Source organism: Pinus tabuliformis, chromosome 2_2 (assembly GCF_031772625.1).
Source record: "Pinus tabuliformis cultivar Carrire ecotype Pingquan chromosome 2_2, CPIR1, whole genome shotgun sequence".
Taxonomy (NCBI): Eukaryota; Viridiplantae; Streptophyta; class Pinopsida; order Pinales; family Pinaceae; genus Pinus; species Pinus tabuliformis.
Window position 1 is genome coordinate 669,397,632 of NC_142300.1, and position 72,089 is coordinate 669,469,720.

Below are 72,089 nucleotides of genomic sequence, written 5' to 3' on the forward strand. Positions count from 1 at the left end.
ATCAATGCACGAAAGGCCGCGAATACCGCATATACAGTTTGAAGGAAGTCAGTGCCATACAAGGTTCTCCAACAAAGACTACCTCAAAATTAAAAGAGAATTACCTAAATACGATGGTAAGGACCATAAAGGCGTCATTGTATGGGTAAATAAATTGGACGACAATTTCGAAGCAAACCCGCTAATAGGTGAACAAGAGAAGGTCATGACCACATCCAACTACCTGTAAGCAGAAGTGTATGATTGGTTCCATAATTGCAGGTTACTTCAGCTGGTATATGTTCCTTCTAAGGCGTAGAGGTGGATCGAATTGCTTGTGGGGAGATCACTTACGAAGGAGCAAAACACTGGAGGATTTGCAGGTATTTTTTCCCTTGTTTTAGCCAGAGATTTTTGTGATGATTAGCAGGGTTGAGTTTGAGGGAATTCTTGGGGCCGAAATTCTACATTTCTGGAAGTGTGCAGGGGTCTCCAGGTATGCCTATGCGCAGGCTGGAGGAATAGAGGTTGAGGAGAGATAAGGGCCGGAGATTTTAGCTAGGGGAGAATTTAGCCAGAGTAGGGAGAGATTTCCTGTGGTGGATTTGGGCTTAATTCAGAAATATCAGTACTGTGGGGCGTTTTCTGGTCAAATTGGGCAATTTGCACTTGTTGGGGATCACCGGGGGTTGGTGGATTCAGGCCAAACCCTTTCTGGGTTTTTATGGGTTTATTGAGAGGAGTCTGTGGCTAATTTTATAGAATTTTTCGAGAGATAATCGGGTCTGAAATCCTCATTCTTATAGTAGGGCGAATTGCTAGTTAGCTAGGGAATTTGCATCACTTTATGGGTTTGATTTTAGCTTGGAGATAGTCCAAACCTTTCTAGGTATTTTTGGGTTTGAGGAGGGGAGCTCAAGGCTGCAATTTCAGAGCATTTCAGGCATTATTTTGAGCAGAACGTCGAAATTCCATTTGGCAGTTTGTAGAAGACTTTCAAGGCAGTGCATATTATCAGTTTGGAGTCATTTCAGCAGTTGGGTCAATGAGATTTCACTTGGGGTTTGCATAGCTTGTGTGCAAGCCTAGGTTCCATTGTTCTCTCATTTTGTAGTGTAATTTCCCCATATTAATAAAATGGCTCAAATATTCTGCTCATATCTACAGGTGTTCTAATTTGGGTACTTTGATTTCATATTTTCCCTGTTGTTTCTTAGCACATGTTTGGATATTACTGTTAATTTTTCCATTAGGAATATTACAAATTGTCACAAGTATGGTCACTATGCCCGAGACTATCGAAGCAAGAAGGAAGCTCCTAGATCCAACCGAGGCTACAACAACAAGTATGATGATGGAAGAAGAAATGATGATAGAAGAAGAGGTGGTGATAGAAGAAGGCAAGATGAGAGGAGAAGAAGAGATTCACCTGATGATTGAGATCATTTTGAAAAGAATGCAAGAAACTCCAGGTATGAAAATAATGTAGTTACTTGTCAATCTGAATATATTCTTATTTCTTCTCTTTCTAGTTCTTCGCCTCCAAATTCACATGATAGTTGGTTGGTAGATAGTTCGGCTTCTAGATACTCCTCTAGATATAAGGAAGTCCTCTCCAATCTGGAAGAGAGGGAGACAGGTTTGAAAATCATTCTTAGGGATAATGCTACATATCAAGTGAATTGTTTTGGTTCTATTAAATTTGACTTGTATTCAGGGGAATCCATTCTTCTTCATGATGTGATGTATATTTTGGAATTAAAGAAGAACCTAGTATCTATTTTTGCATTGGAACACAAAGGAATGAGAGTAGCTTTCATAAAAGGAAAAGTCCTCACATGGCCTATGGAATCTCATATGAAGGATGCATTCACATTGGGATTTACGAGTTGAAGGAATCTATAGAGTTAATGTGAAACCTATTTTGGCAATGGTCTACAACACCAATCATTAGAGTGAGCTATGGCACTGCAGGTTAGCACATTTATACTATGAATCTCTACCAAAGTTGAAGAAGCTAGTCTCTGGGATGCCTAATGTTCAAGCAAGTCATGATGGAGTATGTCTAGGATGCACCAATAGAAAGAAGACAAGGGAACCATTCCCCTCTAGTAAGAATAAGGCAAATGATATTCTTCAACTTATTCATTCTGACCTTTGTGGACCTATGCCAGTGCATTCTTTTGGTGGCCATCTCTATTACATCATATTTATTGATGACTTCTCGAGGAAGACATGGATACACTATTTGAAGCACAAGGCCAAGGCCTTTGCTATGTTCAAAAACTTCAAAGCATTGGTAGAGAGTCAAATAGGGAAGAAAATCAAGGTTTTCAGATCTGACAATGTGCTGAGTACATTTCAAATGAGTTCATTGAATTTTGCAGGAAGGGAGGCATTAAGGAGGAAACAATTGTACCCTACTATCCCGACCAAACTGGAGTAGCTGAAACAAAGAACAGGTCTATCGTAGAGGCAACCAAAGCTATGCGGCATGATCAAAGGTTACCAAATTTCCTTTGGGGAGAAGCAACAAATGCAACAGTCTATGTACAAAATAGGGTTCCTCATTGAGCTCTAGACAACAAGACTCTAAAAGAAATGTTCATAAGTACGAAGCCCGATTTTAGTCATCTCAGGATATTTGGTTTCTCCGTATACTTTCATGTGCCGAAGGATAAAAGGAACAAATTGGAAGCCATAGGAAAGAAAGGTACATTCATTGGATATTGTGAAAATTCTAAAGCTTTTAGAATATACATTTCTAGTCAAAGAAAGATCGAGTTTAGCAAGGATGTGACCTTCGATGAAGATGTTGCCCTTGGGAACGCCATAGACCTTCCTCCTCCTCCAAAGAAAGATGATAATATGGACATATTAGAAGGTCCCTCTGTACCAGAATCTGAGAAGGACATTGTTGATGATCCCATGGAGCCTATGGACCCCTTGGACCCTCCTCCAAGTGATCCTCCTTCCAAAAAGAGACCACTATGGCTTCGTGATACTTTACAGGATGCTAAGAGATTTGTTCCTTCCAAGAGGAGCTTTAGAGAAAGTAAGAAGTCGTGAAAGGACAAGTTTGGAAGGATGTTATGAATGAAGAATATGAATCCATTATGAAGAATGATGTATGGGATATTGTTCCAAGACCTAAAGGAAAGTCTTTCGTAACGTAGAAATGGTTGTATAAGATCAAACACAGAGCTGATGGAAACATTGAAAAGTACAAGGCAAGGTTCATCGCTAGAGGTTTCTCCTATAAAGAGGAAGAAGATTATGACGAAATCTTTGCACGAGTTGCCCGCTACACCACTATTAGATCAATTGATTCACTTGCTACTAGTCAAGGATGGGCCCTTCATCAAATGGATGTAAAGATGGTGTTTCTTCATGGCATGTTATAGGAAGAAGTATATGTTGAGAAACCTCAGCGATTTGAAGTAAAGGACAGGAATACTCATGTGTGCAGGTTGAAGAAAGCATTATATGGTCTGAAGCAAGCTCCCCAAGCTTGGTATGCCCGTATTGACAGCTATCAGGTAAAGCTTTGAATTACAAGAAACAACATCGAACCCAATCTCTATTTCAAGGTGGTCCAAGGTATGCCTTTGATTTTAGTTTTATATGTTTACAATCTATTCTTAATAGGTAGTGAGCCTCTGATGATCGAGTGTAAGAGGGAGCTTCCCTTCGAGTTTGAGATGAAAGACCTTGGCATGATGCATTACTTTTTGGGATTAGAAGTCTAGTAGAGACCCGGAGAAATTTTCCTTTCTCAAGGAAAATATGTTGTGAAGTTATTGGAGAGATTTGGTATGACAGAATGCAAGTCCTTGACCACACCAATGGAGATGAATTTCAAGAAGTTATGCAGAGATGTTGTTGGACCCAACTTGGATAACCGTTCAAAGTATCAATAGTTGATTGGAGCATTGATGTTTCTTGTGAACACACATCCATACATTTGTTTTGTTGTGAACACCTTGAGTCAATTCATGACTGAGCCACATCATACTCATTGGATTGCTACCAAGCACATTTTGAGATATTTGCATGGGACAATCAATTTGGGTTTGAGATATACTACAGGTGATGTTTGACTACATGGATACACTAATGTTGATTGGGTTGGAAAGGTTATTGACAGGAAGAGAACATTTGGGTATTTTTTTAGCTTGGGATCCACCATGATATCTTGGATGAGCAGGAAACAAAAGTTTGTGGCTTTGAGCACAACAAAGGCAAAGTATATTGTTGCTAGCATGGCTAGCTATGAGGTGATATTGTTGAGGAAACTCTTTGGAGAGTTGTTCGGGTATATCCTAGATACGATAATGATATATTGCGACAATAAGAGTGAAATTCGACTGGTAGAAATTTTTGTGTTCCATGACAAGTCCAAGCATATGGAGATCAAATATCATTACATATGTGACATGGTGCAGAGAGGAGCCGTGAGACTCCGTCATATATCAATTGATGAGCAAATTGCATACATACTCACCAAGGCCTTTGCCAAAACAGTTCTTAGTCTTCAGATAGTAGCTTGGACTGATGGATGTGCCCCTCTAGGGTAAGGGTCTCAGTTGATCGAGGACACTAAGCAATGCTCTTCCCCCCCTGTCTGAACTCTGAGGGTGTGGAATTGAGTCAGAAATCTCTTAGGGTTGAGGGAACTCTATACAATAGGATAGTTGTGATCCTCACCTCACAGTAAGTAGTATCCTGCCTATTGTCTGACAATAGGATAGCTAATATCCTTATGACATGGTAAGTAGCATCCTACATGTTGTCATCTTTGTGATGTGACAGAGTATACCTCAGTTAGCATCCTACCCACAAGTTGGGCTTGTTGGGATTGTTTCTCCCCATCTGGCTAATGGGTTGAGGAGACTTGGGAGAGTTTTAATCTTTACCATTCATGGTAAGTAGTATACTACCCATAGTTGTGATCCTTACCTCTCGAAAAGTAGTATATTTCCAAAGTAAAAGGATGCAGGTGTTCTACCACTTGACTCTTTAGGGTCCTAATGGGAAGATCAACAGATAATAGGAGAGTTGCGATCCTTACCTCACGATAAGTTGTATCCTGCCTATTGTCCTTGGATAATGGGTTGAGTTGGGCTCCCCTATGATGTGGGTTGAGTTGGAACTCCCTGATGGTGATGATGATTCCCGGGTCGTAGAATTGGGCTCCCCGCTGACAGTGATTCCAGGTGGTAGCAGTGACTCCCCGATGAATCGAGGGTGGTAGCTTAAGCTCCCCTCTGATGTCAAATTCTTCTTCTTTTAGATTCGAGAATGTTTAGCATATGAGCATAGATGATATTTCAGATGGGACGCATATTGCAGTCAGTAATTTCTCCCTAGCTGAGAGGGAGTGCTAATTTGGCAGATCAGGGACAAATTCCCTCCTTTAGACAACCTTTCTCATCAAGAAAGACCCCTCCTAGACCTTGGAAGAACTTAATTTGGTTAAGGAAAAGATAATTTTAATTTGGAAACCCATATGTGCACAAAAGGTCAGGTCGGCCCTAAGAAGAATCAAGACACCCTTGGAAGCCTATAAATGCAAGTCAAGTGAACCTCATTTGGACATCATCATCAAGCATCTTCTTCTTCTCTCTTTTTTGATTTGGCTTGCTCAGGTCTGAAGTGGTTCGCAGAGATTGGTTTGTACAAGTCCGAAATTGCAGGGTTCGAAACTCGCATGTGTGATCTAGGGTTTTGATTTGCAACTGTAGGGTTGCCACAGGGAACTTTCAGATGCAACCACAGGCGTGCAAGCCTGTTTGTGCAGTTGGAACGTTTCAACCACATGCACGTACATTCTCTCGTGCAGCTGGAAACTAGGGTTTTATTTTTACAGTTGACCGCAGTTGACCACAAATTGGAAAGTTATCTCTGATCAGTATTGTTTCTGTGCTCATTTCTGAACATTGTTTGGTTGTTTTGCTGGATAATTTTGTGATTGAAGAACTAAGTCATTGTACTCCATCTTGCTGAACATTTTAAGACAATCTAATAAGAAGAAGAATTTGAAAGGATTTTTCCCCTTGTGGGGTTGTTCCCTGGTCGTTGACCAAACCTGGTGTCTCTTATTTGTCTCTTGTTGTTTACTGCATTTATTGTTCTATCTACAATTGTTATTGATCATTAGAAGATTAAATTGTTTTGAAATATTGCTATCTAAAGATAAGAATTGGGTTAAAGTGATTGTAATAGCATAGAACAGTGGTAAAATTAACAGATAACAAAAATCCCGAAGAATTTTTTATAGGTGTGAAGCCTGATATTACTCATCGAAGGATATTTGGCTACCCTGTGTATTTTCATGTGTTGAAGGACAGAAGGAACAAGTTGGAAGCCACTGGAAAGAAAGGTACGTTTGTTGGGTATTGTGACAATTCTAAAGCCTTTAGAATATATATATATATATATATATTTGATCAAAGGAAAATTGAGTTTAGCAGGGATGTGACCTTTGATGAAAATGTTGCCCTGGGAAAAGCAAGGGACCTTTTTATGCCTCCTGTTATTGAGAAGAGAGATGATCACATGGACCTACTAGAGGGTCCTTTTATACTAGTGTCTGAAAAGGATATTGTTGATGGTCTCATGGAACGTATGGACCCCTCAAATCCCCCTCCATGTGATCCCCCTGCTAGGAAGAGACCTCTTTGGCTTCATGATACATTACAGGATGTTGAGAGACATGTCGCTACCAGAGGAACTTTTAGAGAAAGCAAAAAGCCATGTTGGTACCAAGGATATGCTATACCTTATGAGCTCCATCATACATATTGAAACTGCCACTTTTGAAGAAGCGATGAAAGAGCAGGTTTGGAAGGATGCCATGGTCGAAGAGTATGAATTTAGTATGAAGAATGATGTATGGGATGTTGTACCGAGACCTAAGGAAAAATCTGTTGTGACCTCAAAATGGCTATACAAGATCAAGCATGGAACTGATAGAAGCATTGAGAAGTATAAAGCAAGATTTGTGGCTAGAGGTTTCCCCCAGAAAGAGAGAGAAGACTATGATGACATATTTTCCCTAGTTGCCCGATACACTACTATTCGTTCTATTATTACCCTTGGTGCTAGTCAAGGATGGATGTGAAGACTGCGTTTATTCATGGCATACTACAAGAAGAAGTATATGTTGAGTAGCCTCAGGGATTTTAAGTAAAGGATAGAAAGATTCATGTTTTCAGGTTGAAGAAAGCACTATATGGTTTGAAGCAATCCCCCAGAGCTTGGTATGCTTGCATTGATAGTTACCTCGTGAAGCTTAGATTCACAGGAAGCAACGTTGACCTGAACCTCTACTTCAAAGTGGTCCAAGGTATACCTTTGATTTTGGTTTTATATGTTGATGATTTAATCTTAACAGGTAGTGAGCCCCTGATGCTCGAGTGTAAGAGGGAGATGGCCTCTGAGTTTGAAATGAAGGATCTTGGTTTGATGCATTACTTCCTGGGATTAGAAGTGTGGCAAAGACCCGGTGAGATTTTCCTTTCTCAAGGAAAATATGTCATGAAATTGTTGGAAATATTTGGAATGGTAGAATGAAAGTCCCTAACCACACCAATGGAGATGAATTTCAAGAAGTTATGTGGAAATTTTGTTGAACCTTACTTGGCAAACCCTTCTGAGTATCGACATTTAATTGGAGCTTTGATGTTCTTAGTGAACACCCATCTAGACATGTTTTGCAGTGAACACTTTGAGTCAATTTATGACTGAGCCTCTTCATGCACATCGGGTTGTTGCCAAGCACGTATTGAGATATTTGCATGGGACGATCAATTTTGGTTTGAGGTATACTTCCGGAGACATGAGACTATATGGATACTTTGATGTTGACTAGGCCGAAAACGTTATTTACAAGAAGAGCACATGAGGGTGATGCTTTAGTTTGGGTTTTGCCATGATATCTTGGATGAGTAGGAAGCAGAAGTCCATAGCTTTGAGTATGTTATAGGCATGTTGATTTGTGATAGCATCGGATGCGCCCTAGCCATGAAAATTGGTGGAGAGGCTAAAGCACATGAGATCTCCAAAACCCAGAAATTGTTTTGGGAAATTCCATCCGGATGAGGAGTTATTAAAACAATTAATAATTTTAATGGGTTCCTAAGTCTAAACTTAAGAAAATAAAAATATTAATGGGTATTAATAAAGATAAGGATGAGAAGCTTCTAAGAGACAAGGATCAAGTATATTTTAATCTTAGCCATTGATTAGGGACTTAATCTTGGTCATTGATTCATCAACAGGAAAAGTATAAGAGAAGACTTGAGGGTCATTTGGAGAGACACCAACAGATATTCAGTATCCCAAGAAAACTCGATTTTCAAAGAGAAGGAATATTGATTTCAAAGGGAGAGTTGCAGGGTGGATGAAGAGGGGGTGATTAGCAATAGTCAGGAAGCTCAGAAGAGGTGACGCAAGGACTTCGAGAGACAGTGTGGAGGGAGACACAGTGGATGACGCAGAGAAGGACAGAGCAGCATAGAGCCAAGCGGAATGACGCAGGGCTGACGTAGTAGGGAAACGAAGTCCTCCAGGGTGTTAGAAAGTCTTGGAGAAAAGTCTCAAGTGTTTTCTCCCAGTGTCTATGCAATTTTTTTTTGTAAAAGCGATTGTTGTTGAAGATTAATAAAACCCTCCTCTGCTACACCGGTTTTCCCGCATTGAGTTTTTTCGTGGACAATTGTCCAAAAATAATTGTGTTGATGTGTTTGATTCTTGTGCATGTATTTGTTTATGTATAATGGCGTGATATCTGCAGTCAAATTTATTTTAATATTTACTGAAGGGATTTCATAAATAACTTATTGGAAAATAAGTAGGTAAAATAAATCAGTTGCTGTAGTAATAGAATTTTTGTTTAGAAATTTTCACATGGTATCAGAGCAAAGATTCAGAGACAGGAAGGGAAAATCAATTATGGGTCAAGAGCATGATGCAGAGGCATCCACATCTGGAGACTCGTGCAAATTTTCAGAAGATTGCACAAGAGATAGAAATTTTGATTTCTCTATGCTGGCTTCTAGATTGGAAGAAGAAGTTGCTTGCGTAGCAAGCTCTGCATCATCAAGGGTATGGTATATAGACAGTGGAGCCTCTTGACATATGATAGGAATCCGAGAATGTTTCTCAGATTATCAGGAGGAAAGAATGAATTTTCAGATCACCATGGGGAATAAGGAAAAGTGTACTCTAGTAGGGAAGGGTACTATAGTTTTTCAAACCAAAACAGGAGAGCGGTTCTGAGCTACCAATGTGTTGCATGTGCCAGGACTGGGGATGAACTTACTTTCTGTATCTCAACTTCAAAGCAAGGGCTATGACGTTTTCTTCATTAAGGAGAAAGTATACGTCAAACACCCGAGTTGGAAAAAGAAGGTATAGATTGGAATCAGAAGTAATAGGTTGTACAGGTTGCAGCTAGAATCACCAATGGCACTGATAGGCAGTGATGGAGACAAGGATTTGAATGAACTATCGCACAGAAGGATGGGACATTTGCACCATGGGGCTCTGAGAATTCTCAGGAAAACAATAACAAGAGTTCCAAATCTTAGTACAGAACGAGATGATGTATGCAGAGGGTGTGCTCTGGACAACTATGCCAAAGCGACACTCAGATATCTATGCACCGATGCCCACAAAAGCTCTTAGTGGATGACCATTCCAGGAACACTAGGATCTATTTTCTGAAAAACAAGGATGAGGTGTTGTGTCAATTCAAAGAGTTCAAGGCTCTAGTAGAGAATCTAACAGGAAAGAAAATAAAAGTGTTGCGCTAGGGAGGGCATCAGAAGAGAGTGGACAACTCCCTACAATCCACAACAGAATGGAGTAGTAGAAAGGAAGAACAGGACTATTGTGGAAGCAGCTAGGGCTATGATGTATGATCAGGATAGGCCAAAATTCCTATGGGCAGAAGCATGCAGCACGACAGTTTATGTCCATAATGGAACTCCTCATAGGGCATTGGGAAAGATTACTCCAGAACAGGTCTTCACTGGGAAGACACCTGAAGTTAGTCATTTCAGGATATTTGGGAGTTTAGCATATTGTCGTATACCCGAGGAGAAGAGGAAGAAGTTAGATCAAACTACAGAGAAAGGATATCTTGTGGTATATAGCGAGAATGCTAAGGCATATAGAATCTATCTTCCAAGGAACAGGAAGGTAGTAGTTTGTCGAGATGTGAAGTTCATGGTAGATAGGGCCTTCAGAAAATCTCGAGAAATGCCTTTCGAGCAATCAAAAGATGAGTCGTTGGTCAAACCACTTCAACCAGTAGAAGCTAGTACCAGAAATCCTCCTTCAGAACAGGAGGAATCACAAGAAGAGGAAGAGCTAACAAATGCACCTACTACCAGAGGAAGAACGAGCCGGGAACTCCAACAAATTCTATGAGATGCAAAAGATTTGATTGGTGCACCCAGGAACAGTAAAAGGGAGCGAAGACATCCAAATAGATATCAGGCCTTAATAGCTTAGGTTGGGGAACCTTCCAGTTTTCAGGAGACCACTCAGCATCATGTTTGGATGGATGCGATGGTGGAGGAATACAACTCTATAATGGTGAATGATGTCTGGGAAGTAGTGCCTAGGCCTTAGGACAGATCAGTGGTAGGTTCGAGATGGATCTACAAGATCAAATACGCTACAGGCGGCAATGTGGAAAAATACAAAGCCAGGTTTGTGGCTAATGGGTATGCTCAGAAAGAAGGAATAAACTACGAAGAGACCTTCGCCCCAGTAGCCAACTATACATCTATTAGAACCGTCATATCTCTTGCAGCACGATGGGTGTTGGGCTAATTTATGTTACAAAATTAACACAATGTTTACTTATCAATCCGGGTTTGTTTTATTCTTAGAGGCAAATTCACTATATATGAAGATCTACAAATCTTTGAAAGATAAATGATTAAAACTAAAAGAAATACATTTCATTATTCCAATTCAATCAGCTTAAAAGAGAAAACATGGAAAGAGTTCTTGAACTTCAAGATGTCTTCTTCACCTCAATTAATGCTTAAGGAATTAGAGATTACAACTAAACTCAAGATGCATAAATCAGATGTGAATTAAGCTCTTAACTTAAGAGACATGTACAATATCCAATCATAATTTATTCATCTTAATTTCTAAGTCTAAATGGAAACAACACTATTTGCATGTAAACAAGAAAACTAGATCTGCTTCACCATTTCATAGAGGGAATGCCCAACTTGAACATTTGTTTTCCAACTTAATTAGATGATGAACAAATCATTAATAAATGAAATAAATCACTACTCATAACCATGCAACAATCTGAAATAAAACTTGGAAAAACTAAAGCTACAATTAACTAGATTTGCAATGAAATAAAACTAGTCTAAATTGTAAGTGCACTTAGCTTCGAGTGGGGGCCCTCCACCCTTGCCTTGCACACTTGTGAAGATGATCTCAAAGCTTTATATCAGTCACAAATCCATATATTGAACAGCAAAGATGATAGTAACACAAGTCTCCAAATCAATTCTCCAAATCCAAAATATTACAGCATAACAATATCATAAGTCAATTGTGTTGAGCCATCAAAGTGTGGCTCTTAAATAAGGAGTTCATGAAACCAACTGAGCTATAAGTACTCTAACAAACATATCTACTCCCATACACCTATCCAAGTCGAATCCAACTCCCTTATCCCAAGAAATATGGATAATATCTTGGAATATCAAAACAGCCCTATTTAAATGGGATTTCTGGATGACTAGTCATGGTTGACTAGCTCCAAAAAGGCATAAGAAAGCTCTTTCTGTTGTAACCAAGCATAGGTGGCTTGGTCCTAGTTCCCAAGCTTTGCATTTATGTATCCCATTCGTGCTCAAGTGGCCTGCATCCATATCAACCATAATGTGATTACGGGAATTTCTGAAACAGCCAAAATTGCACTTAAAATCAAACTTTAATAAAAACTTTAGTATTTGACAAATTAAAGTTAAATACCTGTTTAGACTTCAAATATTCATCAAAATGTAATGGATGGAGTGGAAATAAAGGATAAATAGGTGTCTAGGTAGGTTTCTTAAAGCAAAAAGAAGATCAAAACTAGGGCCCAACAATGGGGTGGGAGATTCATCAGATGGATGTCAAAATGGCATTCTTGAACAGGGTGATAGAAGAGGAAGTATACATTGAACAGCCAGAAGGCTTTGAGACACATGAGAATAAATATCATGTATGCAGATTGAAGAAAGCCTTGTATGAGCTCAAACATGCACCTAGAGCATGGTATGGTCGAATTGATGGCTACTTGCAGAAGATGGGGTTCATTAAGAGTGATGCAGATCCCAATCTCTATTATCTAGTTGTAGAGAATGAGCCTCTAGCCTTAATATTATACGTGGATGATCTCTTCCTGACAGGATCATCTAGTCTCATCAAAGATTGCAAGAAAAATCTAGCCACAGAATTCGACATGAAGGATTTGGGAAAGATGCATTATTTCCTGGGGTTGGAAGTTTGGCAGCAGAAGGGTGAGATCTTCCTTGGACAAGGGAGATATGCTACAGAAATCCTGAAGAGATGCAAGATGCAGGACTGTAGCCCTATGGTTACTCCAATGATCACCAACTGGAAGAAAATTGATGCATCAGGAGATAAAGATGTTGATCCTGCCTTATACAAGCAGCTCATAGGGTCCCTGATGTATCTTGTCAATACCAGGCCAGACATTTGTTACGTTGTCAACACCCTTAGTCAGTTCATGGTGAAACCTAAGAGGGCGCATTGGGCAACGCCAAACATGTTCTCAGATATATATAGGGAACAGTCGAGTATGGACTATTGTACACCAGAAGTAATGATATCAGACTGAGTGGGTTTACTGATGCAGATTGGGCTGGAAGTATGGTAGATCGAAAAAGTACCTCTGGGTACTGTTTCAACATTGGATCAGGGATGACCTCCTCGTGCAGTAGGAAACAGAAATTTGTAGCTCTGAGCTTAGCTAAAGCAAAATATATGGCCGCTAGCACAGCGTCGTGCAAAGACATATGGCTTAGAAAATTGCTTGTGAACCTATTCAGAAGAAGGATGGAGGCGACCAGGATCATGTGTGATAATCATAGTTGCATCAAGCTCTCTGAGAATCCAGTATTTCATGATCGGTCGAAGCACATTGATATTCGGTGTCGCTTTGTCAAAGACTGTGTTGAACAAGGAGCTGTATAGTTGAGCTACAGTCCTACAGGAGAACAGGTGGCAGACATCCTTACCAAGGCCCTTGGAAGAACAAAGTTCAGTTATTTCAGGGAGAAGATGGGGATGGTAAAGAATCGATTTCAGTAACAGAAATGGATAAGTGTCAAGTGTTGCAGTGCAACAATTAGCTTTGTTATGGGCAGCATGATGCAGCATTTGACAGAGAGTTGCAGTGCAGATGCAGCGTTGGGAGGAAGGATCAACAACAGCATGGATGCAGAGGGAGCTGCAGTACAGATGTAGTAGTGGTAGTGGCAGTGGCAGAGCCATGGGCAGCAGTATAGAAGGCAGCAGTGCAGTGGATGTAGGGCAACAAGACTAGCATCAACACAAGTACCGGTGCTGGAGGATCAGTGTGATGTTTAGTGGTGGAACATTACTAGAGCACATTCCTCGTTAAGAGGGAGTGTTAGTTTGTGATAGCATCAAATGTGCACTTGCCATGAAAATTGGCGGAGAGGCTAAAGCACATGAGATCTCCAAAACCCAGAAATCATTTTGGGAAATTCCATCCGGATGAAGAGTTATTAAAATAATTAATACTTTTAATGGGTTCCTAAGTCTAAACTTAGGAAAATAAAAATATTAATGGGTATTAATAAAGATAAGGATGAGAAGCTTCTAAGAGATGAGGATCAAGTCTATTTTAATCTTAGCCGTTGATTAGCGACTTAATCTCGACCATTGATTTATCAACAAGAAAAGTATAAGAGAAGACTTGACGTTCATTTAGAGAGACACCAGCAGATACTCAGTATCCCAAGGAAACTCGATTTTCAGACAAGGGAAATTGATTTCAGAGGGAAAGTTGCAGGGTGGAGGAAGAGGGGGTGATTAGCAGCAGTCGGGAAGCTCAGAAGAGGTGATGCAAGGACTCTGAGAGGCAGCGCAGAGGGAGATGCAGTGGATGACGCAGAGAAGGATAGAGCAGCGCAGAGCCAAGCAGAATGATGCAGGGTTGATACAGTAGGGTAAGGAAGTCCTCCAGGGTGTCAGAAAGTCTCGAAGAAAAATCTCAAGTGTTTTCTACCAGTGTCTATGAAATTTTTTTCTGTAAAAGTGATTGTTGTTGAAGAGTAATAAAACCCTCCTCTATTGCACCGTTTTCCCGTATTGGGTTTTTTCGGGGACAATTGTCCAAAAATAATTGTGTTGATGTGTTTGATTCTTGTGCATGTATTTGTTTCTGTATAATGGTGTGATATCTGCAGTAGAATTTATTTTAATATTAACTAAAAGGATTTCGTAAATAACTTATTGGAAAATAACTAGGTAAAATAAATCAGTTGCTGCAGTAATAGAATTTTTGTTTAGAAATTTTCACAAGGCATAATATATTGCTGCTAGCATGGCTAGCTACAAGGAAGTATGGTTGAGAAAGATCTTTGGAGAGTTGTTTGAGTAGGTCCTGGATACGATAGTGATATATTGTGACAACAACACTGGCATCTGATTAGCAGAGAATCTCATGTTCCATGACAAGTCCAAGCATATTGAGATCAGATATCACTATATTTAATATATGTTGTAGAGAGGAGTCATGAGACTTCAGCACATTTCGACCGATGAGCAGATAGCCAACATACTCAGCAAGGCTTTGCCGAAAGGGAAGTTCACCAACTTGGACTGATTGATGTGACCCTCCTAGTTAAGGGTCCCAGGTGATCAAGGACATTGAGCTATGCTATCTCCCCCTGTTTGAGCTCACGGGGAGAGGAATTGAGCCAAAGAGCTCCTAGGGTTGAGGGAACTCTAGACAATGGGATAGTATGTGATACTTACCTCTACTATAAGTGGTATCCTGCCTATTGTCTGACAATAGGATAGTCTATGATCCTTGTCTTCCACGGTAAGTCGTATCCTGCCTATTGTCACTCATTAAAATTGACAGAGCATACCTCGCTTGGCATCCTACGCACAAGTTGGCCTTGTTGGGATTGTTATCCCACCTATTTGTCCAATGGGTGTTGGCTACTTGAGCTAGGTGTGATCCTTACCATTTGTGGTAAGTAGTATCCCGCTCAAGTTATGGGATGCAAGTGTTCTACCATTGACTCTTTAAGGTCAAGTTGGGAAGATCAACAGACAATAGGATAGGTTGTGATCCTTACCTCACGGTAAGTAGTATCTTACTTATTGTCACAGGTCAATAGGATAGAGTGTGATCCTTATCCTTGTGGTAAGTCGTATCTTGCTTATTGTCCTTGGATAGAGGGCAGTAGCTTGAGCTCCCTTATGATGTCAAATTTTTCTTATTTTGGATTCTAGAGTGTTCAGTAGATGATCAGAGATGACATTTGACTTGATGATGACGAGACATTTGAGATAGAACATATGATGCAGTCAGAAATTTCTCCCTAGTTGAGAGGGAGTGTTAATTTGGCAGCTCAGGGTCAAATTCCCTCCGTTGGACAGCCTTCCTCATCCGGAGATGACCCTTTTTGCCCTTGAAAGAATTTAATTTGTTCAAGGAAAAATATATTTTAATGTGAAAACCAACATGTGCACAAAAGTTTAGGGTGGCCTAAAGACAAAATTGGGCCTCCAAAATTACATATAAATACAAGTCAAGTCAACCTCATTTGGACACACACCTCATGTTTTCTTCTTCTCTTATGGGTTCGTATAAGTCTGAAAATTGTAGGTCTTTTTCACATGTGCGAATATGAGAGAAAATTTTAGAAGGGCTGAAACTTGTCTTTGACACCATACAACCTAGGAGGGGTACATAACAGATAACTACTAAACAAAATGACAACAATGGGACAAAGACCCACTATCACCTCAGTGTCCAGTCAATGTCCCTTGCTCTTTATGGACTTTCATCGATGGGAAGAGTCCAAGAATAAGGGAAATCACTTGAATGATAGGATCAATGGCAAGGTGTGGTGTGATTTTTGAAGCCCATTCCAAGGAGAGGCTCAAATAATGGCTCAATTGCTTCAAAGAGAAGCTAATGGCTCTCCAAGAAAGGCCTATGAGGAGACCTAGACCTAGGAGGAAAGGTTGTTTAATCACAAGGGATACTCCTAGACCAAAGGTTTCCTAAAGATGCAAGGTCTTCCTTTAGGGCTTTGTAAGATAACAACCATATAAAAGTTCGGGACCACACAAGAGAACTATATAAAATCCAAGCAAGGCCTAGGGCTAGAAGGTGATCTTCAAGGAGATATCTAGGTCAAGAAAAGATAAGAAATGCCAAAAGAATAATTAACTTCCTTTGAGTTTTCGAGAGCAAATGACCTTTGGAATGCCAATAACCAAATAAGTTTCAGGCTAGAATTGATGATGGATCTAGGGCTTGAGATTTCTCTCAAACTAGCCACAAGAATTGCCTAAAATTTGGAGGGAAAATAGAGGACACTGTAGCGCAGTAGCCTACCAATTTTCACTCAAAAAGACCCCTCCTAAAGAAATTCACACTAGCCCTAGTTGATCTTCTAAGGTTAGGGCAGAAAAATGGAAAAAGAGAGAAAGGAAGGGGTTTTAGCCTTTAGGTTGATCAACTAGAATTAGGACCAGTGCCTTATCAATTGGAAGAAATGGAGTCAAGTTTTTCTTTGATGAAGGAATTTTGCTTTATCAAGGAGACCTATGCAGCTTTCGCTAACCCTAAGAGGCAACAACTTGGCTACAAGAGGTATTTATACTTTGTTTAGCAAAGGTTGATGGATATTTGAGGATGAAACAAGCAAAATGAGCCTCTAGGAACATTCATTCACATTATCTAATGTGTAATGCATGCAATGCCTCAAAATCCCAGTGTTTTCATGAATTCACATTTAATTAGGGCACATGTAATATTATGAAAAGACATTCCATACATTAGACATGTAACAAAGGAAGGATATAGCATCAAAACAACGCTTACAAGATAATGTGACTATATTCATCCATCAATTAGATAATTGCAATTAGAAGGTCCAAGGCAAGATAGTGAAAATCCCAAACATCAAAATGCATCAGTAACATCCAATTTTTCCATCAATTGCAGGTCTAAATTCTTTTACAAGAGAAAATCTCAATCCAAATGATGATGAGTTACAAATGAGGCTCTCCTTTAATTTATATGAGTGTCTCACAAGCTCGAATGGTCTAATTAGCCCTATTAGGCCCCTAAAAATAATTTTAATGTGCAAATAACAACCCTATTGGTGATAAGCCCACCAAATAGCTCAAAAGTATAAAATAAGCCTTCCTAATGAGGCTGAAATGATAAAATAATGGTGCAAAGGGTCATTGGAAGGCCAAGATAAGTCCTCCATGTGCCATGATAAAGAGAAGGGCTCTCCAAATGATGACCAAGGGGGTGGCCCCTTAGTTTCCAAGCAAAACATTTATGGTGCTCCCAAGTGGCTGTGGGGCACAATCCATGGTCTCATGGATCTCCAACTGGATCAAACATGTCAATGCTTCATAAATAAGGGCTAGAATGATGACACATGCCCTCCCATGTCTCTCCGGATGAGACAACACCACACCTCATCTGGGCCCTGGGTTAGCTGCCAAGTGTCAGGTGCAAGTATGTAGTCAGTTGAGAAATGTGGTCTAAGTGCTTCATCATCTCTATATAACTAGGTCACGAGCAAGAAATATGTCGTGCTGAAGAAGCCCATGCGTGGAAATCAACGCTCTACTATAGTGGAGTCCCATGGCTCTCAACACTCACCCTACAAGTGCCATTATGACCCTATGGAGTGCTTAGACCCTGTATAGGGAGACCAAGTCCAAATGGAGATCCACCTGCAATCTTGTATAAGATCCAATGCATCTCCTCATCTTCTAGTACAACAATCCATGTAATGTCCCCAATTTTGATTTTTCATCTGAGGGAGTGAATGGAGTTTATTGGGGAGGTGCTAAGCATAGCACAATTTTGTAAATTGAGCATTAGAGACATTTTTGGTGTTTGGGACTTGGGACAAATAGAAAATTAATTTGCTAGTGGAATGTGGGGGCCACACCTATAAGAAATATACACCACTTGGAGAGAAAATCGAATTGCTAAGGGAAGGAGGTTGAAATATTGGATGGAGGGACCCACATGAGGAGGAAAGAAAGGATTATGAATAGAAGGAGCATGGAAGCTATTGGGGTCTTTTGTTCACTGAATCACTCATCTATTTCTTTTGTTGCTCAAGCTGTTTAGCTAGGTCACAAGTGCTGCTTAGCACAAAGTTCTCCAAGGGGAGAACTCACCCTTTTTTTGGTGGACTTCGAGTACCACCCTAGGGAGGCAAGCTATTGCTAATATGGTGAGAAGGATTTTGGAGTATTGTAGCACATTTCAGCAGATTCCTTCTACCAATTCGTACTCTAGGGAGGACACAGTAGAGAAATCGTATCACTCGTTTTAGCTAACTTCCGAGGGTGTTTCGCTAGGAGAAAATTAGTGGAGTTGCTTGAGGGGGAGTCTAGCCTTTGTGGATGTTTTTGGTGTTGGAGGTGACTGCTATTGAGGGGAACAAATTTATCTTCCTATGGCTTGCGCAAGGGGTCACTAGACAACATTTTTGTGTAGTTGGGTTCAGCCATTTTGTGCTGGAACTTGATGTGAAAATTCTCACCTACATCCGGGAAAATTTCCTTTATTATTCTTATTGTCGATTGAGGATAAATAAAGAGCATTTCAACAAATTACATCATTGGGGGACGCAATCTTGGTTTAGGAGAGGATAGTGCCAAAAGAGGGCAATTTTGGAAGGTCGGAATTAGTCAAAACCCTTTCTGGGTTTTTGTGGGTTTATTGAGAGGAGTTTAGGGTTAAATTTGCAAAATTTTCTGGGCAGTTTTCAAGCCAGAAATCCCCTTCTGGTTCAGCAGTACGTTTTATTATTTAGCCGGTGATTGCACCATTTTGTGGGTTTTCCGGGTGGTTGGTTTGGGGCATGTTTCTTTCTGGGTTTAGTTGAGTATTTTTGGGAGAAGCTACAGCTGCATTTTCAGGCGATTCTGGGCACCACGGAGGGTCATTCTCAGCATTTCCAGTGCAATAGCAGTTGCCAATTTTTGGGTCTACGCAAAAGAATATTGGGCTGAAGTTTCCTAACTCTTGGGGGTCATCTTTTCCACCTGGGTTGCTCTAGCTTGCTTATGCAAGCCCAGGTTCACTTGTTCCTTGCTAAATGTACTCCTTACAGCTCATAATTTAATAAAACAACTCAACTTATTTGCCCAGTTTCTTTATGTTTCTAATGGTGCATGCATATTTGTGATTCCATTTGTTGTAGCCTAGTTCATGTGTCTGTTATTAGCTTTAAAATTCAATTTGGAACATTACAATCCATTAGTGAAATTGAGTAAATAAGCTTGCTAACTAGGGGCAAAAGTGGACACTTAATAGTGCCATGCCCTTCCAAATGGGTTTTAGAAGGTACAAGTGTTTCCTTGCTCAACAAGAGGTTAATAAAGGACCCTATTAGGTGGTTTCACCCTCTAAGGGATTAACAGGTCCATGGTAGATCCGTCAACTGGCAAGTGTCATGTGAAATGATGGTGGAACAAAGTGGGGCAACAAGGAAATCTCCAAGCCACATGCCATGTTACAGAGGTAGCTATAATGGAGGAAGCCCACACATGGGTATATGGATGTAGGAGGGAGAAATCATGGTACATGAGTTACCCTGGCCTTTGTTTTTCCACTCTTCTTCATATGCCCTTTTGTCTTTTATTGATTTTATTTCTTTTAACTACTCGAGGCTCCATGGGATGAGAACATGATGTGTATGATAAAGCAAAGATTACCCCCTTAAGGTTGGGCAGTTCCTCTCCCACTAGGGTTTGGGACAATCATTGGTTCCTAAATGATGCAAAGGGCACTCATAGGGACCCTAGGAACCAGGGTGATGGCCATAATGATGTGGGGTAGAGCTCATGTTTGGCTTTTGCCCACGCGCTATTTTTTTTATGTTCTGACCATCTTGCGTATTTTGTGGTACATTTCCTGTTGTAAGTGGCGAAATTATGCTTTTAAATTTATTTCTAGGCTCGACCCAAAGTGTGGACAAGGAGAGGGGGGGAGGCTAACTCCTTATGGACCCAATGGACAATTGTGGACCCAAATGGGAAAACTATGGAAATGGGTTACAATGAGCGGAGGGGAGTAAGATTTATGGTATTGGGAAGCGGGACCGCGCAACCAAAATCAGGGTTTCCAATGTAGTGCCTCTCCTAAAGCTAGTAGCCAATAGAGGAGATCCCACAAGACTAGGATGCAATATTAACCATCAAGTTGGGACGAGGGAACAAGACTACCATCCAAGCCCATTCTTTCTACAGAATCCCCCCCACTAATCCATGTCCAAATGTGCCCAAGAAAAGCAAGCATAAACACCCAATTACATAATGAAAAGCCATACCTTTGGAGTTGGAAGGCTTGCCTTCAATCATACAATCATAACAGATGGGTGAGGGCACACAATGGTTGGCTCAGGTGGCAGAGAATGATGGCACATCAAGCTATTTGGTGGCTGCAAGGGACTCCTGGCTACCAACTAAAGACAAATCTAGGAGAAAAATTCTCCTATACAGTGTTAAAAATATGCAACTGCGGTCAAATTCCACTTTGGACTACTCATTTGATGGAGATGATGATGGCATTAAGTTCCTCTTTCCGAGAGGACCAAAATCAACCTAAAGATCACCTCGTTCGAAGAAGAAAAAGTTGGTTTTTGATTTATGCACCCACTCATGGATATTGGACCAGGTCGGCTTCACCCACATGCACACTTGGACAGGTTGGCAGCAACATCAAGTGGACCTTGTTGGACACCCCTAGAAGCCTATAAATACAAGTGACTTTAAAGCTCATTTGGACATCACAACATCAAGCATCTTCTTCTCTTCTATCTGATTTGGTTCGGTACATTGGCAAAGGAAAAGGTCGTACGAAGGTCCGAAGTCTTAGATCTGAAGGTCGCTAAAAAGTTAGGGTTTTTGTTCTGGTCGTTGGCACAACACTGTGAAATTTCAACTCTGGTCGCAGGCATACTATAGGCAAGAGAGCGACTAGGAAGCCAAAGTCGCTCTCATGCTAACTTGATGAGAGCAACTTTGGGTTTGACTGCAGTTGACTATGCTCCGAAGTTTTCTGAAGTTGTCCGAAGGTTGAATCAAGTTGTCTCTGATATATTCGGCCACTGTATACAAGTTTTTGAAGTTATTGGGTTGTATTATTGATCATATTGTATTGGGCTCATTGTACTCTCTGTTGAAATTTTTATGACAATCTAATAGAAGAAGAATTTGAAAGGGTTTCCCCCTTGTGGGGTTTTTCCCTGGTCTTAGACCAAATCTGGTGTCTCTTGTTGATGTGTTGATTGTCTTCTTTGTCATTGTTTATATTGTTCTATCTTCAATTACTGTTGATGAATGGAAAGACTAATTGTAATTGGAATTATTGCTAATATTGATAACTGAAGTTTGGAATTGGGCTAAAGTAATTGATACAACATAGAACAATCTAAAAAAATTAACATAGGGGTCACCCACTGGTGGTGGGTAACATCTAGCTCGAACTAGGACATGAGCTCTCAGTAGAGTGCATGGATCGTGTACTCGAACGGGGAGGTCATGAGAATGCCAACAATCTCTTGGGATCGCTGACCTGTTACCTACACATCAAAGATTAGGTACATCAGGCAACATGCTTTTATGGCATCCTTTGATCGCCCATGCTTTTGTTGGTTCGTAAAAGCAACAGGAAAATAAAACTTAATCCTAAATGCACCTAACCTAGCATTGTAACATAATATGATGTTAGTTCTAATGCAAAAACCAATATGCAACACATCCTACCCTAACATATATATTATATCAAACAAACGCTAAGTGTAATCATAAAGCCAATGCAACCAACATATCATTAGATCAATGTGAGAATACTTGCCTATATGATTACTCATACAATAAACCCAAAAGCCAATATAGAAACAATCCTATGGAGGATGATGCAGGTGGGAGGCGGGAAAATATGATATCCATATGGTGTAGAAAGGAGTCTTAGATGAGGGAAAGGATACCAATTTAGAGGTTCAGAGCCTTTCTTTCAAGCAGGAAATGGGGGATTGAATGACTAGTTTAGATGAACTCCTTGTTATGATCGTTATGCTTCATGGTTGCCCCAAGATCATGATGTGAAGGAAAAGGGGATTGAGGACATGGAGAAACACAACAAACAGATTGCTTGCTATGATGGTCACGTTGAAAAGGGACAACGATTGTGTGCTCATATTCCTGAGGGTATGGCTGGGAAGAAGGGATACATCTAATGAGTGGATTTTCCTCAACATCATACTTGGGAGGGGGAAAGGGGTCATCAATATCATTGATGGCATGAGAAAGGGTGAGGCAATGGATCATGAATAACGCAGTTATGTCTTTGGGATCCTGGTGAAGGCAAGGAAAAGCTAAGTTTCCACTTACCATGATTCGAATACGGATTCAGATCTAGATATGGATCTACTAATTTTTTTAAAAACCAAGTGTTAGGCCCCTATACTACTAGTGTAACCCCTTATTGTTATTAGTACAACCCCCTTATTATATTGATGTACCCATGTAGTGCCCATATTGTTACTCTTGTACCCCATAGAAGCCCACTATTGTTATTATTGTGCCCTTACATTATTATTGTTATGTCGGCTCTAATTATGTTATGCCCCCTTAGACTCCTATATATAGAAAGGAGGTATTTTCATTTGTATCATCCAAGAATTGTTCATTTATGTAATGTAAAGGAGGTTGCCCCCTCGAAGAGGCTGAATTCTAAGGCGTTGATCTATCTTTTCTATCTTTTCTTGAGCTGGTTTCATAACATTTGGTATCAGAGCTTTGGATTCTAGGGTTTCGCTGCTCCAAACAGGTCATCGTGGCATTTTCGCCATAACTTTTTTTCTGTGATGTTTCAGAAGTCGCAAAAAAAACCCATTTGAGAAGAAATCACGCTGAACCTTGGGTCCGAATTTCAGAGTTTTTCGCACGATATTTGCGGAGATCTGATCTGAGGAAGTTGGTCGTTTTGCAGACTCCTGAATTACATTCAAAACAGGTGACTTGAGGAAAATCATCATAACTTTCTCTCTGAGCATCGGATTGAAATTTTGTAAGAAGGTATAGAAAGAGGACGGACTTTAGTTTCTTGGATATCTTTTTCAGAACCAAAGGTCGAAAAACTGACACGTGGCACTTCATACAAGTTCGCTCTTTTGGAAAGTCTATAATCAGGTCATCTTGGGAGATTGTGCATAACTCTTTCTTGGAGAATCCAATTTGGATCATACTGGTGGCATTAGGAAGAGGACACAGAGGGCTACTACAGGTAGCAATTTCAGAACTTAAGTATCCGAAATTACAGAGTTATAGTCGTTGCAAGATCGAGATCCTAAAATCAAGAAAAAGCAAGATGAGGAAGTTTGATGGCAAGGATCCGGTAAATTGGATACTTCAGATGGAGCAATATTTTGATCTACATGGTGTACCACTGTTACAAAAGGTATGTATTGCATCTTCATATTTAGAACCGGATCAATTTTTATGGTATAAAGGGCTTTGTTCTCGTAAACAACTTGTTATGTGGTCAATTCTCACGGAGGAAATGATAGCACATTATGAGGATACAAAGAGCAACACCTTCTTTAGAGCAACACCACAACAATTGGAAAGAGTAAAAGGGCTTTATGACATATTTGAAAGTAAAATTATGGCAACAAGGAAGTCTACCCCTCACAACTATAAAGATGGAAGTGTTGTTTCTCCAAACCTTCCAGAACCTACAAGGGTTACACCACAACAATTGGAAGAAAAAATAGAAAAAGGGCTTTGTTACAATTGTGATAGCAAATGCACTAAAGGTCATAAGTGTGCCGAGAAGAAATTATTTTACATAGAGTATGAAGAGGAGGAAGAAAAGGATCAAGAAACATCAAAAGAAGAGGATATATGCCAGGACTCAACCCTAGAGAAAGAAGAAAAGAATCAGACCATATGTTGTAAATTATTAGCAAGAAAGACCACTCCTCAAACTCTCAAGATAGAAGGACATATCAAGAAGAAAAAGGTGAAAGAAGTGAAAGATCACGTCAAGAAAGAAGAAATTAATCCAACCATATCTTGTAATTCATTGGTCGGAATTACCACTCCTCAAACTATCAAGCTAGAAGGACATATCAAGAAGAAAAATGTTCAAGAAGTGAAAGATCACATCGAGCATCAAGAAATGAATCCGACCATATCTTGTAAAGGATTGGAAGAAATTACCACTCCTCAAACTCTAAATATAGAAGGACATATCAAGAAGAAAAAGGTTCAAGCAGTGAAAGATCACATCGAGCATCAACAACAAGTTCTCCAACTTTTAAAGGATAACATCACTTTGGTGCAAAATCAAATGAAACAACAGGTAGATCAACATCATAGTGAAAAATGTTTTGATGTAGGTGATTGGGTATTTTTGCTGCTACATATAAATAAAACTATTTATGAGAAGGAAATGTGGGCAATACTACATGCACTTAACAAATGGCGACCTTACCGAATGGGAAGACTCTTCAAGGATGAGGGTGTGGAAGCATTGTTTTGTGCTATTTCTATTATCCAACCAGATTGGATAAACGAAGCAAGGGATGAATGGAAGAAGGAAAAAGAAGTATGGCCACTTATTCAAAAGTTGCAAAAGATTCCAATGCAAACAATATTGCCAGAAATTGAAGAGGAAGGAAAAATCATATTGGAACCTGGAGTAGTCACAGAAACAAGAACCCGAAAGCTACGAAATCGATCAATTTCAAAGTATCTCATCAAGTGGAAGAACTTACCTGTTGAAGATTCCACATGGGAGGACAAGAATTTTATACAGAAGCATCAAGAACTACTCAAGCGTTGAGGACAACACTTTTTGAGGAGAGGGGCATGTTAGGCCCCTATACTACTAGTGTAACCCCTTATTGTTATTAGTACAACCCCCTTATTATATTGATGTACCCATGTAGTGCCCATATTGTTACTCTTGTACCCCATAGAAGCCCACTATTGTTATTATTGTGCCTTTACATTATTATTGTTATGTCGGCTCTGATTATGTTATGCCCCCTTAGACTCCCGTATATAGAAAGGAGGTATTTTCATTTGTATCATCCAAGAATTGTTCATTTATGTAATGTAAAGGAGGTTGCCCCCTCGAAGAGGCTGAATTCTAAGGCGTTGATCTATCTTTTCTATCTTTTCTTGAGCTGGTTTCATAACACCAAGATCCGGATACGGTAGGGAAACGACAAGTACAAAAAATATAAATATATTTTTATATATTTAAAAAAATAAAAAATTACATAAAAATTACGTAAAAATAAATAAGTATATACACACTTCATATATATATATATATATTTTGTTAATAATTGGAAACAACTTATAAATGTATAACTTTTTAACTATATAATTTATATAATTTTTAATAAACTGCCATTTTCACATCGGTATCCATGATTTCGTTGAAGAACATTGCTCACGCTAAAAAATCTCCAACGATTGCTCACGATGAAAGCTTTGATTTCTGTGCAAACCCCACAAAACAGTCAGAGATGCGTGTATCAAGCATCTTTAAATTGTGACAACGAAATGTTGAATAGCGATGAATAATACTGGTTGTAATAATATTGATTGTAATAATACTGGTTGTAGTAAGTATTACATAATAATATTGGCGTCGCTCTCAGGTTTGGTGGGTCAGTCACACTCGCGACTTGAACCCCGCGTCGTCCTTGTGCTTAACCCCTTCTCTTCGTCGCATACCATTCCTGCCTCCTTTATCTCTTTGTCCTATTGAATCGTGACAAGCGCTAGGGGATGAAAACAACACACCGCATGTGAAACTTACAGAATGTTCATCGTAACCTACAAAAAATGTTCAGTGACACAAATGAATCTTGGGCGGATCCCAACAGATCTGGATCTGAATCTGTTTCTGAACCACGGATCCACAGATATAGCCCCAAGCATGACAAATCCGGTACCATAGATGAAAAGTAGTGCTCCTATCAGTGTCATCATCAGTATCATAAATGGGGCTTTCTTTAAAACTACAACCAACCACTCCCAACAAGCCTCCTTCATGTATGGGAAAATAATGATCCCCCCTTTCAATGGTGTGAATAGGTATATCATTATGAGTAATGCCTTGAAGAAAGGGAGAACCAACCTCAACAACATTTTCCTTGTTAGTATCATAAATAGGGTCACTATTGAAATGATGGTTGCTAATATCCCAATTTCCCTCATTTATGTTGAAGAAATTAGAAATGTCAACATCACAGGGAACCACCGTATCCATATGTTCTAGATCTTTATTAAGCATCGTTTCGTGAATGAGAGGCCCCACTTCATCATGTTCATTCTTATGGACTTCAATGGGGCTCCAATTTACATCAGATTCGTATCCAATTCCCAAATCTACAGTCAGAAGGTCTTCCATAGATTCTTCATTTGCTTGGTCATCATGATTTTCCTTAGAATCATCATTTTCATCAGGGCTAGGTAGGGAGGACTCCTCTTTCTCCTTTTCTTGAAGAATATCACCTAAAGTGTCTACAACAAAATCTTGGTAACAAAGCAAGAAGGGAATTGGTAGGATTTCTTTCATACGCTTGTCGCATCTCATAGAGCTTGGATCCTTGTTGACAAAATTGGGAAAGGAGATCTTTGTCTTTATATCCTTCTACCAACTTTCGGCAGGATTTATTATATTCATCCATTCTCTTCTGCAATATTTGGTAGCTTTTAAGATCCAGATCCTCATCATCCTCCCTAGAGGAGATGCTTTCCATTTCATTGTTATTGATTCCCAAATTTGCAATTGATGACTCCTCCACATCATCCTTGCTTTCTTGGCCATCTTGGTCAACCAAATCCTCTATGATTTCATCGGGTAAAGTGCCATGTTTTTCTTTAATGGCATGACACAAGGATTTGAATGCACTAGTGTAATAGGCAAGCTCAAGGAAAAGATAGTCAGAAGGATTTTCTTCATATTCTTATTGTACATCATAAATGTCTTCCCTCTTCCTATTATAGAGGCTGAGTAAGAAATCCTCATCCTCATGCTTGACTACATGCTCACAAAATTCATTCCACTCACCCAGTCTTTCCAGTAGTTTTTAAAAGTCGGATCAAGGTCATTATAAGGAAAGTCAAAGACAACTCTTTCACTATGAGCCATTTTTCATGTTTTCTATGTAAAGAAAATAAGGAATCAACAGGGTGAATTCTTAATGCCTTAATAGATGCTTGCTTCACCCTACAAGTATTAACTTTGAAGTTTAATTGAAGAACTAGGGCTTTGTTCTTCCAATGAAGTTGCCAAAATGATATGCCAATATTGCCATATGGGGAGAAATAAACACGTCTCGAGTCCCCGACAACAACACCAAAAATGTTGCCACACAATCTAGCAAGGGTCCTAGGAGGCATACCTAAGGGACAACCACTAGACAAAATGACAACAACCGGACAAAGACCCACTTTCACCTCAGCTAATGTCCCCTGCTCTTTACAGATTTGCATTGATGGGAAGAGTCTCGGTATAAGGGGAATCACTTGAATGATAGGATCAATGGCAAGGTGTGGTGTGATTTTCGAAGCCCATTCAAAGGAGAGGCTCAAATAATGGCTCAATTTCTTCAAAGAGAAGCTATGGCTCTCCAAGAAAGGCTTATGAGGAGACTTAGACGTAGGAGGAGAGGTTACTCAATCACAAGGGACACTCCTAGACCAAAGGCTTCCGAAAGAGGCAAGGTCTTTCTTTAAGGTTGTGTAAGATAACAACCATATAAAGGTTTGTTAATTTTAGGTATGTTCTATGCTTAGAGCAATTTATTTCAATTTTCACAGTTAGCTCAATATCATTTTCAGATTAGCAATCACATCAGCATTAAAGTAAATTGCAAATAGAACATAAACATAAATCGCAGAAGACAAGCCAAGACAAGAGGACACAAGTTGTGGTGCTAGCCAGGGACAAACCCCAATGTGGGGAAACCCTTGATCAATTTTTCTTATATGTTCTTCAATAGTTCAACAGAGAGAGAGAGAGAGATAGTATGTTTACAACAGAAGTCAACACTTTGACTTATCTAGATAAGAGCATAGATCATCTCTAAGAAGATGATACATGAGATCAGTTGAAGACATGCTGCTTCAACTGATTCTCCAAGGTGACTCCTTCACCTATCGTTGTGTTGCATTTCGTCATCATGCTGCACCTCACCATGCTGCACCCATCATCACTATGTTGCATCTCATCATGCTTCATTAATCATGATTGTACCCATCACTGTACTTCATTATGTGCCATTGTTGCACCATGTTGCCATACTGACCTATGTGTTGGCTACATCTTGCTTGCTTGTTGTCCCTAGCTTGCTTGTTTTCTCTAGCATGCTTATTGTCCTTTGCATGCTTGTTGTTGCATGCTACCTGTCCCTTGCATGTTGTTGTCCTTCGGACACTGATGCTTTGGCTATTCCGGCAGTTTCGGCAATTTCAGTTGTTCTCGGGAGTTCCGGCAGTTCTGGAAATTCCAGCTATTCCCGACATTTCCGGCATTTCCGACAGTTCTGGCTTTTCCCAGTAGTTCCGGCAGTTCCCGGCAATTCCGACTTTTTCCCTCTGCGTCAGCTTTCCCAACTATTCCGGCTGTTCGCAGTAGTTACGGCTATTCCCGACAGTTCCGGGAATTCCGACTATTCCCAACAGTTCCGACAATTCCGGTAGTTCTGGCAATTTTAGCAATTCCAACAGTTCTGGTAGTTCTGGCTTTTCCTGACAGTTTCGACAGTTCCAGCAATTCCGGCTTATTCCCGGTAGTTCCGGTAGTTCCTGCTTTTCCCAGGAGTTCCGGCTATTCCCGACAGTTCCGGTAGTTCCGGGAATTCCACCTATTCCTAGCAATTCCGGCAATTCTCGGCAGTTCCGATAGTTCCGTCAATTCTAGCTATTCCCGACAGTTCCAGCTGTTCCTGGCAGTGCCAGCTTCTGCCCTCTAGATTAAGGCAGCATTGTTCCTTAGGATCCCTCCTCCTACTAAAACCCAAAGACAAGTAGAGAGCAAGAGATCCGAAGTGTGTTGAAATGACTTGAAGGCCACCTCTATTTATACGAAAACGTTGAGCACAAGTGGGGTTTATTTGGTTGCTGGCCGACCTTGACGAATTGTCCCATAACACAAATAAATTCATAACTCCATGACTACTACACTAAGTAACTGGATTCGTCCAAACCCCTTGTCGAATCCGAATCCTGTGAATCGGATACAATTTGCTAGGAATTCGAATCCCAGAACAGGATTCGACGTGTCTGTACAGGATTCGTACAAATCCCATACGAATCTCGTACGGTCACATTGAATCCCGATTATGGGATTCGAGTCCCCTAAATATGACTTCCGCGGACTTAAAAAAGCGTTGTTCTTTTTTGTTTTGACCTTATTTCTCATTCACTTTTGCATAGTTTGAGTTGTGGGCAAGGAGGTAAGGGTTTGGAGCAAGGAGCTAAGAGAGTAGAGCGTTCAGCAAGGAGATTCAAGCACCAGGTAAGTGCATTTCATCTCCAATTTTTTGTATTTCTTATTCTATTATAGCAGTTTGTATATGATTTTTTGTTTACAAATTTGTGCATGTTTTGTTCATTTTTTTACAGTATTCATGGCTCAATCAAAGGCAGCAGTTAGGGGGCAAAGGAAGGGGAAGAATGTCTCCATTGGAGATGTCCCTCCTCCCCCAATATCATTAGAGTCTGCTGCAAGTAATGTGAGGGAAGAGGAGGACCTAAAGACATCATTGAGAAATATCCCTTGTGGAAATATGTCACAAGAGAGGATGGGACAAGCACCAAGGGGAAGGGAGGAGGCAATGTGCAATGGAGATGCAACTTTCGTCACATTCCTTTCAAAAGCACATATTTCCGTGTGAAAGGCCATTTGTTGGCTTTACCGGGTTATGGAATTGGAGCTTGTAAAGTTGTTCCTTTACAAAAGAGGAAAGAAATGGAAAAGGAGTCCACTGTTGGTATGGAAAATGTGGCTGCAAAATCAAGAAAAACCAAGAACGAAGACCCCCTTCCATTTTTGAGGAAAGGCACCACCAAATTTCCATTTGATAGTTCTATTGGGAGACAAGCAGCAAAAAGAAGAGCAATTACACTTGGTCCAATGGACAAGATTTTTCAAAAAGAGAAACGGGAAGAGCTTGATCTCACCATTGCCTTCTTTTTCTATCAAAACTTCATATCATTTTAATGTTGAATGCTCACCTTTATTTATTGAGATGTGTCGAGCTCTAACTCACGGGTCTCCATCATGGTATGTGCCTCTTGGTTCAGAGAAGCTTAGAACCACATTGTTGACGAAAGCGAAAAAAGAGGTGCAAAAAATGCTTGAGCCTATTGTAGCATCATGGCCAACATCTGGGGTTAGCATTGTTTCTGATGGATGGATAGATCCAGCACGACACTCAATCATCAACTTCATGGTGTCTTCCTTGAATGGTCGAGTTTTCTTGAAAGCAGTGGATACACTTGGAGAATACAAGGATGCACAATTTATTGGTGAGTTATTTATTAAAATTATTGAAGATGTAGGTGTTGATTCTTGTGTGCAAATCATTACAGATAATGCACCTATTTGCAAGGCTGCTGGCATGATTGTAGAAGCTAGATATCCACAAGCGTTTTGGACACCTTGCATTGTCCATTCATTGAACTTAGCACTGAAATCCATTGCTTCTGATGTGCTTTGGATTGGTAACATTATTGAGGATGCACGACATATCCATAACTTTGTGCAAAAATCATACAAATGCCCTCACTATCTACAAGGAGTACAATCTATCATTGTTGAAGATTGTTGATACACGGTTTGCCTCTTCATTCATGATGTTGATGAGGTTGAGGGAGGTGAAGACCGCTCTTGGGTCCATGGTTATTTCTGAGTTTTGGTCTTTTTGGAGAAAGACAGATCAGGTAGCCTCTAAAAGAGTGAAGGACACAGTGCTAGATGATGCTTGGTGGGAGAGGGTAGATCTAATTATTCAGATCATGGACCCTATCATTTATTTGCTTCGATTTGCAGATACAGACAAACCCATCCTAGGAGGGCTTTATGAGGGATAGGATTCCATGATTGAGTCTGTGAGGAGCATTATTCTACAGAGTGAGTGCCCCTAGTATGAGACATAACCAGAGGCCTTCTGTGATACTATACAGGATATTCTTGTCAGCAGATGGGACAAGAATTGTACACCTTTACATTGTTTGGCTCACTCATTGAACCCAAAATACTACAGCCATGAGTGGCTGAATGGTGGACCTTCCCACAGATTCCCTCCTCACATGGATGGTAAAATCTCATAGGTGAGGAAAGAGGCATTCAGGCGAGTTTTTCAAGATAGTGCATTGCTTGATGCCTTTGCAGAGTTTTCCACTGGCACTGGTCGATTTGCAGGATATGATGTAATTAGAGAGAGGGGGCTAAGAAGCCCTATTCTTGGTGGGCAAATCATGGGGCAACAAGCCCTCCTCTTTAGCAGTTAGCCATAAGGCTCCTCTCTCAGGTGACTTCATCCTCTTGTTGCGAGAGGAATTGGAGCACATATGGGAATTTGTATAGTGTGAAGAAGAGCAGGCTTGAGCAGTCCAAGGCAGAGACAATGGTGTATGTGCACACCAACCTTTGTCTTATTTACAGGCTGAGGGAAGAGTGGTTGAGGGGAAAGACAAAGATGTGGGATGTCTTTCCTGATGATATGGGTCTGGACAGTAGTGTTGAGTTGGCATTGGCCAACATGGATCTCAATGATCCAGTGCTAGAGCCTGTTAGATTTGATGACTTAGAGGGGTCATCCTCCACACCAGCAAACGCAGAGGCGACTATGGATACAGGGGAGGAGGAGGATGCAGAGGAGAGCAGTGGTGACCATGATGATGAGGACATTGATGTTGATTCTGATGATGACTCTGAGGATTGATGACTACCTATTGCCTTGAGGCTTGTATACCTGTAGTTGTTTTATATTTTCTATTTCTGTTTGCCATTGGCATTGCACCAGCACTACCTATGTAACACATTTTGATTTGATGACTTAATGAGAAAACTGCAGTTGTCAATGTCTTTATCTTACTATCTTGTAGTTGTAAGTTGTCTTTCATTTATGAATTATGAATCATGATTTATGTGACCACTGACATGTATTTGAATTTTGTATGTACTATGCCTGCTATAGATGAAGATCTATGTTTGAAATCAATGAATTTGTATCATTAATTAGAATTTGTGTAAGAAATATCTAATTTTTAATATATATATATATATATATATTTATATTTATATTTATATTTATATTTAATAAAATAATATTTAATGAATCCTATGTGTCCTGTTCCGGGGGATCAACATGTCCGAATCTGACACTCGAATCCCCGAATCCTACGAATCCCAAATCCCCGTGTCAGGTGACTTAGATCCTACACCTCTAGATGAGAGGAATCCAAGAAAAATATCAGATTCTATTAATAAGATGACCCACATGGAGTTTGGCCCTAGTTGCCAATTTTAACACTCCCTCTCAACTAGGGAGAACTCCATCCACTGATCTATATGTTCGACTGTACTATATCTGCCATCAATGCCTTGCACTGCTCTGCTCTGTTGAGCTCTGCTTTGCTCGGCTCTGCTGAACCATGAAGAAGAAGAATTGATCAAGAATGTCTCATACCATTCTCTACTGACCCGAAGTCAGTTTCATCTGAAGAGAGTGTGTCACATCACTTTTACTGACCCGAAGTCAGTTTTATTGATCCTAGATCAATATCACAAGAGAGTGTCTCAAACCACTCATACTGATCCCAGATTAATGGAGGTCATCCTAGCATAGGGAGTACGGTAGATACAACGATGCGTCCATCGATAGTACTACTATGGTCCCAAACCCCATTTCCCTGCTCATTGATCAGATGAGAGGTACTTCCCATGAGTCAAAGACTGCATGGGTAGGATACCTCGACAGGAGAACTAATCATCCTGTCCATAGGAGAATGAATCATCCTGCCCTAAAGTCACCATGGGAGAACTAATCATCTCGACCCATAGGAGAACTAATCATCCTATTTCACAGTTGCCATGGGAGAACTAATCATCCGGCCCGTAGGAGAACTAATCATCCTGTTTCACACTTACCATGGGAGAACTAATCATCCCAGCCCACAAGAGCACTGATCATCCTGTTCCACAGTTGCCCCGAGAGAACTAATCATCCCAGCCCACAGGAGAACTAATCATCCTATTCCATAGTTGCCATGGGAGAACTAATCATCCCAGCCCACAAGGGAACTAATCATCCTGTTCATAGCACACCACTAGGGGAGGGTGAGTTGCCTTGTGGTTGTATGTTGCTCCAGTAAGTACCCCAAGCCCCCTAGAGCTCCCAGAGCTCAATGCATGCAAAATGCAGGTCCCTTATAAGAAGGTCTCTCAACGACTTCAAGTTGTTCAGGAAAGTCATAGATTTGACCCTTCCCCGGGGCTTTAACAAAATGGCTGTGACCTGTACATCAGTCTCAATGCGATGGAGCCTCCTCGCTCATCAACTTACCATATCCCAGATAAGGCAGTATCTGTTGTCTAGCTGCTGGAGCAATCATCGAATACGGGATTCCTCAATAATCGAATCCCCCCATTGGTTGTCACAGAGAATCACAATGGCATTCATCATGTGTACAAACAACTCACTTAAGAGCTTCTGCAACCATGCAGCTTCACATGAGATCATACTCGTAGCTATGTATTCGGGCTCCACGGTGCTTATAGCAACTGACTTCTGCTTCCTGCTCATCCATGATATCGAAGCAGAATCCAAAGAGAACTGACACTGAGAAGTGCTCTAGTGATCCTCCGGACTGCCTGCCCAGTTAGCATTCGAATAATCATGCAATTTCATATTTCCGGCAGTTTATCTCAATCCATGAGAGATTGTGCCCCGAAGATATCTCAAAAGATTCTTGGCACCAATCCAGTGAAGTTCAACCAAATATGAGCTCACCATGCTAACTGCAAAACATATGTCCGGATGGAAGTTCACCAAGAACATCAATGCGAATGAGTTTATGAAACTCAGAGGCATTTCCCAAATCTGGTCCGACATCACTACCATATAACTTCTGAAAGTTAAGATCCTCGAGGTAGTCACAGGCTTGCAGTTTATCATTCCACATTTGGAATCCAACTCCCTCTTACTTCTGCAAATGAGAGGGTCTGCACCTGTCAGAAATAGGTTGTCCTCATAAGGTGTCGGTATGAGAGGTCTATCATCCACAACCTTCGGGTAATGGTTTGGATCGGTTTCACTCCTAGTGAATCTCAGCTTCATCAGACAGTTATCAATCCTCTCATACTACACCCTAGGTGTTTTGCTTCAAGCCATAGAGGGCTTTCTTCCACTTGTATACATGATATTCCCGATCATGAATCTCAAACTCCTTGGGTTGTTCCAAACCTGTGGACCTGCTGCATGAAGGGAATGGTCCCCTTATAAGATTTTCCTTCGGTACATCTCAGACATGTACCTTCATGCTCTACTTGAATTCAGGCATCCCTATCACCATCTGACTCATATCGGGTAGGGCCCCATAGGTAAACCTCCGGTGTTATAGATGCAATATGTCAATTGACATGATCCCCAATGGACCATCCTGCAACTTGATACAAATTGCCAATCCTGAACCCATGAGAAAAAGCATCTTTGAAAATTCTATTTTTTAACACGTACCTTTCCATCGATGAATGCCACCATGAAACCTTTGACTTCCATTTCCGAGATGGACACCAGGTTCTTCTTGCAATTAGGTACATAAAAGAGATTCTTGTAAATGAATAGAGTTATCCTCATTCAATTGAGGGGTAACATTCCCTACACCCTTTCCGAGATAGGTGGCATCGACTCCAAGTATAATCCCATGGTTGCTTCCATCTCTGCCAAATTCGAGAGAGCACCCTTCTATCCATCCGATGAGGTGCCTTGAAGCACTACGATCAATAAGCCAGATTCCCAAAGAATCTGAAGGAGAGGGCCAATAAAAGATAACACTTCTTTATCTTATCAGAAACAACATTTGATTCTTCATACCTGGGGTTCCTTGCTTTCTCTGAAGATTCGGTCGTTTCCTTGATGACCTGCATTACCTGTCATTCCTCTGACTATTGAAGATGTCGCGGGAATGATTGTTATCATCATCAAGTGATGCGTCCCTGCCATTGAAACACTCCTTCACCTAATGGCCGAACTAGTTATATGCCTTTCCTTCCACCCTGAGATATGGACTTCCCAATGAAGTGATCTTTAGGTATGCCATCACAAACTTCCGCTACGCCATTCTGATAATATTCTCTACTTTGACTTCACCCTCGGTGAATTTGAAGAGGGATGAGGAACCCATTGATCCTTTTGTCCTTTCCCAACCATCTTCGGTGATTTCTCTCACTCTTGCTTGGGCATTGTCTTCACCTCAACACTGATACCATGTTAATTTTAGGTATGTTCTATGCTTAGAGCAATTTATTTCAATTTTCACAGTTAGCTCAATATTTTTTTTCAGATTAGCAATCACATCAGCATTAAAGTAAACTTCAGATAAAACATAAACATAAATCGCAGAAGACAAGCCAAGACAAGAGGACACAAGATGTGGCGCTAGCCAGGGACAAATCCCAATGTGGGAAAACCCTTGATCAATTCTTCTTATATGTTCTTCAATAGTTCAGCGGAGAGAGAGATAGTACATTTACAACAGAAGTCAACACTTTGACTTATCTAGATAAGAGCATAGATCATCTATAAGAAATTGATACATGAGATCAGTTGAAGACATGTTGCTTCAAATGATTCTCCAAGGTGACTCCTTCACCTATCGTTGTGCTGCATTTCGTCATCATGCTATACCTCACCGTGTTGCACCATGCCGCACCCATCATCACTATGCTGCATCTCATCATGTTTCATTAATCATGACTGTACCCATCACTGTAATTCATTATGTGCCATTCCTGCACCATGTTGCCATACTGACCTATGTGATGGCTGCATCTTGCTTGCTTGTTGTCCCTAGCTTGCTTGTTTTCCCTAGCATGCTTGTTGTCCTTGGCATGCTTGTTGTTGCAAGCTACCTGTCCCTCGCATGCTAGTTGTAACATTGCATGCTTGGTGTATTTGCTACTAAGTACCATACAACTAACCCAATGTTAGTTAGTTGTCCCTTACATGCTGCTATCCTTCGAAGACTGATGCTCTGGCTATTCCGGCAGTTTCGGCAATTTCAGTTGTTCTCGGCAATTCCGGAAATTCCAGCTATTTCCGACAGTTCTGGCAATTCTGGCTTTTCCCGGTAGTTTCGGTAATTCCCGACAGTTCTGGATTCTGCCCTCTGCGTCAGCTTTCTTGGCTGTTGTGGCAGTTCCGACTGTTCCCGGCAATTCTAGCTATTCCCGGCAGTTACGACAGTTCTGGCAATTCCAGCTATTCCTGGCAGTTCCGACAATTCTGGCAATTCCGGCAATTTTGGTAGTTCTGGCTTTTCCCGGAAGTTCAGGTAGTTTCTGACAGTTCCGACAATTTCGGCTATTCCTGGCAGTTCCGGCAGTTCCCGGCAGTTCCAGCAATTCTGGCTATTCCCGGCAGTTCCGGTAGTTCTGGCTTTTCCAGGCAGTTCCAACAGTTTTCGCAGTTCCCAACAGTTCTGACAATTCCAGCTATTCTCAACAGTTCTGGCAGTTTCCGGCAGTTCCGACTATTCCCGATAATTCGGAGAATTCCAGCAATTCCGCCTATTCCCAACAGTTCCGATAATTCCCAGCAGTTCCAGAAATTCCGGCTATTCCCGACAGTTCCAATAGTTCCTGTCAGTTCTGACAGTTCCCAGCAGTGCCAGCTTCTGCCCTCTAGATTAAGGCAGCGTTATCCCTTAGGATCTCTCCTCCTACTAAAACCAAAAGACAAGTAGAGAGCAAGAGATCCCAAGTGTGTTGAAATGACTTGAAGGCCACCTCTATTTATACTAAAACGTTGAGCACAAGTGGGGTTTATTTGGTTGTTGGCTGACCTTAACGAATTGTCCCATAACACAAATAATTTCATATCTCCATGAATACTTATCAGAATCGGATGATCTTTAGATCAATCCTACACCTCTCGTTGAGAGGGATCCAAGAAAAATATCAGCTTCTATTAATAAGATGACCCACACAGAGTTTGGCCCTAGTTGCCAATTTTAACAAGGTTCGAGACCACAAGAGAGACCTATAGAAAATCTAAGCAAGGCTTAGGGCTAGAAGGTGATCTTCAAGGAGATATCTAGGTCAAGCAAGGATAAGAAAGGACAAAAGAATAATTTACTTCCTTTGAGTTTTCAAGAGCAAATGAACTTTGGAATGCCAGTAACCAAAGAAGCTTAAAGCTAGAATTGATGATGGATCTAAGGATTGATATTTCTCTCAAACTAGCCACAGGAATTGCCTCAAATTTGGAGGGTCAGTAGAGGACTCTATAGCGCAGTAGATTGCCAATTTTTGCTCAAAAAGACCCCTCCTAAAGCAATTCACACTAGGCCCTAGTTGACCTTCTAGGGTTAGGGAAGAAAAATGGAAAAAGAGAGAAAGGAAGAGGTTTTAGGTTGATCAACTAGGATTAGGACCAGTGCCTTATCAATTGGGAGAAATGGAGTCAAGATTTGCTCTGATGAAGGAATTTCGTTTTATCAAGGAGACCTATGCAACTTTCACTAACCCTAAGAGGCAGCAACTTGGCTATAAGACATATTTATACTTCGTTTAGCAAAGGTTGATGGAGATTCGAGGATGCAATAAGAAAAATGAGCCTCTAGGAATATTCATTCACATTATCTAATAACGCATGCAATGCTTCAAAATCATAGTGTTTTCATGAATTCACATTTAATTAGGGCACAATTAAGATTATGAGAAGACGTTCCATACATTAGACATATAACAAAGTAAAGATGTAGCATCAAAACAACACTTACAAGATAATGCAAGTATATCCATCCATCACAATTGCAATTAGAAGCTCCAAGACAAGATAGCGAAAATCCCAAACATCAAAATGCATCAATAACGTCAATTTTGTCCATCAATTGCAGGTCTTAATTCTTTTTCAAGAGAAAATCCCAATCCAAATGATGATGCATTACAAATGAGGCTCTCCTTTAATTTATATGAGCATTTCACATGTTCAAATGGTCTAATTAGCCCTATTAGGCCCCTAAAAATAATTTTAATGTGCAAATAACAACCCTATTGGTGACAAGCCCATCAAATAGCTCAAAAGTATAAAATAAGCCTTCCTAATGAGGCTAAAATGATAAAATAATGGTGCAAATGGTTGTTGGAAGGCCAATATAAGTCCTCCATGTGCCAAGATGAAGAGGAGGGCTCTCCAAATGATGACCTAGGGGGTGGCCCCTTGGTTTCTAAGCAAAACATCTGTGGTGCTCCCAAGTGGCTATGGGGCACAATCAGTGGTCTCATGGGTCTCCAACTCGATCAAACATGTCGATTCCCCATCAATAAGGGATAGAATGATGGCACATGCCCTCCCATGTCTCTTTAGATAAGACAACACCATACCTTATATGGGCCTTAGATTAATTGCCAAGTGTCAAGTGAAAGTATGTGGACAGTTGGGCAATGTGGTCCAAGTGCATCATCATCTCTGTATAACTAGGGCACGATCAAGAAATATGTGGTGCTGAAGAAGCCCATGGCGTGGCAATCAATGCTTTGTTGTAGTGGAGGCCCATGCCTCTCAACACTCGCCCTACAAGCGCCATTATGACCCTCTGGAGGGCTTAGACCTCGTATAGGGAGATCAAGTCTAAATGGAGAACCACCTACAATCCTGTATAAGATCTAATGCATCTCCTTACCTTCCAGTACAAGAATCCATTAGTGCAATTGAGAATATAAGCTTGCTAACCAGGAGCAAAAGTGGGTACTTCATAGTGGCATGTCCTTCCAAATGGGTTTTAGAAGGTACAAGTGTTTCCTTGCTCAACAAGAGAGGTTAATAAAGGACCTTGTTAGGTGGTTTCAATCTCTAATGGAGTAACAGGTCCATGGTACATCCATCAAATGGCAGGTGTCATGTGAAATGATGGTGGAACAGAGTGGGGCAACAGGGAAAGCTCCAAGCCACATGCCATGGTACAAGGGTAACTATGATGGAGGAAGCCCACATGGGTATATGGATGCAGGAGGGATCAATCGTGCTACATGAGTTACTTCGGCCTTTGTTTTTCCACTCTTCTTCATATGCCTTTTGCCTTTTATTGTTTTTCTTTATTTTAACTACTCGAGGATCCAGGGGATGAGATCATGATGTGTATAATAAAGCAGAGATTACCCCTTTAAGGTTGGGCAATTCATCGCCCACCAAGGGTTGGGACAATCATGGGTTCCTAAATGATGGAAGGGGTACTCATAGGGGCCCTAGGAACCAGGGTGACAACCATAATTATATGGGGTAAAGCTCATGTTTGGCTTTTGCCCATGCTCTAAATTTTCTATACCCCACCCATCTTTTGCATTTTGTGGTACATTTCTTGTTGTAAGTGGCCAAATTATGCTTTTAACTTTCTTTTTAGCTACATCAACCTCTAGGGCATCGTTCCAAGTTCGACCCAAAGTGTGGACAAGGGAAGGGGGAGGCTAACTCCTTGTGGACCCAATGGAAAAATCTGGACCTAGATGGGAAAAGTGTGGAAAGGGTTTATAATGAGTTGAGGGGAGTGAGATATGTCATATCGAGAAGCGAGATTGCACAACCAAAATCAGGGTTTCCAATGTAGTGCCACTCCTAAAGCTAGTAGCCACTAGAGGATATCCCATAGGACTAGGATACAAGATTAACCAACAAGTTGGGATAAGGGAACAAGAGTATCATCCAATCCCATTCTTTCTACTGGTGATCGGACTGGTCCACCTAATAAACCAGGTTTCAAATCGGGACTAGTCAGATCTTAATGAACCGGTTTAAAAAAAAAACATTAAATAATTATTTTTTAATGAAAAAAACTATTTTTAATATTTAAAACCATGATTCCAAGCCAATAGAGACAAATTATGCAAAGTTTGTTCATCTATATACCATGTCAAGGTGAATATATCAAAATGGCACCGAGTACATTACATATCATCGACAAAATACATAAGCAATGAGGCTCTAAATGGCCTCTAGAGTCTGAATTTTGAAAACAATGCTCTAAGCTATGGGACCACTGACCTACTACAAGTCTACATATCAGTGATCAACAACATGATCGCTCCTCCTCACGATCAAACTCATCACCACTACTAGACAAGGGATCATCAACATGAGCTACATAAATAATATGGCTTAGAGTTTGAGGACTCCTAAAACTCCTCTACAACTTTAGTAGTAGTAGTAGTAGTAGTAGCAAAAATAGACATCAAAACTACAAATCATTTATCAACATGGTCACTCATGAAACCCATCATTGATTTAGCGCTACTAGAAATGGGATCATCAACAACAAATACACAAACGTCATCTAGCTCAAAGTCTTTAGACTTGGATTGCTCAACTTTATAACATGATAGAAATTGAAAAAGTTTAACATGCCTAACCAATGATTTTGGTTTGAGTGAAGGGTTCATCTCCTCAACCTTATAATGTGGTAGAAAAATATTAGCATGCCTAACTAGTTGTTTTCCTTTGAGTGAAGGGTACATTCTTGTTAAGGCAATGGTAGAGGAGTTCAACAATCAATACCACCAACATCAACAAAGTTTAACAATCAATGCCACCAACATCAAAGTTGTTAAAGGACTTCATGCTCTTGATCAAATGCCAATCTCATACCCTCACACATGATAGAATCAAATGGAAATATTGCAAACCCCCAAACCATGAAATCCTGAAAACCACTAAATCTGCTAAATTTTGAGTGAAATCTAAAATTCTAGTTTCTCCATATGAAATCCAATGAGTTCGAAACCACTCTCAAACATCTTGAGTCCTTTCATGGTAATATTAAAAATTTAAGTAAAAGGATGAAAATGAAAAATAAAGGAAATGTCACTTTTACTTTAAGAATTTAACATTACTATTAATTGCCAACATTGTTAGGGTTGAGATGTGTCAGGAAAATGAGAGGGTAGGCATGTTTTTCTTGGAGGGACTATTTTTGGAGGAAAACAACCCTAAATTTCCCTTAAAACAGCTCTAAAACTCACAAAACTGCATTTTGTGGGGTCCATCGCTCGTCTGGCAATGAACTGGCTGGTTTAGGATGGAACTAGCTGGTTTGACCATAAACCGGCCGGTTAGGGCCAATTTTTGTGAATTTTGGGTGAAATAGACCCTTCAACCAGATTTTTTGTCCGGTTTGACCTGGTCACCCAATGAACTGACCGGTTTGACCGGTTTCCGATTCCAGCCAACTAGTTTTTAAAACTATGATTTCTACTTGCCCAAGAAAAGCAAGCAAATTCGAACCTTTACTTTAAGATTGTGAAGAATGCAACTGTAATTCTATTATTAAATGTTGATGATTTGATTTTTACAAGTGCCAAGCCTCTTATCATTCAGTGCAAGAAGAAGTGGGCTTCCATGTTCAATATGAAGGATCTTGGGTTGATGCACTATTACTTGGGATTAGAAGTATGGCAGAAACCTAGTGAAGTCTTCCTTGGTCAAGGGAATTATGTGATAAAGATCCTTAAGAATTTCGGAATGACAAATTTCAAATCTATGGCAACTCCCATGGGGACTAACCTGAAAAAGTTAAGAGGCTCTGCCTCCAGTTTGGTAGATCCATCTATTTACAGGTGATTGATTGGTATGTTGATGTATTTGGTTAAATCTAGGCTAGACATTTGCTTTGCTATGAAAACTTTGAGCCAATTGCAGGTAGAACCAAGACATGAGCATTGGATTGCAGTTAAGCACATATTGAGATATTTGTGTGGTACAATGAATTATGGTTTGAAATATGTTACAAACAGGGATGTATAGCTTCAGGGATATATAGATGCAGATTGGGCAGGTAATGCTGAAGATAGGAAGAGTACCTCGAGAATATGCTTTAGTTTGGGATCCACTATGATATCATGGATGAGCAAAAAGCAAAGGTCAATATCAGTTAGCACTGCTGAAAGCAAAGTACATCACAACTAATGAGGCTTGTTCCGAAGTAGTATGGCTCCAGAATCTGTTTGCAAGACTATTCGGCCAAGAGTTGGAACCGATAATGATACATTGTGATAATCAAAGTTGTGTGAAGCCTCAGGTCGAAGCATATTGAGGTCAAGTACCACTACATCCATGACATGGTGTAGAGGAGAGTAATAAGGCTCGAGTACATCTCCATTGATGAGCAGACAGTTGATGTTCTGACGAAGTTGTTGCTAAGGGACTATTGGAAATACTGAGAGGGGGGGTGAATCAGTATTTCTTTTTCCCACTATTGTTTTACCAGTTAAAACATATATATTCAGAACACAAGATGAAAAACAAGAATAAATGCTTTTATTAATATAAACTGTGTAGTAAAATAGATACAATATATAGATGGTTACAATCAATTGCCAAGCTCCAACTTGAACTTTGGTGAGGCTCCAACCTCCAGAGCACCAACTCTATTTCGCTAAGACACCAATCTTGGACTTAGGAGCACAAACTCCCAAGGACTTCAATTCTTCCTACTTCTGAGGCATCAACCCCAAGGACTCCAATCCTACTTACTTCTAAGGCACCAGCCCCAAGGACTCCTATCCTTCTTGCTTCTAAGGCACAAGCCCCAAGGACTTCTATCCTATCTTGTCAAGGCACTTTTGATGATAATGTTCTACTCTCAAAACTCTTCTTTGCTGACTTCTGTCTGGTTATAGTTTCTTTGTAGTCTCCAAGCTACAACATCAATGAAAACCAGTCTTCTCTTGAAGGAATCTTTACAACTCTTCCTACCATTCACACAGAGTCTCCAATAGTTGACCTCTGATCATATCTCCACATTGCTTTAGTGAGTCCACTACAACTGCACTAAAACTCTGCATAAGAACCTGCTTTCAGTTCAAGCATATGTTCTAATGTCATGGTGAATGTTTCAGCAAGACTGCTTCTCTGCTGGCAACTTCTACCCTTCGAATTCCTCCTGTCCTATTGGTCCTTCGGCCCTCATTTTGTTCTGCTGGACCCTCTTTCTTTTCTGTTGTTTTCTCCAACTTTTTCAATAGTGTTCAACAGCTGCAGCAGTGTTCACCAACAAATTCATACAATGATTAACCACCTCTGCTGCTTCTCCTATCTCATATTCTGGTTCTTCGCCACAACAACAATAGCAACAACAGTTCTCTGTTTTTACTGTTGTATACATTCTCATGCCTTTGTCTATTCGTTTCTGCTTACTCAATGGCTCTTTGGCTTCCTCCTCACTCGCTTGAGCTTCGGCTTCCTCAACGCTCGCTCGACCTTCCGGCTTCCCTCCTCCATTCGCTTTAGCTTCCTCATGTTTACCTTCGATTGATGTGCTGAAAATATAATGTCGTCGCAGAAAAGGTTGGTGTTTCAACAAATTTTCTCCAAGTGTTTCAACCAGTGTTTTACAACCCGCCCGTTTCGACTCCGACTCGGCCGAGTCGAACCGAGTCATCACCCAAAACTCTGACCCGGCCAGCAACCCGGCTCGGTTGACCGAGTCACATATGACTCGGCCGAGTCATATGTGACTCGGTCAACCCGGCCGGGTCCGTTATGACTCGGCCGAGTCAATGAACCTACGGCTGGGCAGCGTAAAAGATGAAAAAAATTCACTTTTTATGTGATTTTTGAAAAAGTTAAATGCAGTTAATGGATTCTAAAGGGTAATTGTAATTTGTTAAATGCTTTTGGGGTCCATTTCCCCCTCCCAAACCCTATTTAAGACAGCCAAATGCTCTCATTCTCTCACAGCAGTCTTATGCATTTGAGTGAGAGTCTTCTTTGAGAATTAGTGAGCAGTTCTTGAGCTTGTTTTGGAGCAGCAGTGAGGAGTCTTGGAGGAGCATTGTAGCTGGAGTGAGGAGCTTCTTGGGCAGCCATTTGGAGCAGCATTGAGGAGCTGATTCTTGGAGCAAGCTTGAGGAGGCAGTTTGTGCCTGGAGGTATTTTTTTCCACCTCTATAAATCTGTTTTTGCTTAGTAAATTTTAGGTGCATATCCAGAAAGCTTAGAGAGTGTTTTTTGTCAAATAAATGAACATTGAATCAATTTTTTTTTTTTTTTTCATTTTCAGATTGTTTTCCTAGTAAAAAAATGGCACCTAGAGCAAAAGATCCTGCTTGGGCATATGTTGAAATGGTTGATAGTCAGATGCATTGCAAGTTTTGCCATAGGAAAATTAAGGAAGGTCCTGGGGGGATTCATAGGCTGAAACAACACTTGGCAGGGATTAAAGGCCAAATTATCGCATGTCCCTCTGATGAAATTGAGGAGATTAGAAAGAATTTGTTGGCCAGCTTTGAAAAATTTAAAGAAGATAAGGCTAGGCAAAAAGAGATACAGGATGAAATTGGGAGGAAGAGGGAGATACAAAGAATGATGGCTACCAACCCCCACTATGATTTTGAGGGTTCTTCCTCTATCCCTCAAACTGAGGCATCCAACCCTTTCCGTTATGTTCCTCCCTCTTTTGGTTCTGTTCAAGATAAGGGAAAGGGTAGAATGAAGGGTGATGTGACTATCAAAAGTTATTTCACTCCCTCCTCTCCATCAGATGCACATGGTCCTGAAGTTAGTAAAGGTCAAATTCAGCCCACTTTAGATGACCATTGGAAGAAAGAATTGAGGGAGACTGCTTGTGACTACATAGCTAGATGGTGGTATGATGCTGATATCCCCTTTAATGCTGCTCGTTCACTATATTATGAGCCTATGTTTGATGCCATACATGCTGCTGGAAAAGGCTTCAAAGGCCCTACTATGCAAGAGCTAAGGGGGTTTCGTTTGCAGAAAGAAATTCAATCCATTAATGAGTATTTGCAAGAGTTCAGGGACTCATGGGCAAGAACAGGGTGTACCATCATGTCAGATGGATGGACTGATCAAAGAAACCGTACCATCATAAACTTTCTTGTCTTCTGCCCACAGGGAACCATGTTTTTAAAATCAGTTGATGCATCTGATAAGGTAAAAGATGGCCACTTGTTGTTTCAGCTATTGGATGAGGTTATTGAGGATGTGGGGGTAGCTAATGTTGTTCAAATCATCACAGACAATACCTCTAACTATGTTCTTGCTGGTAAACTGTTAGAGGAAAAACACAAGACCATCTTTTGGACCCCATGCGCTGCACATTGCATAGACCTCATGCTTGAGGATATTGGAAAATTAGATTGGGTCAGAAACACTGTAGATAATGCCAAAAGCATAACAAAATTTATCTACAATCATACACTGGTTTTGAGTCTCATGAGGAAACACACTGGAGGCAAGGATATTATTAGGCCTGCCATCACTAGATTTGCTACACATTTTTTGACATTGCAATCTATGCTTTCACAACATAGAAACTTGCAAAAGATGTTTTCCAGTGATGAATGGAATCAAAGCAATTGGTCTAACAAACCAGAAGGCAGAGAATTGAAAAGGAAAGTCCATGATGAAACTTTTTGGAGAAAGGAAACAGAGATTGTGAAGCTTGCTGAGCCACTAGTTAAGGTGTTGCGGTTGGTGGATGGGGAAAGGTTGGCTATGGGCTTCATTTATGAGGCTATGGATCAAGCAAAGGAGCAAATAAAGACAGCATAAAAGGATAGAGTGGCAAAGTATGGGCCCATTTGGGCAATCATTGATGAAAGATGGAACAATCAACTCCATCGCCCTATACATGCAGCTGGGTATTTTTTGAACCCACGGTATCATTATAAAGCTAAGGAGTCAGGAGCTTTGAGGGGGGAGGTCAGAGATGGACTGGTTGATTGCATTGAACGCATGATCCCATCGGAGTCTGATCAGCTACAGATACATCAACAGGTCACATCCTTCAGCAATGCAACAGGTACCTTTGGGAAGAACCTAGCAAAGATTGCAAGAGAAGCAGATGAGCCAGGTAAACAAAAATTTCAATTTTCAATTTCTTAATGGTTTTACATTTTTACTTTTTTTATTAAAGACTAAAGTTTGTTAAATCATTTATAATTTGAAAGTTAGATATAATTTGTAATTTTGTTGAGCTTCAGCCTTCATCTAACTCATAATTCATTACACTCATATGTTTTTTGCAGCACAATGGTGGGAGGCCTTTGGTGGCCAGTGCCCTCAATTGCAAAAGTTTGCAATTCGTATTTTGAGTCAAACTTGCAGTGCATCTGGGTGTGAGCGCAATTGGTCTGTCTTTGAGAGGATTCACACAAAGAAGAGAAACCGTTTGGAGCAAAAACGGTTGAATGATCTAGTTTTTGTCCAATACAACCTTCGGCTCAGACGGAACCAATTGCTGAACAAAAGATCTGATTCAGATCCCATTGTGTTGGAAGACATTGATCCAACATCAGATTGGGTAGTGGAGAGTCGTCCACCAGAGTTTGATCCTGATGAGGATCTTGATGAACTTGAACTGGAACATCAACTTCAGCTTGTTCAGTTGAATGCAGATCCCAATCCACCAGCCTCAGTCTCACAGCCAGCAAGGAGTAGGACTCCAGTTGTAGGTGCTTCCTCTGCTCAGCCACGACAGAAGCGCAGCCGCATATCTACTCTATCTCAGCTTGCATCTGCTGCATAGCCTGCTAGTGGTACTGGCACCACTTCTACAGTTGCAGTTGGAGACGATGATGATGAGGAGGAGCCATGGGGCCCCTTGTCTGACTCTGATGATGATGATCCAGAGATTGGTCGAGATGATCTTGGCTCCTCTGGCAGTAGCTACTAGCCAGTAGTACTAGTATTGGAGTCTGGTCACCATCACAGTTTACTTTTGTTGTAGAGGCCATTTCTAGCCTCCTTGGTTATTTGTATTTTGTTTTGAGTCTTTGATCATGTATGACAGTTGACTATGTATTGCCATTGGGTACCATTTTGATATAATGGATTGGTTCATGAGCCTACTTTGATCATATGTTGTCTTCCATCTATATTATAATGCTGTGTGTTTGGAAACATGAATGAAAATCTTTAAAATTATGTTTAAAATATTTAAAATTATGTTTTTTTATAAAAAAAATAAATATTTAATGTATTTTTTACAACGACCGAGTCATTGAAATCGAGCCGGCCGAGTCATTACCGAGTCGGAGTCGGAGTCGGAGTCGTAAAACACTGGTTTCAACAATGGGAAAAATGGGGAAAAGTTGGTGTTTCAGCAATGGTGTATTCCGCCTGCTATATATATATAATTATGCTTTGATACCATATACACTATAATCCTGCTGATGGCTCTGTTTGCTCTGTTAGTTCCTTTGGCTCCGTTCCGTCTGCTCCTCTTGGCTCCTCTTGGCTCTGATATGCCTCCTTGCTCTGATATGTCTGTTTCTGCATATATATATATATGGCTCCTCCTGCAGCTCCTTTTAGTCCAATGTGGCTCCTTTGGCTTGGCAGTGTCTTTCAAAGACCTCCTTGCATATATGAATGCCTCTCTTGCTTTGATATCCTGTAATATGCTTTGATATGCCTCCTTAGGTAACCCCTCTTTGCTTATGGCTTGGCTATCCTGATGGCCTTGCTCCTGTCTTTTCATGAATCTGCTCTGCATCCCCTTGGCTTCATGTCATCCTCTAGTATCCAGAATATTGCCATATTGACATCAATGACAACCTGGGTCAACAGGGACAAGTTCATGTACTTCAGAGACAAGTTGGGGCTTGTGGAGCTCTCCTCTCTCGTTGAGAGGAGGTATTGATTTTTCTACAACATGGATGGACATTCTCCCGAAAGGGAGAATGGGTCCAAGAGACCCAGAGGGCTCAATAGGCGGCGCTGAGTGAGTGTCTCTTGGAGGAAGATCTTGATCAAACACCAGAAATGGTGGAGTGAGGTCATGGACCCTCATCACACATTAGGCATGGTGGATTGAGGTCCTTCAGCATTTAGACCCTGATCACACACTGGAAAGGTGGTTGAGGTCCTAGACCCTAATCACACACTAGGTAGGGTGGTGTGAGTTTCGGTTCAGCATCTAGACCCGATCACCAACCAGGGTGGGGTTGAGTGAGGTATTGGCCCAGAGTGCTCACCAGGAAGGGTGAGTGAGTGCTTGCTAGTTGAGGGTCTCAACATTTTGGCTTAGGTGGTGGCCATGGGATTTGAGGACCAATCACTCTGGAGGAGTGAGTCCTGATATGCTGATGACATTGCCATGGGTTTGGTACTGCCCCAGATATGGTCGCTAGCGAATGTTGATGATAGATGATGATGCTAGTAATAATGGATAACCTTTTCTTTAAAGAAATTTATTCAATATGAGAACATCTATGATAGTGATTATGAATATCTCCATAGTTAAGAGGGAGTGTTGACTTTGTAACTATGGCCAGTCTTCATAATGTACTTTTGGTCACTTGATGTAATCTATTTATCATTGTAAAGCATATTTATAATGCTTAAGTCAAAGAAAAATTATCTTGGGTCAAAGTCCCATTGCGACGTTTAAAAGATGTAAATTTTGAATTTTTGAAATGTATTTTTTGGCTCCAAAAGTGACAAGTCGGCATCCTTAGCCAAGAGACACTCCTATTCAGCCTAAATAGACTATTATATAAAGGCAACTTGAGTTCCTCATTTGGCAGATTCGCATTGCTCAATCAAGACAACTTTTGGGCAAGAGGAGGTCAAGAAGGACAAAAAGGGACAAAGGAAGAAGGTCGAGTTTCTCTCTTTCCTCTCTCATCAACTCGCACGTGTGGATAGAAGTCTCTCTCTGTGATTCGCACTGTTTTTGGGCATTCTGTTGTAGGGAGGCCGAAATTTTCTGGGTTTTTGGTAGTTTCTGGGAGCCAAAATTCTGGGCTATTGGAGTTGCTGGGAGGCTGAAATTTCTGGATCAGGCAGGTAGGCAAAACGAAGTGCAGCATCAGTTTGGGTGACTTGGCTTGGAAGAGAAGACTAGGTTTGACCATAGGTCTAGGTGTTCCTCTTATTGAACAGAAATAAGTTCTCTATTGAAAAGATTGTTGGGTTTTTCCCCATAATGGGTTTTCCCAGGGTAAATCTTGTTTTTCTTTTTGTGCATTGTGATCTCTGTTGTTACACTGTTGAATTTCTGAAGTATAATCACTGAATGATATATTGAAACAAGATAAAATAATATCTACATCAAGAGTAATTATCAAAATTTTAGAAATATTTTGCTAACCCTAAATGCACTAGGAAAATCAACAAGATCTAGGTTCATAGATTCTTGATTAAGAGTTTCTTAAGGGAGCACTTCAGTTGGAAGGAAGAGCAGCAGATCATTTAACAATTTTGTAACAAGGAGTACACATTGAAACTGCTAGAACATCCATCATTCCTCGAGATCACGCAAGAAGAGGAGAAATTCATCTTGATGGACTGTTTTCAAAGCATTATTGATGATATGATTGAACCAAAGCAAAGGAAGACTCATTCTATGATCGTTGAACTAAAGCAAAGACACACTCTATGATTGTTGAAGTATTCGACACGGGAATAGAAGCTCATTCTAGACTTTGTAATTTTTAAAATTCCTCCTTGAGAATAAAGAGCCAGAAAAGCTATTTCTGGTTGGAGTTTTCTCTCATTAGGTTTCACCGAAGTAAATCTTTGTGTGCCTACGTATGTGAGATTGTGAATTGTCTTCTATTGATTACTTTGTTTAAATGCAAAGTCCATGTTAACAACGTAGTTGATTTATAGACATAAAGAAAATAATATAAATTAAATTAAAATTTATATTGGTGATAGACTGAGTGAATGCGGATCAATTCTTGCATATTGCAAGTATCAGTTCGTATTGGTACATTAGCATCAACTCAATAAAAGTACCTTATCTTGGGATTTTTGTACAAACCACCCTGAATTGTTATTAACTTTGGAAATTGTTTGATATGGGTGTTTCGTAACAACTTTCGCTCCATAAATTAGATAAGTTTGATGTGTTCCTGCCCTAGGAGGAATTGCATTCATGTCTTTGTAAGTAATTATCTCTGAATTTTATAAAAGATATTATTAGCTCTATTAATTCTGGTGACATTGCATTAATTTCATATGCAATGAATTAACTATTCAATTCATTATTACTACCAATCTTACAACTTTACAGATTAATGGTTCTTTATAATGGATCATTTTTGTCAAGAATCTGCACTGGAGTTTATCTATGAAATCTTCTTTATATATTATGGTTAAATATTTAGTTGTATCTTGTCAAAACTTCCATTCCTCTTCTAAGAGTGGGGAGGTTCTGCTCTTTGATCATTCTCTGAACAAGCAACCAATTCTAAGTGAAAAATGAGATAATTGGCAATTACCACCAGCATAGATCCATCTTTTAAGTACGGATCTAACAAAGAGCCGAGAGGGGTCAAATTTCTTCACATGCAAACTTTTTAGAGTGCAAAATACAATGTGTCATTTTTTATTGTTTAACATAGATCTTCAAATAGTTTTTTTGTTAAATGGGATGAGCTAGTTCCCAGAAGAAGCGTTATTGGGTCCTCTTTTTTGTACATATATACATATCAAACTCGCTGACAACTGTCACATCAACTGGAATACATCCAAACCGTCACATCATACATTCGCAATGGAACAGCATAGGCTGCAGCGCAGCAGCAGCAAGGAGGATCGAACGCGGGCGGGGTGCGAGTTAGCCGACTGCCCCGACCGCTGAACCGTGCACTCATGTGCATAGATCTTCAAATAGTTTATTTAAATCTCTTGTTGAAAAATATAAAATTTAAACATCTGATTTACACATTTTTTTTACTTCAAATTACTTTACAACATATTCATTTTTTTTAATTATAGCCAACATTATTTTTTTTCTATTTAGAACATAATTTTTATTTTTTATTTTTATTTTAAAGGGGCCATGGACGAACAGACAAACTTGCACATCCCCTCATACTGGGCTGTAAAATGAGCTTTCCCGTTCAATGACAAGTTACAATCATTGCTATATTTCCTGAATTTATTTGTTGCCATAACAATCTTGGGTTTTAACTGATCTAGATAAAGGTTTTCTAATTATGCCAATGAAAATTTTCTCCTTGCTTCTTGATATTCAGTATTGTGCCCATTATTGTGCCCATTAAGATCGCAATGGTGCCACCCATTCATATACCCAGGTTGCTTTGAGCTTAATGTGATTCTTCTATATTTAAATGCTATTTAAGATGCTTTGCAGGGGGTGTTTCATATCAGCAAGAATTTAGCGGAGTCTCTCTTGACATTGAACACATATTATTTATCACGATGAAGGCTATTTGAAATTTGGATTTCATGTGCCATTAACAATTACCTCTGAATCAGAGCCCAAAGTGATGTTGTTGCATATGCCACCTTGAAATTTGGACAAATATGCCGCAAGTCATTTGAGTGCTTGGCCTATCAAGGAAAGTGGGATTGTGGCCAACCATATGGCTAAATTGGAAAAAAGAGACGTTTTCTAAGCTTCAGCAAGTCTCGGTAATAGTTTCTGATTGAAGATTAGTACAACATTATGAGCATTTATAGTTTGCATTAATTCAATTTTTGGGGCAACAAGATGCTGAGGAAACTGGTGATGTATGAATATTTTGTTTGATGAAGTTCCACAAATAAATTTGTACCCCCATGCCGTAGAGCTTGCGGTTTGCTTGGTTAACCGGTCTAATTTTATTATATGTATAGGGACTGCACATTCACATAAAATATTTGTTCTACTTTGGTTGTTTTTTGCGGAAAATAAAACTGTGCACTATTTTTAGCATCAAGTAGTAGTTTGTAAACTAAGGAACTAAGTCACGTATCTCAGATTGGAATATCAGTTTCTCATTGTAATCATTGTATCCTGTCAGCTAGTTTTATAGTTGCGTGGTTTTTTTTAAATAACTTGACCTGTTGTATTACTGTCAGGCATGGTCTTCCTCTTAAATGTGGTGTATTGTATTGATCAAGTCGCTTTATTGAAGAAAAGATACTCATGTCCTGCGAATGAATGTGAGGCAATCAAATTGTCTAAATCTGTCTTTGCATTATCATATCATCTCTTTTAGTCCAAGTCAATGGATAATATGAGACTTTCGACTTGTAAAATTGCCTTCTAATTGATTGGTCTTGCCAGTTGTTATGCCTTTAGACCTGGGGTGCCTGCTCCTTTTAATTTATTTAGTTGGAAGCAGTTTTCTATGTTGATGGTGTATCTTGCTGATATTTTTTGGACTTAATCTACATGTGCAGTCTCAAGGTGAAGATGGAGGCCTGAATGTTGATTATTTCACTTTTTCACCGATTATTGCTGGGTCTTTGAGATCTGCAGACTTGGTGATTAGTCATGCAGGTAAATTGATATTTTAGAAGTTTTGAAGTGATTACAACTGTATCTTAGTTCTATTGTATAAAGTCATTAGTTTTTGACATTGCAATAATTGTTGTAAAAGACACTTAAGAATTGTGCAGGTTCAGGAAGTATTTTTGAAACTCAGCCACGTGTTGTTGTGAATGAAGCATTGATGGATAATCATAAAAGTGAATTAGCTGAAGCACTTGCAGAGAGAAAGTTCTTATTTTGTGCTCGCCCTGAAACTCTAGAAGAAACCATACTACACATGGATCTAGGGTCATTCCTCTCTTATCCATTATAAGTCCTATGGCAGCAGTTGAATCAATCAACGGTTTTTAGGTTTTCCTGTCAACGGAGATCCAACGCATGCTTGTTTCATGTGACCACCGTAAAACATTTTACAACTATGATAAACCAGAATTGTCTGCTCTAAAACAAGAAATTGTGAAGCTGCAGCCTCGAGTTCAATGCAATTGAATGCAGAACTTCAGTGTTATGTGTATGTGTCTATTTTTTATTTAAAATCATGCTATGATTTGATAATCAGTTATGTTTTACGAGATGAAGATTGGAGCTAAAACTATTATCTCGTTTCAAGGAGCATTCTGTATGGGAGGTGAAGAAGATTGAAATTGTAGTATATATGTGTTGTTTGTCATGGTTGTGAGAATTCAACAAGGCACGTTGAGAAGTGTTTCTTTTTCTGTAAAGAATTCCAGAGACAAAATGTTTTTTGCCGAGAGAAAGAACATGCAATTCATTAGTCATGCCAAAGATTATTGCACATTACATGTAGAAAAAGACCATATGGTTGTAGAATGGGCTTATGTTACTTCAATCTTGTTGAATTGGATCCTTGAAGCATTTAAAAGGATGTTAGTTCAATCTTGTCGAATTGGATCCTTGAAGCCTGGATATTTTGTATAAATTTATTTTTTAGCCACATAAAGTAGGGCAATAGTTCATTGTAATGGCAACTACACTTTCCTTCAATAGTTGAAAAGAAAAAATGAATGAGATAGTGAAATTATTAATGGATATCACAAATGAAATATACAAAAGGAAATTAACATGTTATTGCAAACTATGTTTTAGATTGTAAGGTTAGTGCTGACCTCCCAAGTCATGGCAAAAGTGTAGGTTTGTATTTATGTTTGAGGCATGGAGTCATCAACTCAATATTAATTTTCAAAATTGAAAATTACACTAAAATATACCATCAAGAGAACAAAATATGTTAGAAAAAAATGGCATAAGAACTTCCAGTGTATTGTTTACCATTAAATTAATTAGACAAAATCAGAATTGTTTACCATTAAATTAATTAGACAAAATCAGAAAAAGAACTTGATTTTGTAGCTAACATCCCTAGCTAGGTGAGAACTTAGTTCCTTGATATACCAGGACTTATATTTGAGGTTTGAGTTTCATTGACTCAATCAAAATTAAAATCAAAGAACATGCATTAAATGGCTAGATAGGTAGTTGTGCTGAGAGAAACTCTATAACTCACTATTGAGAAGATGTCACATAACATATATATGTTACAACCAAAAGAATTAAATAATAATAACTAAAAGATATTACATGCTAATTTCATTATAGTTGGAAAAAAACAAATGCATGTTTTGTGTTGGTGTGTATATATATCCACCAATTTGAACTTGCATAGTGCAATTGTTTGCCATTAAACTAATTATACAAACTCAGAAAAAAGTTTTTGAGTTGAACTTGATTTTGTTGTCAACCTCCCAAGCCATGGTGAGAACTTTGTTACTTGATATACATGAAGTTATGTTTGAACTTTGAATTTCATTGACTCAATCAAAATTAAAATCAACTAATATGCATGAAATGGCTAGATAGGTAGTTTCTCTAAGAGGCACTCTACATCCTAGTATGGGGAAGATGTTCTCGTGTAACATATGTGACAACAATAATAATAGTAGTAGTATTAATAATAACTAAAAGAAATTACGTGTCAGTTGCATTACACTTGAAACACAAAAGAAACTACATGTGAGTTGCATTACACACATATATCAACTAAAAAAATTAAATATCATCTTCCATACACTTGAAACATGCACATCCACTAGACTATATCCATTTTAACTCTAGATCTATCAAGTTTGTGTGTTTGTGTGTATCCGCTAGACTAGTTCCATTTGAACTTTGGATCTATCAAGTGTCAAGAAGGATCAAATATTTTAAGATGTAAACAATTTTTAGAGTAAGCTTTGCACCATGAGGGATTTGATCCCTATTAGTGCTCAATAGATTAGGGGTTAAGATGGATCCACATTAGCATTGAAGTAAATTTGGGGTCTAAAATGGGTCTCCTAAGGAAAATATTAAAATAGTAGAAGTATATGCCATGACCTACTAAGTTAGAGGTATTATCTAGTGAAGGTTAATGTACATTGTCTCATTAATGATAGTTGCTAAGTTGGTTTAACATAGAGTTATGAGATAATTAAAATAAAACTGAAAGATTTATATTTTTAAGCATTTACAAAGTTATTATATTAATTAGTTATATTATATTATATTAGTTGTTATGTATAGAAAGATGGTTATATAATAATATTATATTCATGATTTAATCATACCTTTTATTTCAAAACAATGTTGAAAGTACATTGCATAGGCGTTATAAGCAATGAGAATATGCTTAGATTAGTCAAGATCTCTTAGTAACATCAAAATGGATCCTAAGAAGAACAAAATATTCATACACTACTCAACTAGAAATTCTAAAACATATTGTCCCAAATTAAGAAACTGCATGATACAACATGCAAACACAGATATGTCTATAAAGAGATAAAAACTAGAAAAAGAATTCACTAGTCTATGAAGTTGCTCTCATGATGAGAAATGATTTGATCATCCTTGTGTTCTTCACGAATGTATGAGTTTTATGGCAGTAGCACCTCATAAATAACATTTGCTTGCATATTCAACTCTATGAAAATATGTGAAAATGTGATCTTTAGGAACTACACCACAATCTATTTTAGTCGGTTGGAAATTTGAAGACTCACATTGCTACTCTAAATTATGTCTACTTGTTTTTTTCCGGAGAAAAATCGAACTTTATTAAGGAAATAAAAAGTTACATAGTCGATGCAATAAAGCATTCAGATCAAAGACTGTGTGTTCACCCTCATTAGAAAGTGTTGCACAACATATTGAGGAAAAGAGATACAAAACTCTTTGCTCCATACAAATATTCACAAACTACAAGAGAATATCAACTTTCATAGTAAAACTTGGGTCTCTGCATACATAACAGAGAAAACAACCCGAAAATCCAAAAAACTTATTCAAAAATGTAAAGTCTAATAACAACAGTGAAGGAAATATCAATACTAAAACTGTATGATTACAGTCCCATAACCCACTATATCACTAGAACAAAAATTACAAAAAGATAAAGAGGAACTTTTAGAGGAACGGAGGCTGATCTGTCTCAAGAACCCTCTCATTGACCCTTGAGATTATATGCCAAGTGTCTGGAGCTTGTTGAATACCTTTTTTAGAAAAATTGTCGGCATCCATGTTTATTTCCCTGTAAATGTGACAGAAATAGATGTCATGAAAAATTGATTTGATGTAAAGGATATCATCTAAAATAGGAATCAAAATTAGATTTTGACATCTCTACTCATTATTTGTCCATTTTATCACATTCATGGAGTCGCCAAATATCTGGGTTGAATCAATGTCCAGCTGCCTTAACCAGCACAAAAGAAGCTTCAAAGATTTTAGTTCAACATAATTATTAGTCCCGGTACCAAGTCCCACTGATGCTTTAAAGGAATTTTGATCACTTAAATGGATGATGATCCCAGCCCCCCAACAACCTTGTGTATCTGAAGCTCCATCAAAATAAGCCCAAGGTATATTAGACCTGATGAATTCAGCCTGGACAGGCCGAGCCTGGCAAGACAGGAACGATATAAGGAATCAATGCAAAAACAAAAGCAGCTTGTGTTGCAGCAAGAAACAGATTAGAAGCCCTGTCCTAAAAAATACTAGAGTTTCGGGTCAGCTAGACCCCCCAACAAACAATTGGAGGAATGTTTCTATAGTGAGGATCCGAAACACCAAACCACCACTGATGCCAAGCATCCTCCAAAGAGACTCCATCCCATTGTCTCTAAATTATGTCTTGCATCCAATGAATAACCAATTTCGAATTGCCAAAGACCTGAAGTTGTTTTATGTTCCTTTCAACAACACATTTAAACATTGGGAAAAGTGCACTAAATTTGTTGATATTATTTGAGCTACTACCCAAATTTGTTGTTCCTATAAGGAAGTGCTCTGTTGAGGAGTTTAGAATGAAACCATACCACAAAGAAGTGCATTCTCCAAGCTAGCACTTTCTAAAAGGCCCCATAATATCCTTGTTAATTTGGACCTTACCCACAATGATTTGTATGCATTTAAGGAGTGCAATTACTTCTAGGGTGACCTTCACTAGAGGGGTAATTTTGTCCTCGAATAAACTTTTGTTTCATGCTATCCATGCCCCATACGACAACAATGGCTAGGGATTTTCACTTCCTAAGGTTGTGCATATCAAAGTAAGATTTGAAGCAATCCTCTAAGTTTTGTTTGCCCCATAGGTGTTGCATATTTAATCGTGCCTCAATGAGATTCCATACCTATCTTGTAAAGGAGCAAGCAAAAAAACAAAAAGGGGGATAGTTTTAGCTATATTGTGATATAAATAGCGAAAAATTGGAACCCTCAAAGCCTCTCCTTTGGAGCCTATCCCAAGTGAATACCTGATCTTTAGAATGAGCCAAAAAAAATAGAACACTTTTCACTGGGGCCTTTAATTCCCATTATTTTTTGTGCCACCATTGTATTGGAAAAATCATGATGATATTGTAATCATGATTATTTTATTATATTCGTTGTTATAAATAATATATTTGTTAATTATATAACATATAAGTCAACTATGTTTATTGTTATATAATATAATATATGTTATATTCATTACTTATAAGTTATTTGTATAATATATTATATAACTTAAATGTATTGTTGTATAATATATCATATGGTATATTTCATAGTTCATTATACACATGAGATGTAGACCAATTGGTTTATGTGTAGGGGTTTAGTTCCCATTAGGTTTTGAGTTCAAATTTAATGGGAATGGGTTAAGGGTGGTGGAAAACTATGCGGTTACCCCAAGGGACAAACAAACTCCACCTAGTATTGCATAATCCTAGTGACAACATCTCGTTGTTGGAAAAACCATTTTTCCATTTAACATGTGGTGTGGAATTTTTATGCTTCTTGTTAGTTGTTTTATATATATTTATCTTAGCTATATAATACTTTAATTATGTATTTTGTTATATTTTGTTCTTATATATTATAGGTAAAAGCTTCTTCGTGTATCTTGTTTTTTTCTTTAATAGAAAGATACACGCCCTGAAATATCACTCTCTTGTCTCTATTCTATATTATTCGGCATCATGGCCTTCTACTATGAATATGTTGCCTTTTTAATTTGAGTGTCTTATTGAGCTTATTTGATATTGCGTCCTCATAAACAATATTGCAACCAAGGAGCTGAGACATGAAGTTTCAAGTTCAAAGATTAGTGGCACATTTGTTGGGGATTCCACAGCTTTATTGAAGGCCAAGCAAGAGATCCATTTGAAGAGCTATTCTAGTAATTCCAAATTATAAGTAGCGTATGTTCCTTTGAACCTCTTATTACCTAATTTTGCATTAACTTTTTGTTAGTTATTGTAAAACTCTACTATTATGGCATCAAAGCAAAAATATTACAAGGTAATTATTTTTTAAAATACTAAAGATAGTCTTGTAATGGATATAAAGGAATATAGTTCTATCCCCAACTGGTGTATTGTTGGGACGGGGTTCCCTGGGTCAAACTTTGTAAAGTTTTGTTAAATATTGTAAAGTCTCCACATTTTGAGGAGCGGAGAACGAGTAGCGCATGTTAATAAGAGTCAAAGGGGATTTTAGAAGGTCAAAGCCCCTTATTTTGTTAAGAGTCAAGCTGTTTTGAGACCCACCCATGGTTTGCGGACTATGGTATTGTAATGGAGAAGAATATAAAATAAAGTCATAGAAGAGTCATAAGGCAGAAAAAGAAGAGAAGAATAATGCAGGATTTGAGTCTGTTTTTGTCTATTCTGTACTTGGGCCAAGGGGAAGGCTCCTGCAACTATGCGCACAAACACCTTGGTAAGTCCGCAGTTGAGTTCGCGGGCCCCTGCAGTTGCATGTGCAAGGTTGGAACGAACTGTAATTAAAGCTCTGAAGCATAATAAAGGCTTGTTTTGAAGAACTATCTGTGTATTTGTGTATTACTGTTTATCTTTGAATCTACTATATTTATGATCTATTAAATGAAATTAATCAGGAAAAGTACTTATTAGATTTGTGAAGATGTAGATCTATTTATTTATATAATGTTATGCATGTTTAGCACAATCAACAAAGGGCATAGATCTGCTAACTATTAATTGTTGCAATTTTCGGGTTTTAAGGGTTAGGTTTCGCGAAGATCAGGATAAATCCCTAAGTTCGGCAGAAACACATCACATAGTCCTTTGGATGCAGAAACTTGGTTCTAGCATCCCCCAACACTGACTCGGGTGAGACTGCAGCTTGCGCTACTTGGTTTGTTGCCGAAAGGGTCGGCAATGTAGGGTTTTGTTGGTTAGCGCAACTAACTCTGAACTTGGGTCCAAGCCCCCTCAAGCCAACAAATGGTTTCGTTGCTGGGACCGGGATATATCTGAGGGGCGTGTAATGTGGCATAAGTGGATACCACCTCATAAGGATATTGAAAAGTGGATAGATTGGAAGTTGCACAAGCTTACAACCCAAAAAAACAGGAATCTACGCCTGTCGAAAGAAGAGTGGTTGCAGAGATACCTGTATACATAGGAACATGAAGTTTTCTTCTGCTCTTTTTCGTGTGAATTATACGTATGGTTGGCTAAATTGGCAGATGGTCAACCTACCTGGAAGTTGGATAGCCCTATTATGTAGACTCCAGAGTTAATGAAGCGCCTGGAAGGATAAGAAAACAAGGTGGTGAAGGTTATCTATTATTGGATCGATAGTATTTTGGGTGGGTTTATTATTGAGTTCGCGATTGATATGTCTGCTAGCTATAGTGAAGCTGAACGCCAGTTTTTCAAAGGACCAAGAGGTAAGTACCTAAAGTGTATGAAAACTTGGATTAAAATTCTATTGTGCAAGGAACATGTTATGGCACTAAATTGATGTTTAGACGAGACTTGATGGGAGATATGCGAAGTGGGAAACCATTTGAAAGAGATCTAGATACAAGTGCTGAGTACAATCCTTTGTTGGGAGCATCTGATAGCGACGAAGAAAGTAATAGTCTGAAGATGCCTCAAGGTGCGTCGCAGACGATAGATCAGGGTATTGTGGGAATACCACATCCATCCACCCCACCTCCGCCATCATCTCCACCTCCACCTTCGCTATTCAGTATGGCGAACACGATAAAGATGTTTATATTCAAGGTTCAGGGGACAAAAGATCCTCATCAATTTTGGTTTGTAGCATATGTTGTGTGGAAGTCATAGCAGATAACGGATGATGATTTGGAGAAAGCGCAATTGGTCACAACATTGCAAGACAGGGTGCTAAGTTGGTGTATTAAGTACAGTATGACTCATCCAACTACATCATTAAAAGACACAAAAGATGCGTTGAATAATGAATCCAAGAAACCTAAGTCTCAAGCCTAGTCTGTGACAAAGGTCAAAGAAATTAAGTAGAAGGTGAATGAATCTGCATGGGGTTTTGATCAAAGGTTAAAATGTCTACTACAACAGGCTAATCTACAAATCTCAGATGAGTAACATAAGAATTGGTATATTTCTTCATTGTTAACTTAATTGAGATTTCCATTATCATAGCAGAAGGTTGGATAGCAGGCTGAAGCATTGGAAATTGCTATGAAGTTGGAGGCTTCGCCTATTCAGGATACGAATCTGGGAGTGCAACAGATTTATTTGCAGTCAGCTAGCCTACATATGGAGTTGTAGGATCTCAAAAAGGGGAAAGAAGCCCAAAATGAGACCCGTTCTAAAGTATGGTGCTTAAATTACAAGGGAAATGGTCATGTCAAGGATCATTGCCCAGTATATAATAACTATCTAATTGGGGGAGGTCCTATCCCCCTGAAGCCAGGAAATTTTGTTGGATCAAGTAACGGTGTGGTGCCACGGTGCCCTATCTGCCAAATAACAGGAAAACACTCAACAAACAATTGCCACTTGTTACATAATTTTGTACAGACTCTCCAACAAATATTCTGCAATTTTTGTAAGTCTATAGGCCATGATGAGCGCAATTTCCGAAGCTATGAGTTAATGATGGACAGAACTCCGACATATAGAGTATAGGCTGAGACATGTCCTCAACAGGATCAAGGTACACCTGCAGTGTGGAGGATTCTAGGGACAAGGAAGAGGACGAAGGGGAGGAGTTGGAAGAGGTCACGGAAGATTATTTGCTACAACTATGGAGAACCAAGCCACTTTACGCGAGATTGTTAGAACCTGACACACCCCTCTTGTCAATATTGTCAACAATTTTACCATGTTATAGAAGATTGTCCCATACTCATCACAAAGATGCAAGAGAAGAAGAACCAACAACCCACTCAGAACATCCAAATGATGAGGTCAGAACCACGCGAGGATGGCCCCAACTTTAATATAGTTACTCGAAGCAATATAGCTACCAGGGAAGATAAAGCCGCAAGGAAAAAACGAGAAGAACATATATGGGTGCACAAGGCTACTGACAAGGATGCTGAATTTGATTTGCATAAGGCAAAAGAAAATTTTATGGAGGTGAAATAGAGCTTTGTGGATTCAGGAACTTCCACATCAAAGTCTCAAAGTGCACGAATGGAGAAGCCTTAAGAGGTCATTGTTGCACAAGAAACGAATCCTTCAGTATTGACATTCTTCTTGCAGACTTGCATGAAGCTCCTAAGTGACTAGAAAGCAGTGGAAGGACTGCAAGAATTAATAGGCAATTGCACCAACAAGGGTAAGTCACTACCTGAACATCACACAGTACATAAAGTAGACAAAAGTAAGAAAAGGATTGGTAGGGAGATGAGATTGACTGTACAAATCAAAGAATTTGAGATGGACCAGGTGATCCTAGATTTGGGATCTGATGCGAATGTTTTTCCTAAACAGACCTGGGAAAGAATGGGAAAGTCGGTGCTACAATGGTCCCTAATTCAGCTATGAATGGAAAACCAATAGAAGATTATTCCTATGGGACACTTACATGGAATAATTGTAGACATTAAAGGGGCACGCGCTATAGCTGATTCTGAGGTAATCGAAATAGTGGATGATAGTAATCCCTACCCAGTGTTGCTTGGAATTGATTGGGAGTTTGATATGAATGCGGTCATCAACCTGAAGAAGCACAGTATAATTTTTTAGAAGAAGGAACTGAGAGTCATTGTTCCATTAGATCCAACCGAGGATGCGCGGTATACGAAACTAGTCCTAGATTACTATGAGGATGATGATATTGAGAATATCTATAAGCTTACTGCGTGGAATGAGGATTGGATCAACCCTACGGCGGATGGAAAAATTACTTGGGAAAAGGATAACTCCTACAACTCAGATTCAAATGAGGAGCTCTAGCATTGGCATAATAGATTACATGAAGTATCAACGTCGCGATGCAACCGACTTACTAAATCACTCCAATGTATATCCACTAAGGTATGCAATTTACCATATTATGATGGCTTAGAATATGTAAATTTGTTTCTTGATAAATTTGAAAGGGATGTACTAGAGGAGCATCGGTTCTAGGCATTGGACATTGCACTGAGAGCTATGCCTGCCAGATGGTGGGGTACACATAAGAACAATTTTGCAGACTGGAAGGAGTACTGAAGGATGATGAAGTTGCGGTTTGGATATGCCAATACCCGCATAACTAAAAAATATATAGGGAAGGATGATCCACGTGAGCATCTAGCTCGTTGGATGAAAGCATGGGGAGAGAAACCACATCTTGAATGGGTACATATATTCTGTCACACTTTGGATACTATTCCGATGAACTGGTATTTAGAAACAATGTTGCTACACAGAACCGCAGAGTGGGATGTTCTGAAGGAAAGATTTCTGCTAACATTCAGTTTTGAGGATGAATTCGAATGTATTGATGAAGCATTACAGGAAATCAAGGCTGCAATATTTCGAATTCCTATAGATCCTATCACGTGGGTACAACCAGACTAGAGTACGCAGTTGCGCCATGCTTTGGAGTGCTACAATGTTACCAAAGAAGAAGGCGAGGAAGACCCTAGGAATATCATTATCCCTGAGTCAGAGGGACAATGCAAAGTCACTAGGCCTAAGGTAGAAGTTCCTGACATTTCAAAACCATTGAAAACAAAGAAAGTGAACATTAGATCGAAAGCGCAGCCAAAGTTCCCGAATATAGGTGATTACTAGGATGAGGACACAGTTTACAAGGTCGTAGAGTTATTGCGAGAATATCAGGACTTGTTTCCAACAAAGTTCTCTGACCTAAAATGGATAGTAGGTGATTTGGGTGTTATGAAGATCAACCTGAAGCCGGATGCGAAGCCTTTAAAACAACGACCATATCGGTTGAATCCTAAGTACAAAGAAAAGGTGCACAAAGAACTGGATAAGATGCTTGCAACCGGAACTATTGACCTGTAGAAGAGTCGAACTAGGTTAGCCCTATGGTGATTCAGGAGAAGAAGACAAAGGGTGAAATCAAAATATGTGTAGATCTAAGGAAGTTGAACAATGCTTGTGTACATGATCCATTCCCTACGTCGTTCACAGATGAAGTCTTGGAAAACATTGGTGGTCAAGAAGCCTACTCTTTTACAGATGGGTTCTTAGTTTATCACCATATCAAAATCGCACCAAAAGATCAAAGTAAGACTACTTCGCTATAGAATGGGGTTCTTTTCAGTATACAATTATGCTCTTTGGATGACCCTACGATCTTTTCTAGGGTGGTAGTCGCAACCTTTAAATAATTTATCCACAGTTTTTTGGAGGTCTACTTTGATGACTGGATGGTGTTTGGTTTAGTTAAAAATCATTTTTCAAGTCTTTGCCTGATGCTAGATACTTGTAGGAAGTATCAAATCTCCCTAAATCTAAAGAAGTGTATATTTTGTGTACCATATGGGATACTATTGGGCCACGTTGTTTGTAAGCAAGGGCTGATGGTGGACCTTGCATTGCAGTGATTATCAATTTGGAGCCTCCAAGGAATGTAAAATGGGTGCGCACAACATTGGGACATATAGGATACTATAGAAAGTTCATCAAGGCATATTCGCAGATCACTGCGCCTATGGAAAAATTATTGAAGAAGGATGCAATGTTTTGTTGGGATGATGATTGCCAAAAAAGCTAAGATGTGTTGAAGGAAAAAATGGTTAAAACACCTATTCTAGTGTTCCCCGATTGGAAGAAAGAATTCCATGTACATGTAGATGCATCCTACATAGAATTAGGAGCAGTTTTAACTCAACCAAGCGCAAGAGATATCGACCATCCGATTGCATTTGTGAGAAAAAAGTTGCCTAAGGCAGAGAATAATTATTCAACCATGGAGTGCGAAGGGTTGGCGATGGTATATGCGCTCCAGATGTTCAAGCATTATTTGTTGGGTGTGCACTTCAAAATGTACACCGACCATTCCGCTTTGATGTACCTGGTCAAAAAGAATGTGTTGGGGGGGGAATCTATAGGTGGTTACTGCTATTTCAGGAGTACGAATTTGAAGTAGTTGTGAAGCCTGGGAGATTAAATGTTGGACTAGATCACCTTTCACGGATTGAAAATGGTGAAGAACCTACAAGTCTTGATGAAGGATTGCCTAATGCGCAACTCTTTACTGTGCGCATTGCAGATGAACATTTTGCATATATAATCCAATTCCTGACTACAGGTACAACTCTTGAAGGATATACGATGCAACAAAAGAAAGAATTGGTGGTCAGGGTTGCGGATTTCTCCGTCATTGCAAGGCACTTGTATAAAATGGGCTCAGATGAAGTTCTACGCAGGTATGTACCAAATTATGAAAGACAAAGTATCCTCGCTGAAGCACATGGAGGAGTTGTTGGAGGACATTATGCTAGAATAGTGGTTGCGCAAAAGATCCTATGAGTTGGGTTGTGGTGGCCAACTGTGCACAAATATTCTAAGGAATATTGTATGGCATGCAATGTATGTCAGAGGACCAGGAAGTTGTCGTAGAGGGATGAATTGCCTCTGAACCCGCAAGTCTCATTACAGGCATTTGATAAATGGGCCCTCGATTTTGTGGGACCTATTCAACCACCAAAAAAAAAACAGGAACCTGATACATCATCACAGCAACAGAATACTTGACCAAGTGGGCTAAGGCGTAGGCCATGAAGGGTTGCAGCATGACTACTACTGCAAAGTTTATATTTGAATACATTTTGTCTAGGTTTGACATCCTAAGATTTTGATGAGCGACAGGGGTTCACATTTCTTGAATGAAACGATTGATGCTATGATAGAGGAATTCCATATGTATCATCAGAAGAGCACGTCATACCATCCTTAAGCAAATGGAACAATTGATTCTTTCAATGAGATCATGGAGAATGCTTTGACGAAGATCTGTAACATGAATAAGAACGATTGGGATGTGTGCATACCAGCTGTTCTTTGGGTACATAGAACTACCTATAAGAAGTTGACTGGACAGACACCATTTCGATTGGTTTATGGACAAGAAGCGATAATGCCAATGGAGTACATTGTGCCGAGTTTGAGGATTGTTGCAGTTACGAAGATGGAAGATCGGGATATAATGGAAGAACGCCTCATGTAGATACTCGAGTTAGAAGAAGATTGCTTCTTCGAAGGCTTTCATCAACAGGTGTAGAAGGCTAGAGAAAAGGCGTGGCATGATCTCCACATTAAGAAGCACACCTTTAAAAATGGATATTTAATGCTAATGTATGATAGAAAGTTTACGAAGTTTCCAAGAAAGTTTAATATGCATTGGCTGGGACCATATATCATCTAGGATATTACGGAATGAGGTGCAGTTCAACTCGCGAAGCTAAACGGGAAATTATTTCCAGGAAGAATCAATGGGATGTGGTTGAAGTTGTAGACAGGTGATCTCACCCTTGCGCAATGACTATATGGATGCAAGATAGTCTTAGTACTTCAGGCAGTTCCAAGGAAGTGCGGGACTATAGACTACGCTGCCAGAAGGACAGTTTGGCGAAGTCAATGGGCTGCGCGATGTTTAGGATAAAGGTGCATATGGGAGCTGCGATGAAGGAGCTTTGCTAGCAAGGTGGGTCCCACATCCTAGCCAGAAAGTAACCGTTGAAAACACTGTAGATGATGGGATGGCTATATTTTCGTTAAAGGGAGTGGGAGGAAAGCATTTAAGGAGCATATATTTGGAAATATGTCGCTAAAAGAGCATTAATGAAGGAGATCTGGAGGGAACTGATGGATTTGAATTCAAAAAGGGCTATAAATACAACATCTCGCTCCACATTCGAACACTTTTCTTCCAGAGAGATTTCCTTGAGCTTTTGTGCCTAAGTTTGAGCCGAGACGATTGTTGCATGTCTGGACGAGATTGGCAAGAGATAGAGAAGGAGTTTTCGCAGAAAGGGCTTGGGTTTGAGGTGGATTTATCTGAGTGGCAAAAGAAACTATTTTGGGAGAGCATTGACAAAATGACTGCAACACCACCAGTCCCTACCACCATTCCTAGGTTGCTGAGGCCAAAACCTACTACCTCTATGGCAGGAGAGAAGAAGCAAAAGAAGCCACAACAAGTGTCGGTTCAGCAATCGCCGCACAAATACCCAACTGAGGTCGGACATAAGGGTCGGATGGATAAAAGAAAGCAACCGATGGAACCCTTGGACTTGGATGAGGAAGAATTGACTATGGGGATTGAAGATATTGACGTAGAGGAAGCATTTCCGACTACTCGACTACCACCTTATGTACCCCCTAGGAAATCCACAACCAAAGTGACTAAGGACCCAGAATCAATGAAATACAAGGTCTTCACACCATTGCTGCCGAAGGAAGTACCTGTGGAGGGAGACTTGTTGGCCCAGGTACCATTTTTGAAGATGGAGCACTGGGATCTGGGCGATCATGTGAAGTTCCCACAGTTGGAACCTAAAAATCAGTCTACTACAAGGAGTCAGGTGTCACAAGGCTTGAGCCAATGAAGTGGGTGGCCAAAATTGAACGTGCAAGACTGCTCAACATGTTGTGGGTCCCACACTTTAGCCACAACATAATTAATACTATATGTTTGCATCAATTGTTGGCACTAGTTCATGATGGGTGCCTCTGGTTGGGAGGGCCCATTCCAATTGACGATATGTTGATCCATAGAATCACCTTCCTACCTTATCTGGGCGTGAACCCCGCTGATGATTTTGTGGGGAAGTCGCAGGAGAGGAAGCTTGCAGATCAGATGAAAAGCGACTTCAGGTTGGTGAAGAAGTCGCATGGCTATGCCATTAGCTCTATCTCGGATGGAGCTGTGCAGTTTGTTGCACATATTTTGGGAGGAAAAATAATGCGAAAGTGTCACATCGATGAAGTGTCAGCACCAGTGGTCTCTTTTGTTGCACATCGCAGCAAAGGGTTCCTATACAATTGGGCCAATTACCTCTGTCACGAGTTCCTGGAGGATTTTTGTAAATCCCAGGAGGATGGAAAGGCATTCCACTACACATGGTTACTTCTGTTGATCATGCTCGTAGCATGGAGGATGCTTGAGGATAGCCAGTTCCCAACACAAGATCCATATTTTTGCGAGGCTGCGAAATTCACCTTGATGTGGGTGATGAAGGATCCTGACCGCATAATTGAAACAAATATGTTTTGGGTATTGTTCGAGTCAGAGTTGTGGATGTTGATCAACCAACAGCCACAGTTGTCACCTAGTTTACATGCGCAACACACCAATATTGCATATTTCAAGGCAGATTTTAACAATTTGTCCATACGCACAAAGAAGGATGCCACGGGAATATGGCATAAGTTGCCATATTTAGTCGCGGAGGATGACATTATGGGGGTGATTATAAAATGGCCGAGCAAATGCCTCACCCCATCTGATGAAGGCGCAGGAAAAAGTAAGGTCGCAGAGGGCGAAATGGGGAAAACAACTGTTGCAACAATGACCTAGAAAGACAAAGAGAAAGAAGCACAGAAGGCTTCTACGAAAGGCAAAGAAGCACCAAAGTCTTCTACAAAAGAAAAGACAATGCAGAAGGAAAAGGCTTCTGCAAAAGAGAAGGAAGCACAAAAGGACAAATATGTGCAAGAGACAACTTTGTAGGTCACTATTGACCTCGAAGAACCTAAGAAAGAGTGGACCGATGTTGAGACCGAAGGTGAAAAAGAAGGGGGCACAGTCCCCTATCTCAGATTAGAGGACTTAGAGTCCCCCTTCAGGATCAGGAAGAGATAGAAGCAATGTGCCACACTACCTCGTAAGAAGCAGTAGTCTGATAAGTCTGTGGGTGCGACACCATTGGTCCTCATGGAGGGGGACCTTGATGAGATAGGTGATGTTGTCTGCTTTGACACTGAAACTATATGGGGACACATTAAGGACCAATACCACCAGCTATTGGACAAAGTACAACAGGACCTGAAGGAATTGGAGGTCCAGATAGGGGTGATCCCAGCTAGTGTGGGACAAGCGAGCATGGATCAAGTGAGCATGCCAAGATTTAATTCAGTAGAAATCACATCTGGGCTCCACATTGTACCACTACTAGGGGGCTCTCTCCAGTTTGAGACAACCAAAGAACAGGAGCGCGCACAGTACTGGAAAAATCTAAGTATCAACCTTGCAACACTATCGATCCAGACCTTGCATGAGTTGCACCAAGGAGTTTTAGATGAGCTCCGCGTCCGGGAGAAATGAGCGTTGTTGATTATCGACGAGGTAAAAACTAACAATCAACAAATTTTTGAAGAGAAAGCAAAGGCCTTGCAAGCCTGCGACGAGGTGATACAACAAACTCAGCAGCTAGAGACAACCCTTACCCAAGTGTGCAATGAGCTCCTTGAGCTCCAAATTCCAGCAGAGGTGGCCTTAGCAGAGAAGATTCACAAGCTGGCTAGTGAAGGCATCCAAGGAAGAAATTGGAAAGGTATTGTTTGAGCTACAGTGGCAAATTTCAGAACTTCAACTTAAGCTACAGTCAACCACTCCTCCCGAAGTCAGAGAGAAGCGTGAGGATGTTATTAAAGGAGACCTAACCACTCTGGAAGCTGTAGTCAAGGACTGCAACCAATTGTTCGAGAAGACAATGGAGATGTGGACCTGACTATAGGAGGATCCAAACTTGTAGTCGATCGAAGCAGACATCTGTGAAAAACAACTACAGTTTGACAAGATTAGGGTGACAACACGGAACTTAGCACCTGTGCAAAGGTTCACCAGACTTCAGGAAGGAAAGTTCATCCAGACCCAAATTGATGAGCTGTGACAGAAGACCTCCATTATCTCCTCAAGGACACAATCATGGGCTGTCAAGGCAAGCCAATTGTCATAGACCGTTTGGATCAAGTTAAAGGCTCTGCAACATAGACATAGAACCATGGGCCTTGCAGTTGAAGGTCCAACCACGGAGAACTAGTCGAAGAAGTTCGTTAGGCCGCCTCATAGGGAACAACAGATCTTCAAGCATTGAAGATCAAGTTCAAAATTCTGTAAGCAAAGATTGAGGCAACACCAGCAAAGTGACTCAGGACGAGTCACGACTTTGTGTTGGGGGCCTATTGGGACGGGGTCCCCTAGGTCAAATTTTGTAAAGTTTGTTAAATATTGTAAAGTCTCTGCATTTTGAGGAGCGGAGCATGAGTAGCGCAAGTTGATAGGAGTCAAAGGGGCTTTTATAAGGTCGAATCCCCTTAGTTTGTTAAGAGTCAAGCTGTTTTGAGACCCGCCCATGGTATTGTAATGGAGAAGAATATAAAAGGAAGTCATAGAAGAGTCATAAAGCAGAAAAATAAGAGAAGAATAGTGCAGGATTTGAGTCTGTTTTTTTCTATTTTGTACTTGGGCAAAGGGGAAGGCTCCTGTAGCTGTGTGCGCGGAGACCTTGGTAAGTCCATAGCTAAGTGCACAGGCCCCTGTAGTTTTGTGTACAGGGTTGGAATGAACTGTAATTCAAGATCTGAAGCATAATAAAGGCTTGTTTTAAAGAACTATTTGTGCATCTATGTATTACTGTTTATCTTGGAATCTACTGTATTTATGATCTATTGAATGCAATTAATCAGGAAAAATACTTTTTAGATTCGTGAAGACATGGATCTGTTTATTTATATAATGTTATGCATGTTTAGTGCAATCAACGAAGGGCATAGATCTGCTAACTGTTAATTTCTGCAATTTCCGCGTTTTAAGGGTTAAGGTTCACGAAGATCAGGATAAAGCCCTAAGTTGGGAAAAACACATCACATGGTCCTTTGGATGCAGAAACCTGGTTCTAGCATCCCCCAATACTACCTCGGGTGAGACTGCAACTTTCACTATGTGGGTTGTTGCCGAAAGGGCGGTAGTGTAGGGTTTTGTTGGTTAGCACAACTAACTCTGAACCTGGGTCCAAGCCCCCTCAAGCCAACATGTATGCTTAAATTTCTTATGTATAAATTTTATGAAACCATGTTATTTGATCTCAAAGCTCTCTAAAGAGTTTGATACACTTAATCTATTATACTAGTCTCCCTGTTATTAAATTATGGTAGCATTGGATGTGCTCTAAATCTCAAATTATATTGGGAGGCTTAGACACATGCATTCTCCAATCCCCAGAAATCGTTTTAGGAAATTCCACCCGAAGACAGTTTTATTCAAATAATTAATTATTTTTAATGGGACCCTAAGTCTAAACTTAGGAAATTGAATTAATTAATGGGTATTAATCTAAATTGTGGGTGTAACTTCTAGAAGAATGTGGAGATGAAGTCAATATGATCATAAACATTAATTAGAATCTAATCTGGGTCGTTGATTGATCAACGAGAGGATTATATGAGAAGGCTTGATGGGCACTTAGAGAACACATTGAGAGAGATCAAGGAGATCGAATTTCTCGGAGAGGGCAGCGTAGCAGTTGCTAGAGGAGTAATCAATGAGATCTCTTGTAGTGAGGGGTAGTGACTATCCAGAAGAAGGAATTTTTCCTCGGTTGGTGAGTACGAGGAAGAAAGGGTAGAACGACATCCAGAGAGAGGTAGACGTTGGCCCACGTAGTGGCAGCAGAGGCCTTAGAGGGAGATCAAATTCCTACTAAGGAAATCGAGTTTCAGAAGTCGGGAGCCAGGGTGTGAGACCGAGATGAAGAGATTTAGATTTTCTATCTAGCAGAGGGTCTAGAGAAGGAGCAACATGATACCCAATAGGGGTGACGCAGGGACTGCGTGGGGCTTACGTAATTATGCGTAGAGGCTCCAATTCAACGTTATCAGACTAAGATTCTCCTAGTGACAGGGTGAGAGAACTTCACAATTCATTTTGTCTAGTTTCTCTCTGTATCGAATTGCTAGTTGAGCATCTAGGAATTGTACTCAGATTTACTACTATATGATAATAAAACTCTCAAATATGTTGCACCTGTTCTCCCACATTAGGTTTTTCTGGGGACATTTGTCCAAAAATAACGGTGTTATTGTGTTTTATTTTCTTTCTTGTTCAGTCTCTTGTCTCCGCATATAAATTAATTAAGTGAAGGTTGCAATGTATGTATTTCAATATTTGTCATAGGAAACTACAAATAACTTGTTCATGTAAATCTAACAAGTAGGAGAAATATCATCAACTGTTGCAGTAAGGATTCTTGTTTAGGAATTTTCACATGGTATCAAAGCTGCAGGTGGAACAAGAAGAGTAGTGACAAAGAACCCAACGCTGAGTAGAAGAGGGAGATTGAAAAAGTTGTAGGAGATAGCAGTTCAAAACCCAAAAGGGTTTGCGTAGTCCTAGCCAGAGGGATGATTTTCAAGGCAGTCTCTCTATGAGTGAGTTGACAGAGAGGAAGAAATCCCAATTTGAAATTTTGTCGAGGCGGAGGGAGCAGTGTTGAAGCCTCGCCGTGAGGAGAAGCTGGTGGGACACTAATTTTTATGTAGGTAGTTTGATGG